This window comes from Pogona vitticeps, chromosome 2 (genome assembly GCF_051106095.1).
Source record: "Pogona vitticeps strain Pit_001003342236 chromosome 2, PviZW2.1, whole genome shotgun sequence".
In the NCBI taxonomy this organism is placed as follows: Eukaryota; Metazoa; Chordata; class Lepidosauria; order Squamata; family Agamidae; genus Pogona; species Pogona vitticeps.
This window is the reverse complement of record NC_135784.1, coordinates 101,752,946-101,815,009: the sequence shown is the minus strand read 5'-3', so window position 1 is coordinate 101,815,009 and position 62,064 is coordinate 101,752,946. Positions and strand designations below refer to the sequence as shown.

General features: G+C 38.7%; 2 protein-coding genes and 1 long non-coding RNA gene across 13 annotated transcripts; 1 reads left to right on the top strand and 2 right to left on the bottom strand.

Moving 5' to 3' along the window:
• Window positions 1-1,730: 1,730 nt before the first annotated feature.
• CDKL3 (cyclin dependent kinase like 3) lies at window positions 1,731-35,925 on the bottom strand. Of its 11 annotated transcripts, none has more exons than XR_012083697.2 (14): window positions 35,841-35,925; window positions 30,071-30,252; window positions 28,151-28,345; window positions 25,497-25,675; window positions 23,637-23,749; window positions 22,156-22,295; window positions 17,016-17,104; window positions 14,089-14,242; window positions 10,983-11,308; window positions 10,620-10,713; window positions 7,963-8,125; window positions 6,740-6,837; window positions 5,825-5,921; window positions 1,731-1,875 (listed from the first exon to the last, which is right to left on the bottom strand). XR_012083697.2 is itself a non-coding variant. In XM_020794429.3 (13 exons), exons 1-13 carry the CDS (start codon window positions 31,619-31,621, stop codon window positions 1,855-1,857), a joined length of 1,821 nt encoding a protein of 606 aa, XP_020650088.2. In that variant the 5' UTR covers window positions 31,622-31,850; the 3' UTR covers window positions 1,731-1,854. The 11 variants fall into 11 exon arrangements, 5 of the variants coding, with proteins under 5 accessions (XP_020650088.2, XP_078241851.1, XP_020650089.3 ...); XR_012083696.2 differs by lacking the exon at window positions 35,841-35,925 and adding an exon at window positions 34,488-34,580; XR_002300603.3 differs by lacking the exon at window positions 35,841-35,925 and adding an exon at window positions 31,555-31,850.
• UBE2B (ubiquitin conjugating enzyme E2 B) lies at window positions 34,639-54,332 on the top strand. Its single transcript, XM_020794434.3, has 6 exons — window positions 34,639-34,817; window positions 39,062-39,142; window positions 39,632-39,657; window positions 43,352-43,441; window positions 49,059-49,147; window positions 53,769-54,332. The coding sequence occupies exons 1-6, from the start codon at window positions 34,774-34,776 to the stop codon at window positions 53,895-53,897; spliced, it is 459 nt and encodes a 152-aa protein (XP_020650093.1). The 5' UTR covers window positions 34,639-34,773; the 3' UTR covers window positions 53,898-54,332.
• On the bottom strand, window positions 46,566-49,064 carry LOC144586825 (uncharacterized). Its single transcript, XR_013541878.1, has 2 exons — window positions 48,571-49,064; window positions 46,566-48,426 (listed from the first exon to the last, which is right to left on the bottom strand). It is a non-coding gene; the product is annotated as an uncharacterized LOC144586825 (long non-coding RNA).
• Window positions 54,333-62,064: the final 7,732 nt, after the last annotated feature.

Sequence of the window (62,064 nt, the reverse complement as noted above, 5' to 3'; positions counted from 1 at the left end):
ATTCTGCATTTAGAAGCGCAGTTCTGGCCAAGAAACTTGTGCTGCTTTTGACTTAATATTTGTCCTCTCCTCACCTCCACATTCTGGAGGCTGGTTTCTTTTGTTTTCTGATTGGTCATCAGAAGCTAAACCTGGGCTTCATGTGTATGTTTGACTGCAACCTCCATGTCATGTGTGTGAAGAAATTCCCAGGGTGGGATGAGACTGAAGTTTTCAGAGGGAAAAATATATTTATCAGTTTAAATAAATTTCCTTGATATTGTTAACAAAAATTAACTTTTCCAAGTGCCCATTTTTATTTAAAATTCATTATATAAATTTTATATTTTTGTAACTGCTTAATTTTCAAATTTTTTGTTCTGTTTTTGGTTTAAAGGGAGCTGGATGATGGTAAAGCAGAGATGAGGGAAGTATGATGTTTCTCAAAATTCAGAAAAGGAGATGCCAAAAAAAAAAAAAAAAAAGCTCAGGAACCATTGCTCTATATAAGTCTTCTCAAATTGGCTTCTATTGACTCTACACCTATAGCTTCATCTAAAATTATCCCCTAGATTTGCTAATACAGTACAGTGGGGTCTCGACTTACAAACGGCTCGACTTATGAACGTTTCTACTTACGAACCGCTCTCATAGGAATATATGGACTCGACTTACGAACTTAGATTCGAGTTACGAACTCTTTTTTTCCCTTTTTTAAAAAGCTAAGTCATCTTAGGTTAAAAGGAAAAAAGAAAAAATATCCCCCTCTAGTGGTAGAAGGCGGAATAGCAGCTTCCCATTAGTTTCTATGGACGAAAAGAGCAGATACGGATTAAATGGTTTTCAATGCATTCCTATGGGAAATGCAGATTCGACTTAAGAACTTTTCGACCTGAGAACTGCCTTCCAATATGGATTAAGTTCGTAAGTCGAGACCCCACTGTATAAGGACTTGCAGGTCTTAGAAGTGTCTATATTGAGTAGCAGAAGCTCTCCAACATTTCAGATGTGTTTACCAGTCCTACATAGAGATACCAGGGATCAAAATAAAGACCTTCCAGGTATAAAGTAGGGCTGGGATGAGGATCAAGGATTGCCTGATCTTTGAATACTCAGAAGTAAAGGGGGGAAGCAAAGCTCAGCTCCTAAACTGAAGAGAAAATGCTAGGTATAGGTATGTACTTGTGTGTTCAACCTCAGCGCTGGAGTAAGGTTACTTTTACCCGTTAAGGTATTAGTTCTTGTTTCTAACTCCAAAAACATATACTTTGAAAGAGCCATCCCTCAAGGAGTTAAGAGGGACGGCTTGTAGACGAAGGGCCTTTTTGGCAGCTGCCCCCAGACTATGGAATGCCCTCCCAACTGAGATTCGTCTGGCGCCGACGCTGATGACATTTCAGCACCAGGTCAAAACCTTCTTGTTCCAGAAGGCTTTTAATTGAAATAACATCAACTGTGGGTCCTGATGGCAATTTTTAGAGTATCTATTTTAATTGCATTTTAATCATTTTATCTTTTATTGTCTTTTAATTGTCTTTTAATTGTTGTAAGCTGCCCAGAGACCTTTGGGTAGAGTGGGCCGCATAGAAGTTAAATAAATAAATAAATAAATAAATAAATAAATAAATAAATAAATAAATAAATAAATAAATAAATAAATAAATAAATAAATAAATACTTCGGTTAGATAAGTTAAAAAATCACTTGTATCTTCAGGCTTTATAGAGATGACAAAATACATACTGACCATATCAGGAAACACCACCTCCTGTTTATTATTTATTGTCTTCTATGAAGGATTTAGAAGGAAGAGGAAATGCAATAGAAAATCAAAAGGGGGGGGACTGCCTTCACTTTGTGTTGGATTAACAAATATCAGTGAGCTTCTTTGAATTCCTGAAAAATAAAACAAAAACAGTTTAGCACAGTATGTCACATCTGTATCAACTTATATGGAGAAAATAAACAACTTGGGCAGTTTTCTGCTTCATAATTCTAATATGTCAGCTGGCCTTTAATAACCATGCTATTCAAAGCAATTATTTCAGCTCATGCTGTTCCTCCTAGTTGCTTTGTTAGAATGGCTTCCAGACATCTTATAGTAATTCAGAAATGTTCTTTCCAAATAACAAGGTACCATATTTTTTTAAAAAATGGAAATCCCCCAATACACTGCACTGACTGAAGTTCTAAAGTCCTGATGATATAATATTGACAAAGGTGAAAAGTATCACAGGCATTGAATAAAGAGCGTGGAGTGGGAATGGCAGAGTTCCCCAGCTTTTTGCAAGTCACATCTCCTTTTCCAGTTTACATACACAATATACAAATTATATGCTTTCTACAATGTTACCTGTAGAACTGGCTCCAATTATATTATCTTGGCAAAATCCTAATATGACAGGGCACTGCACCATTTCAGAATATTAGCAGAAGACTCCGTTTCTGAATACACCACCAACTCTGTGTCTTAGTGGTAGAGAAGCTAATCCAGGGAGTTAGCTCTGATACATTTATCATTGAAAATGAATCTGAACCCATGCTTGCAATCTGAAGTATTTCTGTCACCTCAGAATTATCCTTTGTCATGCAAGTTTAAACTGGACTTTCATGAATAGTAGTGAGTCACTATCAAAGTTAACACTCCCCTATTTGGTTGTTGTGGGTTTTCCGGGCGGTTTCGCCATGTTCTTAAGGTTTTTCTCCCTAACATTTCGCCAGCCTCTGTGGCCAGCATCTTCAGAGGACAGGAGTCAGAACTCTTGTCTGTGCTCTGGTGCAATTTGTTGGATAATTGAGTATTTATAGCTGTGGGATAAGCTTTTGTCCTTTTCAGGACATTTGGTAATTATGGTGATCAGCGTGTTTTTTGTTGTGGGTGTATTGTTGTGATAAGGGGAGAGATTATCTGTCACTGTGATTGATGGGTCTCATTAGCTGGTCTTTTGTGTGCAATGATCACCGGTCCTTGTGGCTGGGTAGAGTTTGTTGACCTTTTCCAGGATGTATTTTCCAGTGCTGGGAGCCAGGCTTCGTTGAGTTTTAGACTTTCTTCTTTTTTGTTGAAGCTCTGCTGATGTTTGTGGATTTCAATGGCTTCCCTATGTAATCTAATATAATGATTGCTGGTGTTGTCCAGTACTTCAGTATTCTGAAATAGAATTTCATGTCCAGCATGTTCAGCTACTGCTGATTTTTCCGGTGGTTTTAGCCTACAGTGTCTCTCATGTTCTTTGATTCTGGTGTGGATGCTATGTTTTGTGGTTCCAGTATATAGCTGGCCACAACTGCAAGGTATCTGGTATACTCCTGCAGTGGTGAGGGAGTCCCTTCAAATGTTCAAATGTTGCTGACTGTAACATTTGTTGTATTTTTTTGGTGGGCCTGAATACTGTTTGTGGCTTGTTGTTTTTCAAAAGTTTCCTCATGCAGTTCGTGACCACGATGGGCACGGGTTGAACAGAGTGGTGGTAGAACGGAGAGATCCAAGCACCCTGTCCACATCCTCAGGTCTCAACAACTGAAACTCATCCATTAATACTTGACCTAAGCACGGCACACTGGACACATCCTCTGATTCTACAGTAACGGTGGAGTCCAACCCACTGCGAATCTGAGTGATTTCCCCCTCAAAATGAATTGCAAACTCATCACAGCGAGGTAATGAGCAGTCCGGGACCTTCACTGGATTTCCTGGTTGAAGAAAATCCCAGACCACCTGAAACAGCTCTGCTGGATGACATTCTGAAGAAGCAATACAGCTGGAGAAATATTGCCATTTCGCCAGCTGTATTGCCACGAAACAGGCCCGATAATGGGCTCTAAGTTGTTTTAGATCCGACTCCCAGCGGGATTTCCTCACCTGCGCTCCAGCCATCTCCCCTCTCGCTTCATTGCCCACAGTTCAGAAGTATACCAAGGAGCTGTCTGGGCTCTGCGCACACAGAGAGGGCGCCTAGGCGTAATCATGTCAACTGCCCAGGTCATCTATTTTATTTATTTATTTATTTATTTATTTATTTATTTATTTATTTATTTATTTATTTATTTATTTATTTATTTATTTATTTATTTATATATATCCCACCTATCTGGTCAATTATCTCCCTATTCCATAGGGTGATCTGAACTTCAACAGGAGCGCTGACCATATCAGATGGATAATCCTCCAGAGCAGTGGTTCTTAACCTTTGTTACTCGGATGCTTTTGAACTGCAACTCCCAGAAACCCCAGTCAGGACAGCTGGTGGTGAAGGCTTCTGGGAGTTGCAGTCCAAAACTCCTGAGTAACCCAAGGTTAAGAACCAGTGCTCCAGAGCATTCAGGAAACCATCCAGATCCATTAGTCTCCGAGGGCGGATTATCTTAATAGATCCCCCACCCTTGCAGAGAGGAGAAGAAGCTAATAGAGTAAACTTGACCAGGAAGTGGTCTGACCATGACAAAGGGGTCACAACCAGCCCCTCCACATCCAAACCACCATCTTCCAGTCCCATTGAGAAAACCAGATCCAAGGTATGGCCCTTTTCATGTGTCGGGCCAATGATGAAACACTGAGATAGCCCCATGGTTGTCATGGCGGCCATGTAGTCCTGAGCTGCCCCATTCAAATCAGCCTGGGCATGGATTTTGAGGTCCCCCAGCACCAACAGCCTGGGAGTCCTCAACACCAGTTCCGAGACTATCTCTGTCAGCTCAGGCAGGGAGACCATTGGTATGCAGCAGGGTGGGTGGTACACCAACAGAATCCCCAATCTGTCTCATAAGCCCAATACAGGCCCTCAAGACCTCCTCTCAAAAGGACAGGAAGCCTGGTCAAGGAGATAGAACCCCTATAGACTATAGCAACTCCCCCTCCACGACCCTCTGAGCGATATTGGTGCTGGACCGAGTACCCAGGCGGATGCAGCTGGGAGAGGGGAACACCACCCTCCTCTCCCACCCAGGTCTCAGTAATGCATGCCAGGTCAGCACCCTCATCCAGAATTACATCATGAATGAGGGCAGTCTTATTTTGTACTGACTTGGCATTCATCAACAGCACCGTGTGGCTCGAGGGTTTGCTGATATGGTCGCCTGATACCATCTGGTTGGGGTTAGGACTAGAAGAGGGGATAGACGTAAGATAGCTAACCTCTCTTCTCCTACGTGGGCATGTTCTACCCCCACCACCATTCCTTCCCCTACCCAGCACCACCTCAATGGCTGTGGGTCTCTACGTCTCTCTCTTGATAACCACAATAAACACCTCTTATAAAGCCCCTTCTTCCCCCCCCCGAGCCAGGTGGCCGACGCTGAGGAGGGGGTGGGGCAGCCAGAGGCAATGAAGGCCCAGTCCTGCAAGGCCGAGGGAGTCCAAGCCAAACTCCCCCAGGAAGCGTGGCAACCGGCAGCAGCACAGCCACACTGTCTGTCACTCAGTGCCTGAGGGACGGCAGATGATGAAGAATCCCCCGAAGGCAGAAATGCTGGCCCGTAATATTTAGTTACTGCATAGTTAATATAACAGTCCCTGATTGGTGGACATTACTGGTGTTGCCAGATAGATACTGGAGCATGTCTGCTATTTTTGTATTTCTTCGACAGTTGCTTTTCTCTGTTCTCCCAGACTAACCATTAGAATTACGATTGCCATTCTCCCAGTGTGGCAGCCCCACTCCCTCTGTAATTACAGTACATGACTGCTCTGCCCTTGCCTTGAATTTACTTTAAATTCAATGTAAAATTATCAGTTTGGTGATCATCGCATTTCAAAATAATTTATTTCAGGATCTACTCATAGTATGCAGAGTTTTCTATGATACTTTTGAAATGAAAAGTTATTGAAAAAAATCAAAGGTCTTACTCCAGGCATTCTAACATCTTCCCAAGAGGCATGCTGTTATACAGGCAAACTTGGCTTGTTTTCATTCATTCTGTAAATTTCCTGTATTCTCTGTGTTCTAAATATTAGATTTTTTAAAAAGGTTAGTTGACATAAATGTATTACTGGAAGCTCACCTCTTAATTAAAACTATCTTTCTCCTCTAATTTGATAAAAAAAATTAACATACAAACAACATTTTAATAAGCTTTTAACAAAAAGCTTTAAAAAAGAGCCTGCTTGTTGAATGTAAACATCTGTAATATGTACTTGTAAGGAACTGTCCAAGGATGACAAATCGTATATTAATCTAATTTTCTACAACTAGACAGAGCAATCCTAAGTGGGATCTTGGGACATATAGAGAAGTGGCATTGTTTTGTTAAATCTCTCCTCCCCCTGATATAACTGGGGTGGACGAAACTGGCTATGCCACTTTCAGGCTGCCTTAGGCGAGAGGCTTGATCCAGGACCTTCATAGCAAATTAGAAGAATTTTGGATCCATGATTTCAAGATGGCTCTCACCAACTCATGCCATGACAGTCTGGAGACACACAGACAGTGGGAACATGGTGAGAGCTTTTAAGGCCACAATATATTTTTACTGGTGTAAACAGGGCCTTTGGGGTTGCCCTTCCATGGAGCTCCTATCTACCTGTAACAGAGGAACCCTCACCCCATCATAACCCCACCTGGAAAGCTATCCATGGGTTTTGGGCCGTTCTGTAATTTATTTTTTAAAGTATGCTCAAAAAAATTTGCTGTTATCCTTTGCACAGACAATATCGGTTGCCAAAATGTAACAAACAGGTTTGTTTAACTACATTAACTTCTGCAAACTTAAGCTTATAGCTCAGCAGCCACATGTTCATTACAAGCAAATCTATCTACTTTACCTCTTGTTTATCACGATTCTGATCCACATTCAGTAAAGATGGTATTTTAGACACTTCACATTTTTTTGACTCCCTCTTCAGCACTCTCACCTGTTTAACTTCACCAAACGAACAAACAAACCCTAATTTATTTCTAGATTTAAATATTTTTTGTACTCTAAATTGAATTGTCAAAAATGCACAGTTCAATAGCTAAGGGAGCAAAGAAGACCTGATTTAATTGAACAGTTTGTAGAATAGAAGATAATGTTATTTTTGCATGAAAAGTTCACTCTACCGCAAAAGATTTCACATTTTAATTTGATGTCTTGTAAACAGAAGATTGTGGCTCTATTTGCAGAAACACAGAAGGGAACAGCAGAATAATGACTGGCAGAAAAAGATTTGAACACCACCACTCTGTCATTGCTCCTTCACTCAAAACTACAGCCTTCTCAAGCTAGGGTGTTTTGTTTTTGTTTTGATTTTGTTTTGTACAAGACCAATGATAATTAGTGCTTTGTTACACATTGTTGCATATGATGTAAGGTCCTCCTAATGACAGAATCCATTCAAGGCGACAGATGGACTTAGTGAAAGTACAATGAAATTAATTCTCTGGGAGAATTGGGTCTCTGGGAGATTTAGACATTTTTCTGAGATTGTAGTAATTCTCTTCCCCAGCACCTCCTGTTGCATGGTAATCTATCTTTGAATTTGAGAACTATTCAAAACCAGTTTCTAATACACTGTAGGGGTTTTGCTATTCAAAAAGAAATACTAATAACTTTTTCTGGATAGTTTCAGGTTCTTTGAAGGAGTTAGGTTTAGGGCCACAGTATCCACTATATAGGATGCCCATCACTGTATCTTCCAACCATTTTAATTTTTACTTTAAAAATAACTGAGGAGATATGTATCATTTTTTTGGATCAACAATACTGGGATGTCCTTTGTATGTTTAAAAATTAATTTAAAAATAACCAAAGCAACATCAAAATAATATTTAAAATAAAGTTTGTCTGAAGGAAAACTAAAGACAAAAAAGGAACAAAATGAGTGGCATATATGCTTGTTTTGCAAAAGAAGGATGCTGTTCAACTGATTAACCAAAAGGATTTTTTTATGTTGAACAGATTATTTTGGAACCCTTTCCAGAAATTCTACACACTGATAAATTTAAATATATTTTAATTTTACTTAATTTTTATGGAAAAAAATCCAAAGAAAGGTAGCAAACTTACTTTCCATTCCTTTCAGTTCTTTCTGTTGCCCTGTTGTTGCTAACTCTGGGAAATGAATGTCTCTCTTCTCACATCTTGAAATATTCCGTTTTTTCCTGTTTATGTTGACCATTTGATCAATCTGAGCAGCTCTTTCATATAGGGAGACTTTCTCTATTTGGTTCTAAAAATTGAATCAACATGTATCCAAGATAACATCTGGGGTATGTTTATCACACTAACTATTCCTTTATATTTTTGTTTCTGCTCTTGACATTATCTGCTATGAATTTTTAATGACACTGTTCAGAGGAAACTTGCACCACCATCCACCACCAGGACAAATAATTATTATGATGTGGAAGAACTATTAGAATATTTCTCTTAGACACTAAACAAAAACATCCAGCAACAAAAGCATTGTTTATTCATCTGAAAAGTTCAACTACCTGTTTGATTTACAGCATGCATTAGGAGAGGAACTGCCAACTTCATCATCTGCTGGAGGACTTCTTTTTACAATCTAGCAGAATTCAATCCTGATTTAATTCTGTTTTCTGTTTTAGCTACAAACCAAGTCAGCTTGTGAACACTGAGATTCACTACATCCCAGTAACAGAATGTTGGTATCAGGAACCCCTGATGCTCATGGGATAAAGAGTATAGTCTCAAATAATCAAATACTGTATAGTTAATATTTTAAAAGAACTAATTCCTCCAGGTAGAAATTATCTAAATGGAATACCTGAATAAAAAGTGTGCAGATATTTCCACAGTAAATACAGTATAAGTAAAATTGAACTATTGACTCCATTCACAACTATATATGGGCTTTTATTTGGGTTTGTTTCCACTGCATCTGATGGTACAAGGTCTTATTATTTCTGATTTACACAACAAATTAAAAGAAAACAAAAGGCATCAGCATTGTCAATGTTTGCTGCTTGGTTAAAGAGAATTAGAACAAGTATGGAGGGTTTGGAAAACTGCCCTAAAACTGCCCTAAAAGTATAGTACTTTTAAACTTGTGGTGTGAAAATATTGTTTACTGCAAGAATACTGTTGGCAAGCAAGGTCACTGAGATCATAACAATTCTTTGGCAATCACCTGATTCATTTTGCTATTCAAGGTATACACAAGAAAATAGGAAACACCAATATCTGATAGGTAAATGGAGCAAATACAGGCAAAAAAATGCCTCTGGGCAGGTGTGTGATGTATGTTGTTTATTTCTCTGCTTGTTGGCTGTCATGGATGCTGGGAAGTGGGGAAAGTAAACAATTACCGCTAATAAGTGGGGGGAATCTGCTGCTTTATAGCAGAATAGTTTAACAAAACCTAGAATATAAGTGAACCATTGTTTGTCATGCTTTAATCAGCAATGAAGAATTATAAATATATAGCTCTGCAGGAGAATGTAGAGTACTCCCATGCTGGAGAATATGGAGATTCCCTGCTCCCAATTTCAACCAAATAAGGACACATCCTGGGGTGGGAGGGAACTGTTATTATGTAGAAATAAAGGTGAACAAGTGCCTAGTTTAAATTTGTTAACATAAATTGCAAGGCTATAGTCCAGTCATGCTGACTGGTGAAATTTTTGACTGACTGGTGAGCCATTCTAAAAATTTTCAAGCCATGTGTATGTTCCTATATTTTTAAAATAGGACTATAGCATGATTTAAGTGTGTGCTTACAGCGTAAATTAAATGTTTAGACAAGACAAGACAAAACAAAACAAAACAAGAAAAGATTTATGTTCTTAGTTTCTGGACTTAAAAGTTATTTCTGAGCCAGACTGACTCAGAAAAATAATGTAAACCTTGCCTTTTGCATGTTAACTCCCATAGAAAGGGAAAATAAATTGCACACTGAAAAACAGAAGGTCTGCTTATGTAAACAAACTAGATAAGAAAATTCTGGGAAAGAAAAGTCAGCTATGAACTTGCCACTGAAAAGATAGATGATTCCTGTCCTGATGACATGGAAGGAACTGATTAACACACACACACACCCCGTTGAATCTTAAGTCTTCTCTCTATCAGAGTCTCCACTCAGTTAATGGGTTAACATTTTTGAATGCAAAAATGCAAGTCTTTACTGCACAGTGGGGAATCAGGCATACTCTTTCAATCCTGTTTCATCCACAGTCAAGTGGGAAAATAGAGTGTTATACAGTATATAGGAGGTAAAGAGGACAATGCAAACATTTCTGTTAGAATATCCTGTACGTACAATAAATATTTAAAGGAGCAACAAAGAAAGTACTTATACCTAAGATACCCAGATGAATTTTGAAATGCTTGTCAGTGATTGATTTCATTTTGGAATTAACCCTTTACTGTGATAACGTCAGCTATGATGAACCTAGAATACTTTTGTCAGCTATAAACAAATCTAGATTTGCCTTGTAAGTCAGCTTTTAAGTTGGCATGTAAGGGAAACATACAGAGTGCTTCCAAGCAAGATCTAAGAAGTATGGTCTTGCCATATTTGAAACACTTCTTTATTCATAGTTTGACAGGTTCTAATTGAAACAAAGGGCATCATGTATAATGAGGTTTGTCTCTTGGACATGTCTCTCTTCCTCCGTAACCATGGGTTTGAAGAAATTTTATAATGGCATAGGAACCTGTCAGAAATGCATTTTGAAATAAGGTTAAACTTCTACACTTACTTGAGTTATAGTTCCTTCTTCTTGATGGTTATTTGGACCCACATGTCCCACTGCTGGCCAAGGACTTCGCCTTTTCTTTCCTTTTTCAGGTAGTCTAATAATGATAAATGATGTAACAGATTAATACCTATATAATAACAAAACAATTTATTTTTAGTGTTAATGTTTAATAGAAAATAAAAACTGCATTATATTTCATAATATTGGCCATACTTTGGAGATTTGTTTTTCAGTAAGAAATGAAAAATAGCTTATGAAAATCTAGCAGTCAGAATGTTATTTCAAGACGAATAAATTTTTCAAAACTTTCCAACTCCTCACTTTTCACACACTTCCTTTAGAATTCAGTGTTGAAGTACGTACCTTGAATTAGGACACAGGAAGTGTGGACTGAAATTTACTGTAATATTTCCACAGTTTGGGTGGATGCGTGGCATTGTCATAGAAGGTGTTTGCGGAGAATCTTCCTTTATCCCACCAGCATCAGAGCCAGCTACTGCCAGGGTAGTGCCATCACTGCCTGTGGATTTGTTCTCATGAGGAAGGTTTAGAGAGTTCTGAGACAGAGCAGCCCACTGTGAAACTACATCTTCTTCATTTCTTTTAACCTCTGAGATTTCAGATTTCCCCACTTTCATTTTAATGCCTTTTACCTTTATCTCCTTTGTCTTTTTCTCTTTGTCTGTTTCCTGGAACAGAGAATACATATATTGTAAACATTGATCAATACTTTGCCCACAATTTACTCTCCGATTCTAGAAGTGGAAAATTCCCAGCTTGCATGGGGGGGGGGGGTTCAGTGATAAATGATGCACATTTAATGCCTTTTAAAATTTGAATTCTCCAATTAAATAGTTAAGAGTTCTGATCCTTCTTTATTAGATTCAGAATGAAATGGACTCTAGCCTTTAAAAGATTACACAATAAACTTCTTATATTTAAGATGCTAATATTTCTTGTTGTTATATGTGGTAAAAAAAAACCTAGTGTTGCTTTCACTCCAATAGATCAACATGACTGTTACAGTCCAGAAATGTTATTGAATTTGCTGGTCATTTGTATTAAAATTTATATTGCTACCACAACAGTTTTTTTCCAAAAAAGCTTTTTGCCATGCACAATATTCTCAGACTAAAAAAAACTAAAATGAAATTTTACTTCCCAGAACTCAAGATGAAGACACAGCAGTTCTAGGCAAAAAAAAAAAAAGTTATAATATGGCTTGAGCAATTTGCCTGAAGTATGGAAGCAGAGAGTGTTTTGTGTCACATGCATACCCTGGCAATGCCTGTTATTAAAACAAAACAATACACTACCTAGTCTTTCCCCATTTCCAACAACTTATCTATTAGATTTCCAAGTACCCTTTTTTCCAACTGCAGTTTGTGTCAAAGTGTAAATTAGACAAAAATGCTGCCCCTAGGCTTTTTAATATAGAAGACAGCACTTCAGTTCTGTGATCTGTTTCAAAGCCAATTAAAGTATTTGTAAATGACCTGTTTTTAATTTTCCTCATTGCTTACACATCTCAAATATTATAAGAAAGAAAGAAAGAAAGAAAGAAAGAAAGAAAGAAAGAAAGAAAGAAAGAAAGAAAGAAAGAAAGAAAGAAAAACTTCACAAGTATTTCCTCTTATGACACCATCCGTATTTTGCTTTTTCTCCTGGCACAGTCTCTTAATTCTAAACATCTGATCAGAAGCAGTCACATGACCAACTGTAACAAATGTGCAAAAAGCCAGGTCTGCCTGGCAACAATGCAGCTGGCATAAGCTAAAACAGTTGTGATTTCCGTATCTCATAAAACTTCATCTAAGAATATTCCCAAATGAGGAACATTTATAATAGAATGAAACTATTTAGTGTAAAAATTAGTCAAATGTGTTATTTCCACTAGTCAACAAAGAACTACAGTGGGGTCTTGACTTAAGAACGGCTTGAGTTAAGAACATTTTGACTTAAGAACCACTCTCATAGGAAAATAGTGACTTGACTTACATACTTAGATTTGAGTTAAGAACTGAAAAAAACCACGTGGGAGGCAGGGAAAGTGCAAAATTTGAACTTTCAGTTAACTGTTGGCCAGTGAAAAGGGTGTCTGCTTGCTCACTCCTCTCAGCGTTTAGAGAGTGGATTTGGAGACAGTCTTCAGACTGCCTGGTACTGCCTGGACTGTATTTTCCCTGCCTTCCCTGAACCATTCTTGACCTAAGGAAAAAAAAAAACAAAATATCCCCCTCCAGTGGTCGAAGACGGAATAGCAGCTTCCCATTAGTTCCTATGGACGGAAAAGAGCAGATACGGATCAAATGGTTTTCAATGCATTGCTATGGGAAATGCAGATTTGACCTGAGAACTTTTTGACTTGAGAACCGCCTTCCAATACGGATTAAGTTCTCAAGTCAAGACCCCACTGTAAAGGTTTCCCTTAGATTCTTCAGAAATCAGCTCCTCCTTTTTTGAAGCTTCAGTGAATATACCATGCATTACTAACAATATTTTAAAGCTAGGAATTATGTGCATCTATTATCAACATATACTGTATGTACATCATGCATTTCTTGGGATGCTGAATTCAGTATCTTATCCTGAAGTCCATATTATTATGGAGAGGTATGAATTCTCAGAATACAAGGATGTTGAAACACTATCCTGGTCCATGACAGAAATCAAGGTTTTTGCCTTTACAAAGATCTTCTTCTAACAGATTAAGCAACTAAAACTCAAAGAGGAAGCCTTGCATATATCAAAGCATATATGCCAGGTGCTTATCTAAGTTTCTCTTGAATGCTTCCAGTGTTGTAGCACTCACCAACTTCCGAGTAACTGGTTCCACTGCCATACTGCTCTAACGGTTAGGAAGTTTTTCCTGATATTCAGCCAAAATGTGCCTTCCTTTAACTTGATCCCACTGTAGAGTGTCCTGTCCTCCTGATCCTGTCCCTCCTCTGTATGACAGCCTTTCAAGTATTTGAAAAGTGCTATCATATCAACCCTCATCTTCTTTTCTCAAGGCTAAATATGCCCAATTCTTTCAGCCTTTCCTCATAAGGCTTCGTTTGCAATAAGTATGGTTTGGGGCAGATTAATTCACTCCAGCAAAGGCATCATCTGATCACCAGTTTTAGGAATAAACCAACCTATACGTGCAGCAGACCAAACAGCAAGCTAAATGCCTGTGTAGTTACATACTTTTTGTAAACATCCATAGGATTATACACATAACCTAAATAAACGTTTATATTGTTCACTATTGAAAGTCAAAAATTTAACATATGTGGAAATAAAGGACTAAATACAAGTACAAAAAGATGAGTAAAAAGTAATTACAAATAGTAACTACATGCCTCTATATGCCTATGACAACTCTGCTGATTTTATCCAATTAAGGTGCAATTCCTAAGCTATAGCCTTTATCTTTAGTCTGTGTAAAGTAATATTAAACATTTAAAATAATAATAATTCATACCTTCACCACTATTGGGCCATTTTGAGGTACATTAGTATTAATTGTTCTTTTTTCATCCTTGATTTGCTCAGTGTCTTTATTATTGTCTCTGAATTTTGAAAGAAAACTCAGCTTTGTTTCTTGTAGTAATTTGCTTTTTAGTTCTGGTAAGAACCTGACAATGAGAAGCGCATTCAAAACCACAGATGTAACCAATCGTTATTGAGTCCCAGCTGCTTTTTAATCTGTACACAGTCTCATCCTTCCCAATAAAACTGTACTGCTTGAAAAGAAGAACATATGCCACAAAAATAGTGTACATCATGGAAAAACACTTATACAGCAAACTTTTATGATTAGTGTTTGATACAACCCTTTATTCAGCTTTGATTCATGGTTCCTGCCATATCTCACATAAGCAAACTTCAGTTAGCATATCTGGAAGTTGAGTCATGGCTACTGGACTTCTTTCTTATTAGGTTGAAATGTTTTGCTACTTATCCAAGTAGCTTCTTCAGTCTGAGGAGAGTTGGTAGGAGATCCCTCATATATCCTCCACATCGGTTTCACTTTCCCCTGGTCTGAATAGACTTGTTAGAAGGACAAAGGACTGGTGGTGAGGGATAATCCCATTTCTGTAGTCCTTCTCCATCCACTGTCATGGGTTATTAACAGTGGTCTTTCTGGTTTGTGTGGTCCCAATCGTTCTGGGGACTGATGAAAGAGAAGTGTGATAAATAGGAGACAGACTATATTTAAGGTCTCCACCCCTGCTGAGTGAGGGATTTTCTATATGCACATGTATGGCCTCCCTGACCCCTCTCAAACCACCTGTCTTCTTGGTCCAAAATGAGTACATCTTGGTCATCAAATGAGTGTCCTTTGTCCTTCAAATTAAGGAATACGGCTGATTGTAGTCCTGAGCCATTGCTCCTCCTGTTCTGGACCATTCTCCTGTTTAGTGGCTGTTTGGTTTCTCCAATGTGGAACTCCAAACATTCCTATTTGCATTGGGCCACTTATATTATATTGCTCTTGTTGTGTTTTGTTGCCCAGTCTTTTGGGTGGACAAGACAGAGAACAAATATCTAGCCTTATTTGCAATTAGCATCCCTAATATTAATTATGTGTGTACATCTTTCTGTTTAAGAAGATGAAGTCATCAAAAATATCATACCCACCTGAAATATAGTTCATTTATCTGAAAAACAGAATATAGCCTGGACTGAAAAACATTTAGTTAAAACTACTAGCTTCAATTGAATGGATTTCCAAATATATGCCTTTGGAATGTCAGCTTTAAGCTATAGTCCACAGAAGTCACAGGTAAGACTCACAAGAATAATCTTTCAAGTTTTCTGTCTAGCCACCCCACTTCTACCCACCCACCCCAAAATAGAAAAAAACTTGCTATCCAGAGCCAAAGGACTATAGCAACCACTCAGGATGTTGTGTGTGTCTGCATAATGTCTACACAGGGAGAACAGAACACTCTACACTTTCAGAACTGAAACTGAATTTATGAAATACAGCTTTGTTTACTTTGGTGACACTACATAAACCATGTGCCATAGTGGTATATCTTATGTTTGCTGTCTAGAAAATAGTAAGGACTTAGAAACAAAACCTAAACTTCTGTTTTAAGAAACAAAGGAATAAAAAAGTTCAGTGAACAGGTGGGGGGGAAAACAGCTGGAATCAGAAATTATGCCACATAAAACTGATGACATCTTCAGCCATGATTATTTTTCAGAAATAAAATAATTCTAATCCCACCCAAAGGACCAGAGGCTCCCCTGGCATCCCTATTGTTGTCGGGAAGCTGCTGGAGGCTATGGGATGGGGTAGGAGTACCTTTATGTTCTGAAAATCACTGCTGTTGAGAAAATAATCATCTTAATAAAAGGTGATGGAACACCACATGATTCAACTCCTGGCCTTGTAGATGTTGAAGAGAGAATGAAAGGCATGTTTCATAGCCTTTGGCAGCAATGAGGAGCATTCAGATGATTCTATACACAAAAACACTCATGTACACATGCACATGAAACAACTGATTTAGCTTCTCAAAGGCAATAGGAAAGTAAAGTAATTTTCAAATGGCAACTGGCAATTTTTGGGGTTTTGGAACTAAATCTGCAACTAATTACTTTTAAAAGTAGTTTAAAAGTCTCTGTTGGCTTTGTTCACAACTGACTTTCATATGTGTTCACGTAAGAAAAGGCTCCCAACAGAGGCTATGATTTTCAGACGGGTTTGAAATCTTGATCCCCCTGAATTGAGCACAGCCTGGGGAATTTATTGGATAGGCCAATAGAACTGAATTTTTTTCTCTCTTCACTGGTGTATGCATACATCTATGTCTTCCTCTTTCAAGTAAATACAGTACTTAGAAAATCCAATTAGCTTCTAAGTTTTCAAAGAAGGAAGGAAGGAAGATTGCACTTCTATATTTTGCCACAATGTTGTGGAAACCATTCCCTTCTGTCTGCTAAACTGGGCTGGCTGCATGGAGAGTTCCGGTACTCATCATCAGTATCAAGACAGGCTCTGAGTAAATGTTTTATATGTTCGGACAGGTATAATCACATGGTACCTACATTTGAAATGGCAGCATTTTTTAATGTGAAAAAGGGCAGCCAAAAAGGTTTCCCAGAAATTATATGCTGTGATTTAGTGCAAGGAAAATATGTCATCCCAGAAATTTCAGATGAATAGGTTTTGATTTTCCCATCAGCAAATTAATAAAACTGCACATTTGTTGTGCAAATAATAAGTTTTAAAAAGTAACAGTCATCTTGAAAGATTCCAGAAATAAATTCTGAAATCTTCTTAAGTAAATTCTTGAGTTCTATTTTAGGAAAACAGTATGATATAAATTAACTGATAGAATGAATGCATGAATGTATGAATGAGTGAACAAATACATTTGAGTCCAAACTGCTTACTTTTCAACAAAGCCATCTCTGGTGAAATATTCATGCTGTAGTAAATCAGCAGATGATATCCTATCTGCAGGATCCATTTGTAAACAAGCCTAGAAAATAATGAAATCATTATTTTAGAAAGCAGTGTTGCAGAAAAGATATATAATGTTCTATAGGGCAGTATTTTTTCCCGGGCCTTCATATCTCCAGGAAAAATAAGCATAGCATTTGTTCTGTATATTATTTTTCTGTTGCAACATGCTGTCAAGTTGCTTCTGAGTTACAACAACCCTAATAGGTGTGTGAGACTTTGAAATAATTGTTTACCATTGCCACCCAGGCAGTTTCCACAGCTGAGCTAAGATCTGAATCCAAGTTTCCCAAGTCTCTATCTACTACACCAAACTGTCTATTATTTTTCTACTGTTTAGCAAATGCTTATTCATGCAATCCTTTTTGCCAGCTTGTTCTAATCTCTCTTCGCTGCCAGAAAACTCTAGCTCACATTTTTGCTTTGTGAAGATCCTCACAGCTAAGGAAAGGGCTCGGATTAGTGTTACAAAGAATTTTATTTAAAGCTGTTCAAAACAGAAGATAACTATTCTTTATCTAGTCTTTGAAATGATAGCTAATTATGCCATTGTAACCAAGGCCATTTTAGAAGAAGAAATGCAAAGGTGCTTCTGATTGTTTATTGCATGGGATCAGGCCATCTTACCTGAGCCATGCTACATAAATTCTAGGAAAATGCAATTGTTGTCATCACTAGAGAGGATTTGCCATCTGAGATTTCTTTATGAATGCTATTGGTCAGCACTTATTTGATAGTGCTTGTGATATCACCAAGGATAGCCTAGTTCAGTCTTCCTCAGTCTGGAATCCTCCACATGTGATAAGCTACAACTGCTTGTTGCTACAACATCCCAACTACCATGGTACCATGGGGGTGAACTTGTCAGTAGGAGTATATTCAGGGCTGCTAGAAGCATTGGAAAATTTTGTTAGAAAGGTCATATGCTCTGGTCCCAATGAAAATAATGTACAATCAATACAATCCATGCAAACACATACAGTGGTGCCTCGCTTAACGAGTGCTCTGTTTAGCGACGAAACCGCATAGCGATGAAGATTTTGCGATCGCAAAAGCAATTGCATTGTGATGTTTTAAATGGGTTTTTTTTCCTTTGCAATGATTGGTTCCCTGTTTCGCTTACTGATCATCGCAAAGCGATGATTTTTTAACAGCTGATTGGCGGTTCCAAAATGGTCGCCGGGTAAAAAAAATGGCCGCCCGCTGTGTTTAGGGATGGATTCCTCGCTTAAGAAGCAGTGAAAATGGCCGCCGTATGGAGGATCTTCGCTTTAAGGTCAGTTTTTTGCCCATAGGAACGCATTAAACAGGTTTCTATGGGCTTTTTTAAATCGCATAGCGACGATATCGCTTAGCAGCGATTTTTGCTGCACGGATTAATGTCGCTATGCGAGGCACCACTGTACATACACAGGCTGAAATTCAGTATCAAGTCACAATGAGATACAGTACATTGAATCAGAGGGGACTTGGTGAGTTAGCTTCTCAATAGGTTCCATTGATTCAATGGGCTTACTCTAGCTGTGACTTGCTAATGGATTTTATTTTATTATTGATTGATTTAAAATATATGTATGCCACCTTCCTCCCAAAGGATCCAAGGTAACTTACAGTGCTAAAAGAAAGAAAGTTAAAAGCCAGATAATAAATTATTACAATAACCACACACTCATAAGTTAAAAAAAACTAGCATGCTTTCCAGTGATTCAGTAAGTCTCACATCCAGTTTGGCTTTATGGGACAAACTACACAAGACACTCCGCTCATGATTACAAACTGAGAAAACTCGATCTTCAGTATTTGTTCAGAGCAATATGCCTAGGCAATCAGACTTCCAAATGAAGGCTATGTTTACCTCCCAATGACCAATCACCAAACAAGTGGAAGCATTCTAATTCCATTATGTTCAGCTTGCATATTGTAAATAATAATAATACAGACAATCCAGCTCTCCAGTGAACTCCTATCGAAAGGAAACTGCAACACCACCCTTGGAACTACTTCCTTTTTAGATAAGTGGCATCCATGTAAAAATATTTTTCTGAAGGGGCGCAAGTTATAAAAAACCTTCTCAATACAGTGGTGCCTGTATTGCTTTTGCTTCTACTTGCGACCAGAGCTTCAACTTATGAACAGAAAAAGGCAGGGGGAAAAGGCGGGAAATTCAAATTTCTAACTGTAGGTGGCGACGAGGCTGCTTCTTTGTAGCTCTTTCACCCCAGTAGTTAGAGAGTGTGTGTCGGAGGAGGAGGCTTGGGACTGCCTCCTTCTGCTTCTGAGTGTGTGTGTCTGTGTTTGCAGGGAGGCTTCGGGCTGCCTTGTAAGGTAAGGTGCTGTTTTCTGCTTTTTAAAAAAACTGTACTGGGTGTTTTTGCACCGTGGTTTTGAGCTGGGGGGTTATGGTTTTGTGCTGTGATGGGTCTTGGGGTTTTTTGTTTGTTTGTTTTTTTGGTCCCCCCTATTTCTGATGGGTCTTGGGGGGGTTGGTTGCTTTTTGGATTTTTCCCGTTTCTGATGGGTCTTGGGGGGGTTGGTTGCTTTTTGGATTTCCCCCCCATTTCCGATGGGTCTTGGGGAGTTTATTTGCTTTTTAGTTCTTTTCTCCACCATTTCCGATCTTGCACCATCTGCTTGATTGGTTTTTGCTTTGTCTTGTTTGCATTTGCAATGGGTCTTGCGTGGTTGGTTGGTTTTTGGTTTGTTTTCTTTGCATTAGGTCTTGCACACTTGATTGCTTTTTGCTTTGTCTTATTTGCATTTGCAATGGGTCTTGCATGGTTGATTGCTTTTCTTCCCCCCCCCTCCGTCGGTTGGAAGGGATTAATCACGTTTCCAACCAGTACTGCAGTGATTTTTTTTTTTTTGGTGATCAGATTAATTGCATTTCAATGCATTCCAATGGGTGAGGGTGCTTCGACTTACGACTATTTCGAGTTACGACCATATTCCTGAAACAATTAAGTTCGTAAGTCAAGGCACCACTATATTAATCAAGGCACAAGCATTTTCTGACATGAATAAATTATCCAAACCTCTCTATTTGGTCAGAAGATCATTGTCAGGATGACACTATAGCATACTTTGAGTAGTTTTTACTTAATCTACTCTGTTTTTGAGAAGAAATATCGCTTCTGAAAGTCTAAGACAAAAGTACAGTACACTGTAATCAACATTACTATCACTTTCTTAGCACAAAAGGCTTTCTGTTTGTATTGTCTGTTTGTATTCCTATGAAAGGAAACGAAGTTACCATAACATTTCCATTTATAGCTAGGGTAATTATTGGTTTGTGAACACTATCATTCTGACACTTTTAGAATCCTTAGCTTTATAGTCCTTTCACTGACAGAAAAAGAGCTTCCATTCATTTGAAACTAGGCCTATCAGTGCCGCAGGAATTATGGACAGTAAGGGCACTTTATTACTGCAAGCCTCATTGCCTCTTGCTTCTTGTTGAATCAAGTACTTTAAGATTTTTGTTCAAGTATGAATGGTAACAGTGCAATATATATAATTGAAGGGTGCCTGGCATTGCAATTGCCATTAACAATTTGCTACATCTGTCACAGAACTTCCTTCAACATGTACATAATTTGCCATTCAAATTTCAAGCTAATATCTGATAAATGAACACTCTGCCTAGAAACATATTTACTGTATCATATTTATAGCAGCAGAGCACAGAAAGTGAATAAGAAAACAATAAACCTTGGTTATGACTAAAATATCACAAGGAAACATAAGACATCACAGATGTTGCCTTTATTACACTGTTTTCGTTTTGACTAAACTGGGCGTGACTAATTGGGCTTCATAATGATAACTGGACCTTCCAATGAAAGTTCAAGCAGCTGAGCCAAAGCACTGCTCAGCCCTCACTTGGAGTCTGGATATTATCCAGCTCAGTGGTTGGCTATGCAGCAAACCCAGTGCTCCATCAATGAGAGCAATGCCTCTCATGAGAAAAGAGCAGGCATTGTCAGAAAAGAATAAAGCAATTGCAACATCTCAGATCAGCCACCGCTACCTTATTAATGTTGCACAGGCCTACCACATAGCCGTGGGATTTGGCAGAGCTCAACTACCTGCATTTGCATTGGTGGAGAACCATACCAGTACAGTACCCAATGACTGAAATCCTCTTGGGGTAAATTTATGCTGCACTAGCTGGATGATGTCATCACCTGGTGATTGGCATTTTAAATTTAAATTTAATTTAATTGTAAACACTTCCTAGCCCCCCCCCCCTTCAGTTTCGGAGCCCTACAGGGAAAGGCTTTGGAAGTCTCAGGATTAGGAAAACCTCTCTTACAGGGAAATAGCTGCTGGATGACCTGGGGTGATCATGGCAGAGCTGCACCACATCATATCCAACCTGGCCCAGAAAGAAGAGGATAATTGGCAATTTCTGATGATTTAGGTGTCATTTTAGCCCGATCTTGGTTGGTCATATCCCTAATCCCTGAAAAAAACAGAGTCTCCAAAACAGCAAATTGCACCCTCAAAAGCCAATTCTTCCTTTTATAACACATATTTTCTTGCTCACTGAATCTTCGGGCCTGCTGGGGTAACCAGAAGTCCTTGGGTCTCTAAATCTTTATAATCAAAACAGCGATCAATGTAATGGAGGTCTGCTATTGGCTTAAAAGGACATATTTTTAATGATGTAGAAAAAAATATGGCTTTCTTTCACACAATCAAATTTAAAATAGAATGAGGCTTCTGAAATTCATCTTTTTAAATACCGTGCAGGACACAAATTAGAAACTGAACATCAGGTTAGAAAACCAGAATTTTCAAGGTTGTATCAAGAATGTCCCACTGATATGTGCAAAAGAAATCTCATGGGACGTAGAAACTGGTTTCACTTTATCTCTTTTCCCTGGAGGTAAAAAAAAGAGTGAGATAACAAGTAAGAGAAGAAGTATACTAAGGTACAGATCTGTGTGTGAGTTCTAAATACACAGGATAATAAAAACACAGATTTTCACACACACACACACAGAGACTATGAGAGGCTATAAATAATAATTATCAGTAAGTGTGATACTCAGACCTCTTCTGACATACATGAACCATATCTGCAAGTAGTGCACTGAGCTTGGGATACTTTTTCCTTGCACTTTTAGGGTGCTGAACTTCAGGAAGGACCATTCCTGAAAAAAACGGGCTTCTGATAAAAATGCTCTGAAGGTGAGGCGTCAAATTGCCTGAAAGGAAAAAAAAACCACATAGCTCAAACATATCTGAATGCTGATCAAATGTAGTTTATACTAAAACACACTACTCAAGGTACTGTTTCTGTAAGTTAATTTTGCTGCTAAATTAACATAGATCTAAGCATCCACACTTTAGGATCCATGATATTTTAATCACAGAATCATAGTTACAAGGGTGTCAATACAGAATCAGTTACAACACTGGCACTTCAGGAAGCTCCATGATTATTCTGAAAATGAGTACAGTGCTTCTATGCATTTAACCATTCCTGCACTGAACTGTAGGAGATGCTCCCTTGAAACTGGGCTGGTGAACTCATTTTTGTTACTCACAAAACTGTACATGTGCAAGTAATATAGACATCTGTTAATCAAATGTAATATAATTGTAAATAAACTTATATAACTGATTATGCCTATACATTGGAAGAATAATACTATGCATATTTAACAATTTGTAAATAAATGCCTTTCTTCTCAGGTGTAGAATAACAGCTTAGAATTCATTTTACTAATAACAACATTACTAAAGGCTCAGTTTATCATGAATGGTTATCTGAAAACAAAAGTACCATAATCCATTTTTGTCTGTACAGAATTGACACTAATAACATACAATTGATGTATGGCCACTGTGCTTTATAAAATACATGTGGACATGTCTCTGCCCCAGGAAGCTAAACATCTAAAATCTGACAATGAGTAAACAATATAGAAATAAGAGGAAAATGGAAAACAGCAGATTGATATGCTCCTTTTGTAGCTGCACAGATTATTTGGTTTAGCTACTACAGAGAAAGCATTCCTATCTGATGAAAAAAAGGATTCAAAGGCATAGAAGTAAACGTTTTGCTGAAATCAGCAGTCTGAATCAATGTTTCTAGAAATGTGGTCTGAGTGGACCAACCTAATTTTCAAGAGACATATGATAAAAAAAAATCATCTGTGCTCAGATGCCTACTGCCAAAGTGGACAAGACAGAATGAGCTGTACAATTTGATTTCCTGCTTTCCTTTTTTCTGACTATAAAAGTAGCTGTGTGTGAATCAGGGCTGTAACACTTGGAGGAAGGAGAGTAAAACCTTCCTTCCATCAGTTTTGCTTCATAAAGTTGGAGCAAAAAAAATTTTTTTTTAAGAATTTGAGTGTATATTCCCTTTATTTCTCTCAATTACAATGAAATTAATTACAATGGACAATTTCTCTGAGCTTCAAATCTTCATAATCCAACAAAGTAGAAATTTACACCGGTTTAAATTTGTATTAAGAGTAGTAACTGATGAACATTTTACTACAATAATGTCTGCAAACATCACCCATAGAGATACCTACCTACTTTGGTCACAATTTTATGAAGTAAGTCAAGATCAGAACTGCTGGGTAGGTAGGGGCTGCCAGTGGCCATCTCAATGATCATACAACCTAAAGCCCAGATGTCGACAGGTCTAAAATTAGGAAATGAACAAAGTGCTCAACAATATAAAGACTGAAACTACAGCAAAGGACTACATATACGCAGTCAAATCCTTTTTTAAAGAAAGAAAAGTCATGTTTAAAATGGCAACATTTATAAAATTACAAGAATTTAAACATGTGGATGCAAGATCAGTTAGCCAAGGCCAAGAGCACAAAAAAGTTACGGTAGATATCATAATTTGGAGAAATACACTGAGTTTAAGCAGTGGCATCAAAGTAAACAATGTGTGAACTGCAGCTTGATATCATTGTCATCCTAAACATCCTAAACTCGGACTAGATAGGTGGGGTATAAATCAAATCAAATCAAATCAATCAATCAATCAATCAATCAATCAATCAATCAATCAATCAATCAATCAATCAATCAATATTGTGCTGATACATGCCATACTGATTTCAGTAGGATTTGTACATAAATTGTAGGCTGGAATCCTATTGGTGTGCCTGTAAAATCTGTGCAACTTGCTGCAGCTAATTGCTGCAGCTAATTGCGACTAAGGAATGAAGTACTGTGGTGCCATCTCAGTTCTGCATTCAGTCACATAACCACACACATGACTGTGTCATGGTCAAAGGACCTATCAACTAGTCACAATTATCTACAGTAAGTTATGCAGATCTTATGTGAAGACCAACAGGATTTTAGCCAATATATAACTTTTATCCTCAAAACATCCAGGTAACATCAGTATTACAATTTCTTTTAGATGTTTCCCAATTTACTTATCCACCAAAATTAATCCACCTATTGCCTATCCAACTTACCATTCTGAATGATTGGACAGGACAGCTGTCTGGGCCTGGCACTGCAGAGCACCAGACCTCTGACCTTGTTCCTCCTCCTTCTTTTTCTATTGCCGTGCGCTCACTGCTTATCAGCATTGAAAAAGAAGAAACAATGGTCTCAACCTGCCTTGCTCTTCTCTTAGACAGCAATGTACACTTAATACAGGGGAAGAAGTTAAGCGGTGCAGACTAGATTTGGAGCAGGAAGACAACTTTGACGTCTAGATGTTTCTGGCTGACAACTGCACCAATCCCTAGCTTCCATAGTCAATGGCAAGGGGCAACGTTGCAGTTAAACAACTCCTAAAGGGCCATAGCTGCTCCCGTCTAGTGTAGAGGGAGAAGCCAAGCCAAGCATCAGTGGTGATGGTGCCAAAGAGGTGAGGTCATGTCAGGCATCTTGTCCAAATATCCTACAAAAATTTGGAATTGAAACTTCAATCAGAAATCCCCTCTTTTGTCCATTGTGTTTGATCCACTGAAAACAGTGAGACCTGTATATTAGTTTAATTTAAGGGCTGTAATTCTGATGTAGTATAATTTAACAATTCCAATTTCAAATGCGTCAAATAGCAGGAACCACTTACACAGTTGGTCAATTTTATTTAAGGATAAACTGCATACCTGGTACTACTATATTCAATGAAGCATTTGCAACTGTCTTCCAAAATAGTAGGATTATGTACAATTTTCTGCAAATTATTTGGACTGGATAGTTTGTTAATCTCCCTCTATCAAAACAACAACTCCAGTTGAAATATGGGTCAGAGCGCCACCTAATGTTCTTCTGTTATTCCCAATACATTTCAGTTTATCTGCATTTTTGTTAAAGGATGCTTTTATTCATATATCCTCACACTAAAAGCTGAGTATACAGTATATTGCCATCCAGCACAAGCTTGTAACAGGATTTTGAAAAATACATACTTCCCATATGTAGTGTCTTTTAATACCAGCTCTGGAGCACGGTACCACCTTGTGGCCACATAATCAGTATAAATGTCACCAGGGGCTGCTAAGGTCCGTGCAAATCCAAAATCACAAAGTTTAGTAATTCCATTCTGAGAAACTAAAATATTCTCAGGTTTGATGTCTCGGTGAATAACCTGGTGAAACAAAAACAAAAATCTGGTTGAAGAAAATTTTTAAGACAGGTTTTCTCCTTTTAATCAGATGTGGACCACTTTTAAGAACAGAGCTAAATGAATATGAGAAAAACCATCTTCCTCGAGGTAGAAGTATTAATGAATGAATGGAGCTATCAAGGGCATCTGGCACACAATCAAAGACAAAAGGACACAGGAAGCGTTTCTCTACAGTAACAAAGCACTGGTGCATCTACCTCAGTACCTCAGTCTCTACGATTTTAGGAAGATATTTTCTAGCACCATTCTCTCATCAAATATCAGTTCTATACCAGTTTAACCAGGTGCAGATTTCAGATAGCCCAACAAACCCTATTTAAAACAGTAAGCCATGCCAAGCCACTTGGGGTTTCAAATGCTTGTGCATGAGGAAGGAAGGAGACATGAAACAGTTACTTTCTGAACAGTTTTAATTACAAAAGTACTTCCCAGAGATTAGGAGAATAACTTCTGGCATTCTTCCCTCTGAGCAGAATGACTGGAGAAATAAATGAAGGTCTGAGGACACAGTCAGAATAAGGTTTTGGGTCAGGGAGGCCTACTGTTCTTTTGAACTCTCTAGCTTTAAAAGCCTCAGTCTAAAAAAGTTAGAGATCTTGATCTTAAGAAGGCTTGCTTGGTTTTTTTTCAGTCAACAAATTAAAGACATAAGTCAGTACCAACTGAGCTTCTGGTGAGTATGAAGTCCCACCAGCACAGTAACACAAGACTCTGCCACTTGTGTTATTTGTTGCCATTGTACAAGTGGCACAGTTATGTATTACTACTTTGCCAGGATATTCTGCTCAGCAGAGACTCAGTAGGATACTGGTTCCAGTCTTGATCAGGAAGAGAAAGAAAGTCTGTCACTATAATAAACTGACGGTACTAGAGCCAGTTAACGATCCCATTAGAAAAATTATGAAACAGGAACTTTTACTTCTCTAGTTTGCATAGATCTTCCTCATTATCACCCTAAGTTACTTTTTAAAATTCATATTCATTACTAGCTCCATCAGTATTATGTGAACATTCCAGTTGAACACTATGTTGAGCCCCCTTATTGGGAAAAATGCAACCTATAAATAAGGCAAACAGGGGAAATAAAAATGTTTCTGCAAGGGCAAGCAGAATTCATTGGTACAGCCCATTGTTTACTCAGACAAGTGCAATATTTGGTATACTCAATAAGCCTTAAAAACTGTCTCTTTATATGTGTTTAATTCATTTACTGAATGTATGGGATCTGGGACACTTACCAACGTTTATGGGTTTTTATTTTACATTTCCTTAGTCACAGAATCACAGAATGTTTGAGCTGTAAAGCAATCTATTCATGAGATACCCTTGCAAAAGCTTTCCTGAAATCAAGGTACACTAAATCTGCCCAATCTAGGAAGCATTGTCCTGACCTACCAAGCCTGAAACTCTATCAAATAAAGAGCTGGTATTAATTTGGCATGACTTATTTTTCAGAAATTCATGCTGGCTCTTAGTAATCATAGTATTCTTTTCTAAGTGCTCACAAATCAACAGTTTAGTGATCTCTGCTGGAGCCTTTCTTGGCATAAATTGAATCAAATTCATCTAAAGTAGCTGAGGTCTCCATACCACCTCTTCATCTATCTTGATCTGTATCCTTCTTACACCATGATTTAAACTATTTTCTCTAGGTGGAGTACTGATTTCCTTTTTGGAGGAAAAGTAGGTATTGAACAGTTCCATGTTCTCTCTTGTCAGCCATTAGCATTTCCTCATATTTTCCATATAGCAAACCTAATGCTTTCTTATTCTATCTTTTACTTTAAACACAGCTTTCTGACTGAATCAATCCAATTAAAAACAGCTCTTCAGGCAGGCCTTTCCTCCTGTCAATACTTGACTTTATTCTGATTATAATTTTCTGTTTTCCCATCTTGAGCATTACTAACATTTTTTTAATTTATAATGTTTAATGGAACCTGCCCTGAGTAGACTTTGTCTAGGGGGGCGGGATAGAAATCTAATAAATTAATAAATAAGTTTTTACCCACTCTGTCAATGATTCACTTGCTTTAATTGTAAGAAAATTAAAATAAAGCTATAGTTGCTTTTTCTTAACTGTAGTTTCTAGTGTACTGTATTTTATCTACAAAATGAGTTAATACTTCTAACATGCCTTTGCTAATATGCTGTAATATATACATATGTTAAGTGACTTGATATGTAATGCCTGCATGAGAACATGCACTTGTGTTACTGGTTCAGTACATACTTGTAATTTTGGTTTTGTGCAACCTCTTCTAAAATAGGATAGAATAAGTTAAAGCAAGGAAACTTTCTGCTTTCAAATACTGTAACGCTCTTTTATATAGGAAATCTAATTCTCCAGCATAAGTTCATGCAATCATTATTATATAAAGTGTTCAGATATAAATAATAGTGGTTGATTTTTCTCCACAACTATTAGGTACTTACATTGTTTCTATGGAGATAGTCAACTGCTCTAAGAATCTGATACAAGTACCGCTTAAGTCTTCTGTTATCCAGTCCATGAGAGAAATGCTGTAGCTCATCTAAAATTGTATGGTCAATAAATTCAAACACCAAGTGAATTTTCTTTTTCTGTCTGAAGACTTCAATCAGATTTACCAAGTTCTCATGACGAAATTGCTGTTAACAAAAGAGAAAATGAAATATACTTCTCTTTTTTCAACAGTGTCCATTTGAACATAGCTCTTTTCAGAGAAGCAGTCATATTAGTCTAATTCAGCATGCATAATGTATTTATTTATTTTAGATCCCGCCTATCTGGTCGGTTAAGACCACTCTAGGCGGCTAACAGCATAAAATAGTATAAAAATTTTTAAATAGAAGAAACCTTAGGAAAGGGAGGAAACAATAGGAGAGGGAGAGGAGAAGGCATCAGGAATTGTCTGGAGGGAAGGCCTGCCGAAACATCCATGTTTTCAGTTGATTTTTAAAGATATCCAGCGAGGGTGCCACGTGAATCTCAGGAGGTAGGTTGTTCCAAAGGCGAGGAGCCACCGCCGAGAAGGCCCGATTTCTTCTCTTTACCTTCCGGGCCTCCCTCGGCGTTAGGCTCCTCAGCCTCACCTCCTGGCTCGCACGAGTGACACGGGAAGGTCTTGGTGGGAGTAGGCGTTCCGCCAAGTATCGAGACCCTAAACCGTTTAGGGCTTTGTACGTAAGCATCAGCACATAACAAAATAAATGTACTGGAGAAGAGTTTGTGGATACCCCAGACTGCCAGAAAGACAAACAAGTGTGTCCTAGATCCAATCAAGCTTGTACTACTGTATTTTTGGAGGCAAAAATGTTGAAACTGCGGCTGTCCTACTTTGCACACATCATGAAAAGGCAGGGTACTTTGGAAATGGCAGATTAGGCATCCTTCAGTCTCGAGAGACCATGGTAACGTGCTCTGAATAGAGGACTTGGAACAGTGTCTAGTGTGGCTGAAAATAAGCCCTAGTAGGATTTTTCAGGATGCTCGTAATATAAGCCCTACTCTAAAAATAATGCCTCCACCATTGTGCAGCACTATACAGCAACCAGAAGAAGATGACAAGATTGTATTTGAATAAATGTAGATTGTTGTACATGAAAATAAAATAAAACATTCCCTGAAAATAATCCCCAATGCATTTTTGGAGGAAAAATTAATATAAGACCCTGTCTTATTTTGGGGGAAAAACGGTATGTCAGTGTGAGGTTTCATGAATCACAACAGTTTTTCTTATTTGGAAATAATTTAGCAGAACATATCTTTTACTACTATGTATACTATGAAAAGATAGCAATTAAAATTCTTTTGCTATAGGTTATACTGCGTAAGGTGGATAAGGTCAGCAGCTATGGTGATTTTTTTGAAATCAAACATTTCCAATTGTTTCTCCAAAAGTCCCAATGCCCCCATGTAATGATTTTCATCATTGGGAAGCCACTGGGGGCCTTGGGACAGGAGGGAGGAGTCTTTAATTTTAGAAATCACTGCCAGGTTTTCAGCCAGTATTTATGTACTACAAAGGATAGATTTAAAAAATATTATAGTAGAAAAATACACATGTCTTCTAGTATGATAATTATATGTTACAATGCTCCACTCAACTGAATGCAACTTTTGGTTATGTTTTCTGAGTCCTGTTGGGTGAGATTCTAAGAACACTTGTCAGAATAATATTTCCAGTGAAAACAATAACACCTACATTCATTTTATTTTAAAAAAATCAAGTCATGACCAAACAACATGCATTTTCTTATAGCTATAGGAATTCAGAAGCCTGTAACGGTGAACCATATGTAATGAGGATGCACATCTTATGTCTATGGAATATGAATGCATTAATTTTCAAAATGGCAATAAAGGAAGCAAACCTTTAGGAATTTTATCTCTCTCATTGCGATTTTGTTGACAGATTTTTCTGGCTTCTCATAAAATATCTTAATGGCAACTATATGTCCTGTTTCCTTGTGTTTACATTTCATTACGGTTCCATAACTTCCCTCTCCCACTTTTCTGAGGATCTCATACATCTCCATACTCAAGTCTGAAATCTCTTCGAAGAAAAAGAAAAATGTTACTTTAAACTGCACACATTTTGTTCTCTTTCACTTCAACAAGTATGTCTAAGCAAATGAGCTATTCCTATGAGGAGGAAAGATTTATTCAACCCTGTTATATAGCACAAACAAGCAGTGTAGTTGTTCAAGAATATAGGATTAAGGCTACTTTCATGCAAGAAACTGAAAGTAGAAACTGTACAGCTAACTGTTCTGAGATTTGTTATGCAACCTTGCACTCTAGGTTGAGACCTATAAAGCATATATTTCCATGGGTCTTGCACAGGACTTTTAACTAGGAAGAATTAGAAATACAGTAGACTGCACCATAGTCCTGCCTATGCTTCTGCCACCACTGATGTGCATATTCCACATCCTTTTCTATTGTTAATAATGACTCTGAAACAGCACAGTTGTTCCCTTCAACATTGTGAAAAAATGTATCCCTCTTCTTTTACTGTTTACAATTCTCTAGAAAGACTTCGTTATACAGTAACAGCAAAGTCTTGTGATATAGGTAAACAGGTATGTAGGATAAAAACAGTAGATGTTGAGAAACCGGAGCATCCTCACAGACTAGGGTGATGAAGGAGCTGGAAACTAAGTTGAATAGTTGTGTGAGGAGGTCCCTGAATGGTCCTAGGGAAGAGGAACCTGGGTGGATGGCTGCACTAGAGTGTCCCAAATGGAGCCACCCAGGAAAGTGCTGCACGTGTCAAATTTCAGTTGGCCAAGAGATGGTACTGTGTGAAGAAGATTCCAACAGCCACTGTGGAATGAACACCAATAATGTCCACTCCTACTCAGTTGCAACACTGGAGGAGGCTAAGACAATTTCATTGATGCCAGCAATAAGCCAGTGTATGACCACCTTTTCCCATGAGACAGTGACAATACCGAGTCATTAAAGACATGCATAGGGGAAGGATGAAAGAACTGTATTATACTTGCCTGTGGAGTCACTGACAGCGTGCATAAATAAATATTTTTTCCAATATTTTAATGCTATTGTATTGTGTGTTTATCTGAGTTTTGGGCGCGCGGAGAGATCCCCTGCCGCGGGCACCCGCCTTTATTCCGTGCGTTGCCCTTCAAGCACACTCTCGCCACCTCACACGGCTGTTGTGCCTGCTCCGCCTTCCTGCGGGCTCATCCCCACACCTCCGCTTGCTACCCTTCTTCTCCTTCCGCCCCAAAGAGCCCTCCCTCGGACACCCCCTTCCCCAACCCCCGGCGATAGACCGCCCACGCAGCTGCCCCGCCCGCTGGAGCAACCTGCTATCCGCGAAGCCTCTGACCTGCTCCCGAGAGTCCCCCATGTTGACTCTTCCCAGGCCCAGCCAAACAAACCTGCCCTGTTCCCATAGCAACCGCCGGTTATATCAACAGCCGGACTGCTTACGTAAGGGGGCGGTGCTTCTTTGAGTTCAACCGCGTTCGAGCAATTCCGGGCTCGGAAGAGAAGGCGGATGGGAGCTTGAGGGTGGGTGACGTCACATGTACAGTGGAGGAGGGAGGAAAAGAGCCGCCTTTACCTGACGTCACTTTTCAAAATTATTTCACCACTATTCCTGGCATTGAAGCATGCCAAAAAAAAAAAGGCCGAGTCCTTTCCTTAATGTTCTCCTATTGTAAAATTTATTAGGCAGCAAGTCTAGTTCATCTAATAAAAGTTCAGGCAGGATCAAAGCAGGCCCTCCTTATGAGTCAACAGATATAAATTGTGCATGTTAGTTTCTAGGTGACCATTAAGCACAGATAATAGTGTTCAAATCTACACAAGTTTTAAAGGTGCTGCATTCTTGCGCAATGAATCATAGCCTGCTATTTGTGGGAAAACTTATTCAGGACACTATAAAAGCAAAATAATAGACTTTTTCATTCACAATTCCTGCACTGCTGGTTTAGCATTAAAGTGGTTTCATAACTGCTAGTGTGGAAGGATAAATATTTCAAATTTCTATTCCTCAATTAAAGTCCAAGTAGGATTCTGCAATTACTAATTTCTACAAAGAAAATGTAATTTTCAAATACACCTGAAAGCTTTACATAACATCTTATTCATGTGATATTGGATGATATGGTGGTTTATTATGGGTTGATACATTATTTTTCTCTAGGGCAATTTGTTATTCATATTTCCAATGCAAGGCCGTGGATCAATCTGAATCCTTTTAGGGGCACAGTGGTCTATCTCAAAAATGGTTTCTCACGTGTCATGGAAATAAAGCAAATTTGCACAGTTAAAACTAGTATGTTAGTTGTACCTGTTCCTGGAGAGGCAAGATCTGGCCACAGTGACACATGCCTTAGTTACAACCCAGTTGGATTACTATAACATGCTCTACATGGGGCTGCCTTTGGAAAGTGTTTAGAAACTTAATTTGACTACATTGTATTGGAACTGCTGGTTAACTGGGGCTGGTTATAGGGATCATATAATCCCCGTTACAGCAGCTACATTGCCTGCCAGTCCAGTTCTAGGCACAATTCAAAGTGCTGGTTTTAACATATAAAGCCCTAAATGGCTTGGGTCCAAGCTAACTTAAGGATTGAATCTCCCTTTATGAGCCTATCCTGGTGTTAAGATCATTAGAGGAGGCCTTTCTCACAGCCCCATCACCATCACAGGTGTGTTTGGTGGGGACACAGGAGAGGGCCTTCTCCCTCACTGCACCCAGACTCTGGAACTCCCTCCCACTGGAGGTCAGGCTGGCCCCATCTTTGCCATCTTTCCACAAGCAGAAAAAGACCTTTTTCTCCAGACAGGCTCATCCTTAGTGATTGGCTGTCTGAGAGCGGTTGTAAATAGAGTCTTGTGCCTTGTTGCTTTGAATCTAGTTTTGGTGTTGATTTTGTTTACCATTTTTAGTGTGGTATTTATTTAATTCTTTTAAAACATTTCTATACTTGCTATTTTTAGCTTTTAAAATGGATTTTTAATTATGTTAAACTGCCTTGGATCCTTTTAAGGAGAAAGGTGGGATTAAAATATTTTAAATAAATACAGTACATAAATAAATTTAGTCATTGCTGTGTCAGATCACGAAATTAGAAACATCTTGCGGTCACCGAAAGATTTGCCTTCTGCTCACTTCATAATAATAATAATAATAATAATAATAATAATTTATTGTCATTGTAAGTATATACACATACAACGAAATTCACAGACACCCAGAGACCAGACACATGCACACACATAAAATTCCCAAACACCCACTAAAAGTTCCCCACTAAAAATACAAACATCTACACCGCAGGCCAAGTTACACAGTCCAACTAATTATTCACTACTGGTGGTCTTTAAGCTCATTATTAATTGCAATTATAGCTCTGGGATAAAAACTATTGAGAAAACGTGTGGTCCGAGTCTTAATTGTTCTATATCTTCTGCCAGATGGTAACAGTTCAAAAAAGTTATAAGCAGGATGGGAAGAGTCTCTCAGGATGCTATGTGATTTCCTTAGACAGCGGGATGTGAAGATGTCATCCAGGGTTGGTAGCTGGAGCCCGATGATATTCTGGGCAATTTTAATGGTTCTCTGTAGAGCTTTTTTGTCCGCTACAGAGCTACTCCCAAACCATGCCAGAATGCCATAGGTTAGGACACTCTCAATGGTGCTACGATAGTATGACAGAAGCAAATGCTGAGATAAATTTAACTTGCCGAGCATTCTCAGGAAATACAGCCTCTTCTGTGCCTTCTTCATTAGCATGTTGGCATTTATAGTCCATGAGAGGTCCTCTGAGATGTAAGTACCCAGAAATTTAAAACTACCAACTCTCTCCACTTCCTCACCATTTATGTACAGTGGTAAATGTACATATCTTTTCCTCCTAAAATCAATTATGAGTTCTTTAGTTTTTTTGATGTTAAGTGTGAGATGATTTTCTTTACACCAAAGTATCAACCTTTGTACTTCCTTTCATCCTGTGAAACTGGCATTTTTTCTCCTTTAGTGAAAAGAATGAGGCTGGGACCCTCTAAAATAATTATTTAAAAAAAACGGGAAAGGCCTGTGGCATCTTAAAGACCAAGTTGTCTCTGGCATTTTAAGAATAGAGCAAAACCTACAGATCCTCTTCCATCACATTAGAGCACAGGGTTGCGTGCCGCAATTGTTTTTCTCTCCCTCCCGACAAGAGTCTTTGACTCTGCAAAGCATTTCCTGAAAAGGGACACAACTGCCCCCCCCCCCACTTGCGCTCATAAAAGACTCCCCTTTACATTGTCTTAATGGTGCGCTCCTAAGGCTTTCTCGCTCCCCTACCAAGTAGGCGCAATGGTACGGTCGCGAAGGGTGGCTGCTTCCCTCCTCCCACCGGCGGAGGGAGACGCCATTGCGGAGTTGTTTGTGAAGCAGCCGCCGGGGAAGGGCAGGTGGAGGCGGCGGAGGCGGCGGAGGCGGCAGGGGCAGCTGCCGGCAAAGGAGACGTCCGCGCTGCCAGCGGTACCGAGGCTTTTAGGTGGGCACAGGGGGGGCTGCGTTTGACGTCAGGGGAACGGGAGGATCATGTCCACTCCAGCCAGGCGGAGGTTAATGAGGGATTTCAAGAGGTAAGTGGCTCCCTGCCTTCGTTTCCCCAAAAGTAGCTGCCTGCCTGCCCGCCCGCTCGCAGGACTAGCACGCACCCCCCCCTTACCCCCAGCTTTAGAGTCCAAGGTGGGATCGATCCTCCTTTCCTTGGAGGGGGACTCTTTCTTTCCTTTCTACTTGGCAGAAAGAGGGGGGAAGGCTTTCTTCTGGTGTGAAGGAAAAGAAAAGAGGCCATCTGGATTTCCTCTCTCCCCTCTCTTCACCCCCAAAATTGGTAGGACAAAGAGTGCAAGGGATTCTCCCCCCCCCCCGCATTTCCCCCCTCCCACCGTTTCCCAATGGTCTTCTGTTTTTCCATCCTTGGAGTTCGGCTTTCTACTTTCTTTCCCAAACCCCACACTCCCCGTTAGGGAGGAAGAAATCAAGGTGCCTCTGGAAGGAGGAGGATTAGGCTAGAAACAAAAGACTTCCAAGAGTTTGTGTCCACCCACCCACCCACGGGTTTCTTTCCTCCTCCACCCCCCCCCACCGCCCCACCCGAGAAATGATCACGGTCCACTTTTTGGACACAGGTTCCTGAAGGCTCACCTGTCTATCAGGTTTGACCACCATCACCCCCGCCCCTTGGGTATTTCCTATCTTGCTAAGATAATGTGAGTTGAATCAAAATGGACCGGGTTGGCCAGTCAGAGGTGTAGATGACTGAACGCCTCTGGCTGTACAGAATGATCAGGGGTGCCAGTTTTATAACCTATTAGATGAACATTGTTTGAAAAGAAAGGTCAGATACCTGGTTTAATAAACTGATCTCTCCTCCCCCCCCCCTTCCTGGCATAGGTGACCTTTGCTGTCTTAGAAGATTAAATGCACATTTCCTTCCTTATAGGAGCCTAGGGTAGAGAACTGAAGGTGTTACATAAAAGACACAGTCAACTTTATAGAAGTTGCTGCTAATGTTTTTGTCTGCTTATTTAAACAACAGGAAACAGTGGGTCACAGCTTTGTGTAAAGTTCAAACTTTAGTTGAGTGGAGTTTTACTTACAGTAGCCTCCATCCGCTGATCTCAAAGCATCTTGCCAGTGGGTGTTCAAAGAAGTCATTGTCAGGTTGCCCATGCAACTGGAAACAAAACTCCTTCCAATCTGGTGTGTGTCCTCCTCTTCCCTTAACTGTGCTGAATCTTTTAATCTCTCATGTAGCTGCTCCGGAGTAGAATTTCAGGGTATTTGGAATTCAGTTTACTCTGTCTTCTGCACATGTAAAGCAAATTGGTGTAACTAATTTGGTTTTGAGAATGAAAGCTTTGAGAAGTGGATTGGAGGGTGTGAAAGTCAGTGGGAAGTTGAGAAAATAGTGGAGAAAATAAAACAATGCTTTATGCTTCTGTGGGTAGCTACTTTTTCAGCAGTTGTGGAAAATCTGTCAGAAATATTACGTCAGGCATGGTAGTGTATATAGAAAAGGTTAATACTAACAAGGAAGCTGTTTTGATGTGTCTCCTGTTCAAGATATTTGCAGTGTTTCCTTGTTTGTTTAGAGCCTCCCTCCTCTCATCATTCTTGGCTTCTTCGCTTTTACTGACATCTGGAGGCATCTGTGGAGGTTCTGCTGAAGCTGGCAAAATAAAAAACATTGTCTTGCCTCAGGCAGGCTGCCAAGAAAGATATTCCATCCAAAATATATTTTGTGGTAAATGGATTCCACAGCAAAACCTGTACAGCTTCTACAAAATTACAGTTTATCATCTAAACACTTTGAAAGATCTAGGTTGCCACTTTAATACAGTAAAAGTTCCATGGAGTGCTAATTGAGTACAGTAGTCAGGAGGTTCTGCTGTAGGATTCTAAACTTTGCTTTAGCCTGAAATTGACAGGACCAGCTGAATGAATTGGCAAATACTATAGAATGGAATGCCAGGATTGCTGACTTAGCACATGATTTCAAGTAGTTGTGTTATCCCAGTATGGCCAATGTGGTTATGTCAACACAACAGAATGGGTTGGTACTGTTATGATTTTCAGTAGCACAGTGCCTATATGCAAAAGAGCAGCATTTGTCAAAAGCTGTCATCCCAAACAGTTTTTTGTTATTGTTGGAACACAAACCACTGAGACTTATTCTGACATCTATGTATGGAAATTAATTTCAACATTAGATATCCTTACATATCTATCATTCAAGGTGAATTTACTCTTGGCATCTAGGTCTGAATACTGCCCACTTGCTTTTAATAAATGTTTTGATCCAGCTACAACTTTTAGATTTTCTATTTTGGCTTTATATTTTAACATTTTCCCTAAGACACTTTGCAGTGAGTATGGGAACACTGAAAAGGTAAAAACATTAAAAATCGTATTCTTCTCCCAAGTGCCAAATGACTATGGGTGGTGTTTATGATGTTTTGAAAACTGAGAAAAAAGAACTTGTACAGTTTTTAGCTAGGATGTCCACTGCATAATTTTCTAGATTTCATTTGCAAAGACGGTTCCTCCGAGGAATGGAATGAAACATCCTTTCTCTATAAAGCAAGGATGGAGAGCTGTGGCCCTTATATCAGCCCCACCATTGTGGGATTATAGGGAGTGTATTCTGAAGGACTCACTAGGCATTCCCCACCCCTCCTATAAACTGAGAGACAGTCCTTGAATAATAGTACTGTACTTGTAAAACTGAGAGACTGTAAAAACTTCATGGGAAGATACTTAGTAACATCAATCTCAAAATGGAATGCTTTAGAATAGATCAGAGATTTCTACACTTGGTGCCATAGATGTTCTGGGATTATAATACCATGAAGTCATGACTATCGGTACCATACCTAGGGCTTTTGGGAGCTGTTGTTCAAGAACATGAGGAGTTCTGAATTTGGAAATTGCTGTTCCAGATAGATTAATTGAGCAAAGAATTTAGTTTGTGTGAGGCATTTTTAATATTTCAAACATAACATATTGTTTTCTCAAAACATCTCACATTGTTGGAAGAAGTCACCTTTTGGTTACAGCGATTATAAGAGCATCCAATTGTCCTCTGATCTTTGATTAACTCTGCATGCCACTTTGGGCTGGAAAATATTGACGGCTAAAGGCTTTTACAGCATGATATTCCTAAAACTTTAAGATTAAATGCTATCTTTGAATTACACATGGGCTTAATGCTTAGGCCAGGTTGCTGGCATGCAAGCTAGCTATCATGTCACGTTGTTTGGCTCTCCAGCCAAGGTTTGGGTAGCCTGTGCTGTTGACATTAAATTGCTTGAACTGAGCATGCTTCTAGAGAGTTGTGTTACAAAGCTGTGTAAACAAAGGCCAAAATATAAGAGCTAGGAACTTCAGGCTGACAGCACAGGGTAGTTCTTTGGCTGTTATACCTCCTCCTACACTGTTCTACATGGTTTCTATCAAAAAAAAAACACCTCAACAAAACAAAGCTATCTACAGTATAACTATTTAATGTTATCAGCTACTGAGGAGTAACTACTTATTCAGTCTTAAACAAACCTCCCATTTTCCTTCACAAACTGCTACAAACTCTTCAGTTTAACAGACATGATAATGAACGTCACCCGTGGTACAGTGAGAATACTGGTGCATAATTGTGACAAAACTGTCTCACAAGAATCGGAAGGGAGACTCGCGTGCTCCCTGAAGTAAGGTTACAGAGGTCGGATTTGCCACGAGGGAAGACTTCACGCTGTCTAGTCAGCTTTTCTGTAAGAGATATCCTGGGAATAATCCAGTTTGAGGGATTGAATGACGTAGAAAAGTAAGATGCCTCCTGCCCATGTGAAGGCAAAAATAAACGAGAGGCTTTTGGAGCAGGGTAACATATGGGAGTGGGTTGAAATGGGATGGCACAGCACACACTGAAGTCAGACTGTTCCACCAACCAAAATAGAACAGTGCAGTCTCACCGTATTGCAGCACAAGTAGCATTACAGTACAAGTGTTAAAATCTCTCCTTCTATCTGTACCTCTTTTAATAATTTATGTGCATGTTTCAAACAGATGGGCCTTCCAGGTGATAGCTTTATAGATTCTGTATAATTCTCACTGGTCTGAATCCTCACTAACATCTTTCTAAATCAAACAGAATCCTTATGCAGTCTACATTTTCAGTGGTAGCAATCTCTATCCTTGAAAAGTGAGTTGGTATAGTACTGGTTTACTGACAGGATTCTGATCATTGTCACACAGAACAGTTAATGTATGGCATATTGTGGATTTTTATGTCTATGTTTTTGTTTTGTTGTGTTCTTTTTTTAAGATTACAAGAAGACCCACCTGTGGGGGTCAGTGGCGCACCATCAGAGAATAATATAATGCAATGGAATGCTGTTATTTTTGGGTAAGTGTAAAAGTTTTCTTTTATAAAGATTTGTATATTCTAGGTAACTTAATCTTTGTAAGATGTCAACAAATCCTAAATATGAAGAGTGAAACAACTGAATACAGATCAGGAAGTGCATGAGAGCCCAGAGTCATTCATATGACAATACAATGTGGGGTGTCATGGCTTCTTTTCTCTTTTAAAAGCATTGTTAACTACATGTGGAATTTTTATTGAGATCACAAGTCTGCCATCTAAGTATGTCCATAATTCTCGGCATTTTGTCTGAAAATGCAGTGACCATAAGAGTGTCAGACTCTGGGAGCAAATCTCCCTGGAAGCAGATGCACTGAAATCTTTAGATTCCAAATCAGATCAGTTTTTAGTAATATTTGCCATCATTTTATGGAAATCTGAATTGTACCAAATCAGCTGTAAGGATGAGTCACATTTTGTTCACTACATTAAAGAATGTTTTATTCTATAATTTTGTTTGTTTGTTTGCAGGCCAGAAGGTACTCCATTTGAAGATGGTGAGTTCTTTAACTTTCACCTTTTTGCTGTTTGCTGGTTTTCTGAACACAGAAACAGAGTGTTGTATTAGCCTGCATTAGCTGCAGTTGTTATGATTGTTGTTTTTTAAATAACATTCCAACTACTGTAACTATGCATAAAAGACAGGAAATGGCAGCCCAAGAGCTATCTATAATATATTATGTTTTTGCATTGTGTGTATAAACAGCCCTGCTTCGCTGCAGTATAGATGAGGCATGGGGAAAGTTGTCCTCAGAATGTCTCAGAAAGCAACTCCTATCATCCTATACCATTGGCTATTCTGGCTGGGATAGAGGGGACTGCAGTCTGGCAGCATCTAGCAAGCCTCATGTCCCTCCCACCCCCCATTCCAGCAATAAACATTTGAAGAGCCACTCTTCTAACATCTACAGGAAAGTAGATTCAAATGTTGGTATAAATACAGTGGTGCCTCGCTTAGCGAGGTTAATCCGTTCCGGATTAACCGTCGCTCAGCGAATCCATCGTTAAGTGAAACAAAAAAGTCCATAGGAACGTATTAAAACTGATTTAATACGTTCCTATGGACTTAAAACTCACCGTTCTGTGAGTTTTCTCCATTGTGGCGGCCATTTGGATGCCTTGTTAGCGAGGCAAAACAGCAGTCGCCATTTTGTTTTAGCGGCAGCCATTTTGGAACCGCCGATCAGCTGTTCGCTATGCTTTGATCGCGTCCGCGCGATCATCGCATAGCGAAAAAAGCCCATAGGGGCCATCGCTGAGCGAACGCTCCAGCGATGGCCCAGGACCCATCGTTGTGCGGATTCATCGCATAGCGAAGCGTTCGCTATGCGAGGCACCACTGTACTTTAGAAAACGATAGTAAAACATAAATTAAATCATGAATCAGTACTTCTGCACTGATTTAGATGGGGCTGTGTATGGCTAATTGCAGGCCAAGGATTCTTGATGTGGTTCAAGAAGATCCTTCTGTTCTTCCCAGGGCTTCCCTTCTCCAGTAATAATGACATCTTGGCCAACACTGAGACTGTAAAAAGCAACACAACCAGCAGTTTATGTCCAAAGAAGCTTTTGGCTTGCATATCTTAAATAGAACTATTTTGTCAGTGGCATCCTGGCACATTAGTTTAGGAAATATGAGGAGCTGTGCCTTCCTCCACTCAAAATTCCTAGTGTTCATGCCAGTCTTGGGTACCGCCTGAAGTACCTCCTTGGATCTCAACTACAATCCTCATCAGGGCACTCAGACAGGGAACATAACTCGATGGCCAGCTTGGATGTCTTCCAGATCTGTGGTAACTGAGATATATATATATATATAAGCAGAGAGGAGAAAGGAGACAATAACATTTATGCTGAAGAATTAGACATAGAACAAGACCTGCAGTCTCAAAATTTGTTGTATTCAGTAGAATCACCTCAACAGAGGAGTGTTTTAAGCAGGTTTTTTTTTTTTTTTTTTTTTTTTTTTTTTTTTTTTTTTGCGTCTCATACATCATGACAACATACTTGTGTTTTCTTGGCTGTGTCTGGTTTAATCTTTAGGACATGAGCACAATTAATCTTTTGATACAGTACTTGGAAATTAAAAACCAGAAATTTTTATAATGTTTTATTTTTCTTTGTAAGCCGCCCTGAGTAGACTCTGTCTAGAGGGGTGGGGTATGTATGTATGTATGTATGTATGTATGTATAAATAAATAAATAAATAAATAAATAAATAAATAAATAAATAAATAAATAAATAATAGAAATTCCCTTGAACTTGCCTTTATGTAATTGTCTTAGTGAAGATAACCACTGGAAACTGCAAGAATATTAACAGCAGTCACTTAAACAAATGTGTTTCTCACATTGCTGTGTCTTGTAGAATGGCTTTTTAAAAAAATAGTAAATGTATTTCATTACCAGCTGAAAACTTTTGCGACACTTATGTGTGTTTTAAAGATTTGTACACATAGTACACTGGAATGGATCTTATTTAAGACAAAAATATAATTGTTTTCAGCAAACTCAGTCATTAATGCCTTCATACATTAGTAACAATCTGGGTTCACACCCAAAATGCTTTGTGAATGACCTGAGACTTGCAATCTTTTTGTTTGTTTGTTTACTTATTAATCACTTTACTTTCTATCCTGCCCCATTAGCGCTGAAGCACAATTCTGGGCAGCTTACAAACAGCTAAGAACCAGTGTGAACATACAAACAGCAATAAATTAAACCACAAATAACAAATAGAATAAACTAAATGGCACTAAAGCAAATTTCCCAATCATAGCAGCACATTCAGCCAGGGTCAGTCTTGTGTACTCTTGTCAGTTGTGACTGAAAAGTGATGGCGGTGATGTTTAAGGCTGCTTTGCAAGAGAATTGCAAGACAATGAATTCTAAAGTCTTCCTCACCAAGAACAAAAACATTTTTAGCTTGTCTTGTGAAAAGAAGGCCCAATTGTTTGGAAAAAGAATCTCAAGAAAGATTTTGTCAAGGGGGAAAAATCTATTTCTGTGTATGGTTTTAAGGAAGAGCTTTATTAAAACCTGGGGTTTGGTATATTGTTCTGACCAGTCTCTTTCTTCCTTTCTGTTACAAATTGACCTCCTTCTATTAGAAAACAAAAAATTCTGGTATTCTCTTTTCTCATAGAGAAGGGCGACATATGTATTTCACATTACAACCCCTTTTGGGGGTGGTTTCTTTGCCTACCCACAGGAGAGGGAGTCTGTTAGCCCCCCCATCTGCCTATAAGCAGGGTTCTATGTCTTGTAGAGTAGTGGTCCCCAATCTTGGGCCTCCAGATGTTCTTGGCCTTAAACTCCCAGAAATCCTGGCCAGCAGAGGTGGTAGTGAAGACTCTCCTCTTCAGAAAAGCCCCTTCCACTTGGAGAGCATGGTGGAAATGCAAGAAAAGTGGGGCAGGTACTAAGCTCTTCCCTGGTTGCATTCAAATGGAATAGCCGCAAAGGGTTGTAACATGAACTGCATTTATAGATTCATTTGTCTAGGCAAGAGGAAGGGGGGAAACTTTTGCATTATCTCAAGCACAGATGTCAAAAATACTTTGAGTGCAAGAAGTGCATAATATATAAAGAAGCAGTTAAGGAACAGTTTGTCACAGCTGACTGAAAGTGCAGTAATTCATCAATCGTACATTGCCCTGCTAAAAGGATTAACCAGAAAGTTGTTATGTACTCTACTTAATTGTGTTGTTGGGGGGTTTTTTGGTCACACAAATGTTCTCAGTCTGTGCAAACTCCACAGGAGTACATGTGATTAAGTGGCCTATTTCCTGGGCCTTTGAGAGCCACAATACTGTAGGTTCTATTCTGTGTTCTCTTGAGTGGTCTGCTGCGAGACTAACAGGCTGCTGATGCAATTATCTATTCATAGTTGTGTACACCAATTTTTTATTAACAGTTGAAATAAAAATAAGTACTCAGTCTAGCATTATTTTTAGAGTACCAAACTGGGATGAACATCATAACATCTTCTTGGGGGGGGGGGGAGTTATTATTTTGCTGCTTTTTTCAATGTTTAAAATGCATTTATAATATCTCCCTAAACTGCCTTAAAATTGAAGTAAGATACAAATGTATTAAAGAAAGAAACTTGCCTGTTTGGATTGTCAGCAATCATTGCATCAATATGATTTACCTTTTTTCTGTCCCCTCCCTCCTGCTTTCTTTGTGCAGGTACCTTTAAGCTAGTAATAGAATTTTCTGAAGAGTATCCAAATAAACCTCCCACTGTTAGGTTTTTATCAAAAATGTTTCATCCCAATGGTAAGTGTTCATAGTGGTATAGATATAAAAACTTTGCATAAAGTGATATGTCACATCCATATTTCCTAAAGATAATCTTCAAGGGAGATAACTATCTGTAAGAAGGTTTGTCTCTTCCATCAGGCGGCCCCTCCATTTCGGCGGGAAATATTAAAGGCTGAGTCTTTATAACTTTAACAGTAGAGACTTTAATTTCTCCAACTCCTCCCAGCACATCCTTGAACGATTCAAACGGTTTCAAACTGGGCAACAAGCCCGAATCAACATTGTTTAAACTGTGGTTAAAGTCCCAGGGTGTCAACGGCGCTGGACCCCATGAAGCCCCTTGGGCTCCTGACGAGGGGGTGGGAGGCTCCTGATCGCACAGATTGTCCCACAACATCGGTGTCTAATCCACCCCCTCTCGTCAGGACCCTCATCAAACGGCTCAGTCTTCCACTCACGCTCTCTTCGCAATTCCTCCTCTCTCGATGCCACGATCACGTTCCACTCTTTCACGGCGACATACGGAGAAGTCCCTTTAACTGCAGGAGGATCGGGCAAAAGGCCGCCCACTTTCAAGTTTGGGAAATCTCTAAGAAGCCCTTGGGTGCGGACCCTTTCAAAAGCCCTTCGTCTTTCCTCCCGCTTCTTTCTCTCGTACGCCTCTACCACCGAACTGAACCACACCACCCCCTCCTTATCCTTATACTCCTCCTCAACTATCACCCTCGACTCCTCCCACTCCCCTTCAGCTAAGCATACCTCTACCTTCCCCTCCCCCTCTTCCGCTGTCCTCTCCTTTCCCTTTTCTTCTCCACTTTCACTGCTACGTGGTTGATCCTTTTCTCCGTCATTGCTTTCCACTTTCCTTTCTGCGGACGGCACACTTCTATCCTCTACACCTTCACACTATCCTGAAAGACTTACAAGCCTGGGGGGGAAAGAATCACCAAAAAACTTTATATGGATGTGTTTGTTTGTTTACAAGCCTGCAAAAAACCTTCATGTTTGTTTATTTGTGTTTATTTATTTTTTCTGCCCTTCCTCAAAAAGTCCCTAGGGCACCTAATACCTTGGATAAAGATACAGGGGTTAGTACATGGGAGGGTGAATCCACTGGCACAATAGCTTCTAACAATATTCACAATATAAAAAAATAGAATTAAAAACGTAAGTTAAACATTAAAAAACAATTGAACTATACGCTAATTAAAATATGATTAAATAATTAAAAGTGAGTAAATGTTCAAAAACATCTTAACTTTTAAAAGGCTATGTTGAACTAGTGTTCAGAGACTAGTTTGAGGTTGGATCTCAGCCAGCATAAGACATACATGTTTAAAATTATGTTTCTAAGATAATAGCTGAAATCCTGTTGCTTTCTGTATAGTAAGCACTAGGTAGTAAGTCTTAACTAGAGCAGGCCAATTTGAATCCATAGAACTCACAGAGGAGTAGACTTGCCAAATCCAAACTGATTCTGTGGGTCCACTCTCGTGCAACATAAGCTAAGGAACAAGATTTCAGCCAATGGTTCTAATCAAAATCATATGGTTCAGAACATCAAAACTTCATGTCAAAAATGCAATTGCCAATATAGAAAGAAATTAATGTTATGGTTATAAATAGCCAACTGTTTTTTGTTCTGTGTTGTTAAATTGCTTCAGGCTTAGGGGGGCTTATATGAATGAGTGACCTCCAAAAGCTCCTGTAATTAATAGCCCTACTCAGGCCTTGCAAAGTTAAGGCCATAACTTCCATTATTGAGTCACTGTATTTCATGTTTGGTCTTCTTCTTTTCCTACTACCTTCAACTTTTCCCAACGTTATTGTCTTTTCCAGTGAGTCTTGTCTTCTCATGATGTGCCCAGAATATGATAACATCAGTTTTGCTTTTAAAGGCAGTTCAGGATTGATTTGAACCAGCTCTCACTTATTTGTCTCTCTGCTGATCCAGGGTATTTGCAAAGCTCCTCTCCAATAACACATTTTGAAAGAATCAATTTTTTTGTCAGCTTTTTTCACTACCTAGCTTTAGAATCAATACATAGTTATTGGGAATACCATACTATAGATGATCTTGGCCTTGATCTCTACAACATGCAATTATACTTGAGGATCTTTTCTAAATCCTTCATAGCCTCACTTCCAAATCTCAGCCTTCTCCTGATTACATGGTTGCATAGTTCATTTGGATTAATGACTGAACCAAGGTGTTGAAAATAAGCTATTTTGATTTCTTCTTCTGAACCTTAAGAGTTTTGTAATTCCTCTGTAGTCATGATTTTTGTCTTCATAATGGTCAACTGCACTCCTACATTATCTTCATCAGTAGTTGTTTCAAGTGATTGCTGCTTTATGCTAGAAATATGGTATCATCTGCATGTTAATTTTTCTTCCAGCATTTTCAGTCCTCCATCTGAATCTATTCTAGCCATAATATGTATTCTGCATGCAGACTGACGGATGGTAAAATAAAACCCACCCTTGTCTGACAGCCTTGCATAAGGAAAAGTACTCAGTTTCTCTGTATTCTGTTTTAACTGTAGATTCTTGACCAGAATATAGGTTACACACCCAGACAATTAAATGTTAGAGCACTTTTTAAAAAAAAAAAAAAAGAAAAACCCTTGGATTTCATGATCCACCTAGTAAAAAACTTTGCTACAATCTATAAAGCACAGAGTGATTTTCTTCTGAAATTCTTTGATATTTTCCAATAGCCAGCGTACGTCTTCAATACAATGTATGCTGCCTCTCCTTCTTCTAAATCCAGCTTGAACATCTGCTGTTTCTTGCCCCATAAAGGGCAAAAGTCCTGTTGCAAAATCTTGAGCATAGGAAATTAATGCTTTGGTCATACAGTTACTGAAGTCTTAAGTTTCTTCTTTCTTGTGAACTGGAATCTATATTGAATGTTTCTAGTTTGTGGGCTCTTAGTTTGTTTTTCATAGTTGTAGGCATATTCTTATTAAGATTTTATAATCTTCTCAAACTGCAAGTTTTTCCTTGCATATATATTGTTTCCATCTTGGTTCCCTGTTGCTCTTTAGCATTACTAATCTAGGTTTAGATTTCTTTTTGATTTCTTGGATTTAATGGAAAGAGATATCTTGTTATGCTGCTATGTTGTTCTCTTCTATTTCTTTGTAATGATTATTGCTAGTTCTTATCCCAACTTATCCCCTACACTTAGGATTCTAATCCTCTTCTCTCACCTTTTACTTTTGTTTCTCCTCTGTCATTAACCACTTGAAGAATTGCATCCGATATCCATGTCTTCTTTTTGCAGTCTTTTTGCATTCTTTCTTGGTATCTATTATTGCAGGTCCATAGATCTTTGGTTTGCAATCAACTGAATTCAGTAACACAACTCTTAAGTTCACTAGAAATGTTATTTAAATTATATTTTAGCATTATGGTACTTTTAATATTGCTCTTCAGCTTTACTTTTAACTTTCAGTATTAGCAATTAATGATGTATATCATAGTCTGCTCCTGGTCTTGTTCTGGCTGACCATCTTCTCAACTACTCTGAATACGTAATCTATTTGATTTCTCTATTGACTATCTGGTGATATCCACTCATCTTTTCACTTGCCATGAGCATGTACTTAAAATTAAAAGATTTTTGGCTTCACCAAATTCTATGAGTTGTTCTCCTTTTTCATTTCCGACCCTTACACAATTCTCTAACAATGTTTGCTTCTCCTTTATTTCCTATTTTTGCATGCTACTTACCTTGGGTTATCAGCACACCTTGTTTTGAAGTGTGATCAGTTTCCTTCTATACATTTGCATGATCGTTTTCAATTTCTTCATCAATATCTGTAGTAACAGCATAGTGTTGAATGATGGTTATATTGATGAGTCCTCCAAAAAGTTTGACATTCTGTCAGAATTTTAATTATAATCCCTAACTGCATGTGCTACATCTCCCCTCACTTTCTTCTGAATTTATCATTTCCAGAATAAAACATGTTGTAATTGTTGGATTAAAAGAGTCCTTTTCCACTCTACATTGGTTCATTCACACCAAGTATTGTTTTATTTAAACTATTTCTTGCTTTATAGTTTTAAGTTACCTTGATTGATATTTTTTTAACCTTCATTTTTTCAACTATGTGCGTTGTGCAAGATTGGAAGCTCCTCTGGGCACATCAGCAACTAGATAGTCTTTCAGTTTTAATCCCAAGTTGCTTCATTAGCAACATTGCTCTTTATGACTTGTCATTTGTCCTCGCTGAATCATGCCTTCTGACTTAGGAGTCTCGTCTTCAGCACTACTTCCTGTTTTTTTCTGAATTGTCTCCTCATGGGGTTTTCAAGGTATAAAATATTCCAAAATGGTTTACCAACGCCTCTCTCTGTGCACAAGAGTTAGCTTGAGGGTCACTGTTGTTGTCCATGAAAGATTCTCTAGCAGTGTCACCTTGTGCTTCTGCCCAATTGCTGCCCTTTTGGAGCATCTCTGCCCCTATCACCAATGAATCTGTCAATTCTGCTGATATGACTGTTAATCCCAATCAGGATGGATGCACCTTGGTCTGGTGTCTCAGTTCTGACCATTCCACCATCGGTAACCCTGCTAGGAGTATAGTCTCTTCACACAGTCTCGAGTCTTGACAACATTTCTCTTGGCTCACACACTCAAGTTTCCCTCACCATGTTAAGATATGCATCCAAAGGGTGTGTTTGTTCTGGAGATCAATAAAGAGCTTTCTGATTTCTAAAAATTGTTTTAGATGGCTTTTCAGAGAGCACAGAAAGAATAAGGGACAGGAAATATCCATTGCCCACGTGGCCTTTTTGCTATATCACTGTAATTCTCTAAAACCCACTGGTGCTCTTTTAGCTGCTAGAGCTGTAATTGTGTGGGTGTACATTTTCTCTTTATTGCAGATTTTCTTTCTTTCATTGTATTAATCACTGGAAAAGATAATAATGCTGGAAAAGATGGAAGGCAGTAGGAGAAGAAGAAGACAAAATATGAGATGGACTGACTCCCTAAAGCAATGGTCCCCAACCTTGGGCCTCCAGATGTTCTTGGACTTCAACTCCCAGAAATCCTGGCCAGCAGAGGTGGTGGTGAAGGCTCCTGGGAGTTGTAGTCTAAGAACATCTGGAGGCCCAAGGTTGAGGACCACTGCCCTAAAGGAAACACAGGCTTGCGTTTGCAGGAACTGAGCAGGGCAGAATTGTATAGTGCACCCATAATTACTTAGAAATCATTCCTGCTGAGTTCTTCCTTTGCAGAGATCACTGATCTACACTATTAAATATGGTTATTTATATTATATTAAATACATAAATAATATAAATAGGGTTATTTATATTATATTAAAAACATGGCTATACATCCAGGCCCTCTAGCTAATACCTGATTTTTCTGTTTGCTCTTCTTTTATTTATTTTCTACTCTATCCTTGTACTGTGTGTGTTATAGTATGATTTATGTAATTTTTGCTTTATTTTATTGTTTACCCTATACTGGAAGCCGCCTAGAGTGGTCTATTAGGCCAGATAGGCGGGGTATAAATTAATTAAATAAATAAAATAAATTATTTGGGAGAATGTACCTTTGACTCAGCATATAATGACAGTGGTTTAATTCTAATATTTCCTTTTATTTTAGTATATGCAGATGGTAGCATATGTTTAGATATCCTTCAGAATCGCTGGAGTCCAACATATGATGTTTCATCTATTTTAACCTCAATTCAGGTAACTTGAGTAAAAAAAAAAATTCAGAGGTGGTGGAAAATCTCTTGACCAATCTTCAGCAGCGTACTGTATTATGTTGAACTATAGTTTGAATTAGAGATATGCAGGTTGATGTCTTCTGGCTACAATACACAGTATTCCCTAGACAGCTTGGGGAAATTCTAGGAGTTGGGCTACAAAAACACCATGCGTGGACAATTAGTCTGCATGATTACTAGTAATTGTGAAGAATGGCTGGCTCTCCAGATGTTGTTGGACTACAAGTTCTTCAATCCTACTTAGCATAGCCAGTGGTGAAGGATGATGAGAGTTGTAGTCCAACATCAGCTGGGAGCCTCAGAGTGGCCATCCCTGCTATATAATATACAGTAGGAGTAATTTTTGTCAGAAATGATTGATTTAGAGCTTTATAGATACAACTTTATTGTTTTGACCCCTTTGGTCATCCAACATCCACAGATTTAAAACAGGTATAAATATAAAAATATATACTTGATTGGAGCCAACTGAACATCCACAGAACTAGCAAGTTTAAGAAATACAGATACAAATACATACTTTCTACAAAGTGCAGAATTAAAAACATAATACAAGAGGATTAAAATGTACACATACCGTATTTCAGTTCTAAAAACCAAGTCGTTTCAGGTGGGTCCTCAGATGGGGTATGAGGTTTTCCCACAGCATAAAAAAATGATTATATCCGCTAACCGTTAAAACCACAAACATATTTTTATTTTTTATTTTTATATCCCGCCTATCTGGTCGGTTAAGACCACTCTAGGCGGCTTACAGCATAAAAATACACAACAACAACAACAACAATAATAATAATAATAATTTATTGTCATTGTAAGTATATACACATACAACGAAATTCACAGACACCCAGAGACCAGACACATGCACACACATAAAATTCCCAAACACTCCCCACCCACTGAAAGTCCCCCACTAAAAATACAAACATCTACACCGCAGGCCAAGTAACACAGTCCAACTAATTATTCACTACTGGTGGTCTTTAAGCTCATTATTAATTGCAATTATAGCTCTGGGATAAAAACTATTGAAAAAACGTGTGGTCCGAGTCTTAATTGTTCTATATCTTCTGCCAGATGGTAACAGTTCAAAAAAGTTATAAGCAGGATGGGAAGAGTCTCTCAGAATGCTATGTGATTTCCTTAGACAGCGGGATGTGAAGATGTCATCCAGGGTTGGTAGCTGGAGCCCGATGATATTCTGGGCAATTTTAATGGTTCTCTGTAGAGCTTTTTTGTCCGCTACAGAGCTACTCCCAAACCATGCCAGAATGCCATAGGTTAGGACACTCTCAGTGGTGCTACGATAGTAGGACAGAAGTAAATGCTGAGATAAATTTAACTTGCCGAGCATTCTCAGGAAATACAGCCTCTTCTGTGCCTTCTTCATTAGCATGTTGGCATTTATAGTCCATGAGAGGTCCTCTGAGATGTAAGTACCCAGAAATTTAAAACTACCAACTCTCTCCACTTCCTCACCGTTTATGTACAGTGGTAAATGTACATTTCTCTTCCTCCTAAAATCAATTATGAGTTCTTTAGTTTTTTTGATGTTAAGTGTGAGATTATTATCTTTACACCAAAGTATCAACCTTTCTACTTCCTTTCTATAAGCAGACTCATTGTTCTTATTTATGAGCCCCACCACTGTCGTATCATCCGCGAATTTAATAATTGCATTGGTGTTATACAGTGGGGTGCAATCATGTGTGTACAGGGAATAGAGGAAGGGACTTAGCACACAGCCCTGGGGAGCTCCTGTACTTAGTACCAGGGTAGAAGAATGGTGAGATCCCATCCTTACTGACTGTGGCCTATCTGTCAGAAAATCCTTTATCCACATGCAGATCTCCTGAGGTAATCCCAGGTTGATCATTTTAAAAAACAACCTATTTGGTAGAATGGTATTAAAAGCAGAGCTATAATCCACAAACAACAGCCTTGCATAAGTTCCCTGATGTTCTAAGTGGCTCAATACAGTATGGAGTACAATGGACACAGCATCATCAGTAGATCTATTTTTCCTGTATGCAAATTGCCATGGGTCCAAAGAAGGTGGAAGACTAGCCTTAATGTAATCCAGCACCAATCTCTCAAAACATTTCATAACAACAGATGTTAAAGCTACTGGTCTATAATCATTGAGAGATACCACAGCTGACTGCTTGGGGACTGGCACTATAATAGATGTCTTCAGGCAAGTGGGAACTGAACACTGCAACAAGGATAGATTGAAGTATATATATATAACAGTTTTTACATGATAGAACATATTTCAACAAGATGGGGGCAAACAATGGGGGGAGGAGAAAAAGGGGACATCAGGAATTGACTGTATACATATACATTAAAATGCACAACAAAATGACATAACAGTGGTAAGATTGTACATCTGATAACCATATAGACTCTAATCAGCTCCATATTCTATACCATATCTCCAGTACTTCCTATTCTATCATTATCATTCATCCAGCTATCCCTTAATTTTATCGCTAGCCGTCCAAACTTGGCCACTCTATTTGTTACCTCCTTATTCCTGTCTTCCTAAAGCTTCTGAAGGAGTTTCTTTCTATCTCTGCCATCCAAAGAAGGCATACAAGGTTTTATGAGCCATTTCCGTATCTGCTCATAAATTTTACACTCTAGGATAACATGACTCAGTGTTTCTATAGTCCCCTCACCACATACACATAACCGACTCTCGTAGGGGGTATTATCGTACCTTCCCAGCAACACCGCAGATGGCAACAAGTCCATGCGTAATAAGATGAAAGCCCTTCTATTATCAGGATACTCTAAATCATTTAAGTACGGCATAGGTAGCAGTCTATTCAGGGAGTTTATTTTAATAAATCCTTTGACCTTGTTTATATCATGTTGTCTTTCTATATCTAGGATCTTTTGCTTAATCAAATTTTTTGCTTGGATCATATTCAGACAGTAGACATTGTTGTGAAAATCCATAATACTCCAGCTTACGTTTCAGCATTTTCCGCCATGTTGGGACAAAGCAATCTTGTAATGTCAAATGTACTAGCCCTGAGGTATTATGATTCAATTTTAGCCAATATGTTACAGCAGCTATCCATAGCCTGGCCTCAACAGTTACTAGCCCAGCTTCCAACCTTATGGCTGAGTTTGATGCACATGTAGGAAGCTGTAATGTAGCTCTTAGAAATTTTGATTGTTGTCTTTCCAAAACAGTCAAGTTAGCTGGTATATTAAATGGAGCTCCATAGGTCATCTGTGTTAATGATTTCATCTTATAAAATCGAATAGCAGCTGTGATATTTCTTCCCCCCACCCCACCCCGGTCAAGTCATCTCCAACTCTTCGTAGCACGATTGATGTAGAGCCTTGGAAGTTATTTGAAGTAATTGTTATATGCCACCAAGTAAGGACCAACTTACAGTGACCCTAATAGAATTTTCAAGGTAGATGGGATACTGAAAGAATGGCTTTACCAATGTCAGCCCCCAGTGAGTTTTCATGGCTGACTGGGTATTTGAAGCCACATCTCATGAGTCTTTGTCCATCACTCTATCTGCTACATCACAATCGGTATCCTAAAAGTAATTTTATTACAATTATTGATTTATTTCTTGGATTTCTATTCCACCCATCTAGACCAAAGGTCTACTCTGGGCAGTTTACAAATTTATAAACAGTAAAACCAATAAACATATATTATAGATCCAAGGCGACGAAAGTATAAGATATTAATTACCATATTTTTCCGTGTATACAACCCCCCAATGTATAAGACGACCCCCAATTTTGACCCTTGCCGGAGGCGGAGGAACAGTCAATGGACAGCTACGAGGGGTGACCCGGCGTGGCTGCTCCTCCGCCTCCTGCTGCCGCTGCCCACTTGCCTCCTCCAGCACAAGTGCCAGGGCTCACCTCCAGCTCATGTCGCCACCTTGTCCCTTGCCCAAAGGGAGCCCGCAAGTGGCGCTGGTGGAGGCGATTTGGAGGCGGTGGTAGCAGTCAATGGGCAGCCGCGAGAGGTGCCCAAGCACAGCTGCTCCATCGCCTCCGCTTCCTTCCATGTCTAAAACAACCCTCAATTTTTCCTCTAATCTGGTTTTAGAGAAAAGTGTCATTTTATACATGGAAAAATATGGTATAATTCCAAGCCCTGCCAAATTGTTAGTTGGTATTATGTTTACCATTAAAAAGCAATGCTTTACTTTACAGTATCAGCATAAGCATGAACAGCATAAGAAACTGTGTAATGTTCACTCCTACTCAGAGGAATGTTTTTTAGTGAGTTACTCCGTTACTATAAAAATTGTGTCACAATGCTAAAGGAAAGGTTATGATTCTTGTGAAGTTAAAGTAATAATGTAACTTAAAACTTTGTTTTAAAAAGGAAGAAGTTATAGTTATACTGTGTTAATGTGTAACTATCTCCAAGTTCTGGACTAATGCAACACTGTATGCAGCATTTATAAGATCAGGGCTCAAATCTAACGACCTTTAGTTAAGTGAGAACGATTTCATTTTGTTGATGAGTTAGTGAATGTTGCTCTATCTTTATTCTTTTGTTTGTTTGTTTCCTCCTCCCCTTTTAGTCACTGCTTGACGAACCTAATCCAAATAGTCCTGCCAACAGTCAGGCTGCACAGCTTTATCAGGAAAACAAACGTGAATATGAAAAAAGAGTTTCAGCTATAGTTGAACAGAGCTGGAATGATTCATAAGAAATTACTACTTCACTAACCGACATCATCATAATCATCATGTACAATTTAACTTGCGATAGGAAATGCTACCAGAACTTCTCAAGTGCCACATTTGACTTCCATACAAATGTATTTGCAAAAATAAGCCCTTCAGGTTCAAAACTCTAAAAGCTTGTGTACCTTGATTAATGTACTTTTTATTGCATGTTATGACCTAAGTTATTGCTACATAAATTTGTAATATATCCTGTTTGTATTTTTTTCAAAGTGTATAATGTTGGTGTGAAGTTTTCATGACAGAATATACATATTTTGTAAATCTGTACTTTTTCAAAATATTGAATGCCTTATTTTTGAATTCTTTAGATTTTTAACATGAACAAAAATCACTTAACAGAGTTTTATATATAAAATATTTCATGTAAAGCTGAAATACATAACCTCAGTGCAAGACATTTTTGTCACGTTCAGTTTTCTTTCCATAGGATCAAAGAGCTCTTGCTTGCAGACACAAAAATACATCTCCAGGTAGTAAGATCCTCTTGTATGCATGCACAACCAAATTTTTGCCTAAATGAGAGCATTTTTATTTCTTGTCCAGGAATAATCTTAAAAGTTCTTAATGCATTTGTGTGACATATACGTACATGCCACTCCATTGTTTACATATATTTTAATGTTGGATGTTCAATTTTTTTACACCTTCTCTGGTGACTTTGGAATGGTAAGTGCCTTCTTTCCACCAGTCCTATGAAGTAGTATAAGGTAAGAAATAGCCCTCCTAAGTCCTTCTCTGAGCCACAACTTGAAATTAAGTTCCCCAGATGTTAACTTATTATTCACTGTATTAGGTTTGCCAAAGCTTACAGCAAATCCAGTGAACAAGGTATAAAGGGTGGACTACAGGCCACTTTGCCAAATACTTGGCCTTTACATCCACTTTGTGGATGCATACTGTAATGGATGAAAGAAGAAAGTTCAAAAGCAAGACTGCAGTCGAACATTAAGGTTTTTTTTTAGAAGTCATGACTACAGAAGTATTACACAACTTTAATGTTGACAATGAAGAAATTGAAATGGTTAGGTATTTTGTATAACTTTATTCATTCATTAATCCATACAGAGACTATTACTACCAAATGAAGAAACTGGAAGAAGACTTAAGTCTTCAAAGGGCAGCAATGAAGAAATTAGAAAAGATTATCATGGGCATGTTACTAGAGATCAAGTCCATCCAGACTATTCTATTTCTGATTACCATTCACAGTTGTGAAAAGTAGACAGCAATGAAAACTGGCAGGAAAAAATCGATTAATTTGAAATATGGTACTTGTGGACTGCCAGCAAGAGGATCATAGATTAAATCAAGCCTGAATTTTCTCTGGAAGCAAAAATAATGAAACTGAAGCTGTTATACTTTGGGCATATCATGAAAAAGCAAGACTTGCTAGAAAATACAATAATGCCAGGAAAAATTAAATTCAGCAAGAAAAAAGGAAAACAAAATATGAAATGGATTATTTATAAAAGAACCACAGACTTGAGTTTACAAGAACTGAGAAAGGCTGTTAAGACATTTTGGATGTCACTCCATCATAGGGCTGGCTTTAGTTGAAGGGACTTGACAGTATGTAACAAAAGCTTCAACCTCAACATATGGGTGTTTTTGCTCACACGAGAGGAAGAGTGCAAATGCAATAATTTCTTTTTAACAGTAAGATCTGGCAACTGGGAGACAAAAGTTGCATAAAGTTAAAATTTGGAGCAAGTCTTAATACTTTTGAGTATAAAGGAAAATAATATATTTTTGTGACTCCCTCTTTTAACCAAAGATTTAAAAAACTGATTTGCCATCAGATTAAAAATAAATACAAGCACTTAATGAAATTATTTTAAATTAAAATTTCTTAGCAAGTCTTGATCACAGAAACGTGTTTAAGCAGATAAAAGCACCTTCTTTTATGAAAATCTCATAGTCTTCCTACTCCTGGAACCTCTCCCTCTCCCTCTCCCTCTCCCTCTCCCTCTCCCTCTCCCTCTCCCTCTCCCTCTCCCTCTCTCTCTCTCTCTCTCTCTCTCTCTCTCTCTCTCTCTCTCTCTCTCTCTCTCTCTCTCTCTCTCTCTCACACACACACACACACACACACACACACACACACACACACACACACACACACACACACACACACACACACACACACACACACACACACACACACACACACACACACACACACACACACACACACACACACACGGGGTGGAAGAGGGCAAAAAGCTACGACCTGTAGAGGGAGCACAAAAAAGTGAAAAATAGCAAAGCAAAAGAATCTCAAAAAGTGGGGGTGGGGTGCAAGAGGTTTTGATGCCCCGATTGTGTGATCCACCCAATCAAAACCCGTGTAGCAATCATCCTTCACACACTCAATCCAATACTGTAGTAATATTTCAGTAAAGTTTTAAGAAACTACAGTAATAGAGGGAGGGAAAGGACTGTTCCAGAATACAAAAAAATCTCTCAGCAAGAACACAAGTCTTTCACTTTGCCTTACAGCTCCACAAAATGGCTGGCAAGGTGACTACAATATACACTGCAGAGTGATCTTGTACTGCCGCTGTGGTTGGAGTGTTCAGGGATGTGTATTCCGCATTCACTTGCCTTTTGTTTTGGCAGTGCCGATACTGGTTTGCCCTGTTCTTAATTTCAAAAAATACATATTTTTAATCCTACAAATGCTGGGTGGAATAAGAAGGATCTGTTTTGTTCCTCCATCTCAGGGGTATGATTTGGACCTCTTCTTTTTGGTCCTTGGTATATTTCTCCAAAAAAGGTGCATGTTTTCTTTGGCTCATATCCATAATAAAAGTTCAAGGACTCCTTCACATAATTTTTCCCTGTTGCTGAGTATGCTAAGATCAAGTTTAAATTTTTTTTAAAAAGGAATACTTTCCCTGAAACTCATTCACTAATCCAAATCCATCAATGAAAATACATTATTTCATTGAACACTACTGTGGGGGACCAGCAAACAGAGAAGGGTTGGGTGTTCTTTGAAGTTTGACATTCTCCTTCCATACACAAGATTTTACTGTGTACCTCTTTCTACAAAGTTAGTAAATTTAACTGTATTAGAACAACATTAAAACAAGTACTTCTTTCACACTCTGATGTGAAAAAAAAGGTTTATGAAAGACAAGTGTACAAAATGCATTAAAATCAGATAGTAGAACATGTTGATTTACCTTTGCATGTATAGTGCACCTTACTTGTACTCTTCTGCACTGGGAAAAAAATCACAATGCTTAACCAAAGTGAAAGGTATAAAAAGTTGCTTTTGTGCTAGACCTTTGCAACTATTAGCACAAGCAGTTTACAGAGTATCACTGATAGCTCTGTGTATGTGATCTTTGTTATGATGAGGTCATATTGCATCTTTATAAATAGTGCACAAGTTCTGATATCAGAATACATGTTACTATAACAACCTTGTTAAGAGGCATTTGAGGTCATTTAAGGTCTACTTTTGTTAAATGAATGAATAAGAGTTACTGAATATGCTCTCTGAGTGAATTGCAGGGATAATAATTGTGGAAAAAAGAGATGCAGGCTGTCAAGAGTTAGTATTATTTCCATATAAAGCTTTAAAAAGGAGATGTGACTGTTATAAAAGCAGTCACTCATACAGAATATTAAGAGATGGTTTAATACTGTTTCCCAATAGATGTTAAAGACTGAATTCAGATAGTGAAAGTTTACAACCCATAGGAGGAGATGTTTCTTCAAAATTAATCTGTGGAATATAGATATTAGATACCAATTTAATTTGCAAAAGTTGCTTTCTGTTGTTGGGAAGTGAATACAGTATAGTAAAATGTGAGAGATTTTTTTTTAAAGAGTATGTAACTAACTGCACCTATTCACCATTTATCCACAACACAAGATTACCTCTAAAAAAACTGTCGGCAGAGGTTAAAGGGCAGGCAGCTGGACAAGTTTAAATGGCACTGAATAAGAACTGTAGCTGGGATTGTTGAGGGTTAGGGAAGAATGACAAAGCCCTCCAGAACTTTCCAGGAGCTGGAGAGCAGAATAGACTATTTCCTCTGTCAACCATGGCCCAAGCCTATTACTAATCAGAGAGTCTCTGCCACAGTAGCCCAAATTGAGCTAGGCTGAACAAAAATTGAGCTGATAAAAGACTGCTTTCTCTGTTCTTTTAGAACATGGCAGAGTGTGCTTTCCATGCTTGACAACTCTCTGCGAGGAGAGTGTGCTACAGGTAGCAGCAATGGAGAGCAGTTGCAAAGGTCAAAACATCAGTAACAATAGTTTCATCTCTACAATACAGGTTACACGTCAGGAAAGGCAAGTGCCGAGGCACACCCATTTCTTTCGTAACAACCCCATAGCTTCCAATGATCCGCACGGACTGATCTTTGGAAATTCTTTGATGTGTTCTGGCAGCCAGTCTATATTCATGATTTGCTCTCGTGCCTCTTCCTTTTTGGAATTCAGTTTGAACATTAGGCATTTCTCCATAGGAGGCCTTTGTTCCAACACCCTGAGCATCATTTTGCTTGAACAGGAAATTAGAGCAAAGGTCCTATAGTTACTGTACTCTTTGGCATCTCCTTTCTTGGAGACTGGAATGTATGCTGAACATTTCCAGTATGTGAGCCATTGTTGTATTTTTCGTATTTGTTGGCATATTTTCGTTAGGATTTTGACAGATTCTGTCTCTGTGGCTTGAAATAGTTTATTGGTATTCCATCTACTCTTGGTGATTTATTCCTTTCTAGCACTTTCAGACCAGCTTTCACTTAGTATGTGTGTGTGTAGTATCACTTCACTTTCTAGAATTCCTCAATCTTCATTGGAGGATTCCTCTTCAAAGGAACCTGTCATCCTTTTTTGCCTTCTGTATAGGTCTTCAATACTCTGTTTCTACTTTCTATTTTATCCTGGCAAGATACTACATCCTGCTGTTGCTCTTTCAACATTCCTAATCTTGGTTTAATTTCCCATTTGATTTCTTGGATCCTACAGAAGAGATCCTGGGATATATCCCCTTTTTTTCTTTCTTTACACTGATCACGATAACAGTGCTCTGTCTCTTCATGACAGTTGCTGAAAAGTTGCATTTAAGTTTCTGACCCTCCTTCTGTCCCCTTTCCACTTTTGATCTTCTCCTGTCTTCAGCACTTTCATATGTTCCTTCCACTATCCATCTAGGATTATCTCTTCTTTTTGTACAAGCATTGTATTTTCATATTCTTCCTTAAGAATATTCTGGTTTCAATCCACAGTTCTTCTGGTTCATAGTCAATTAAGTTTAGTAATGCAAATCTCTTCTTTATATGGATTTTAAATTAATCAGAAATATTATTTCTCTTATATTTAGATGGTATGAATTTTTTTTGTTCTATTTCATTTTTATTCTAATTTTTGATCTGAACAATTCATGACCATTACCACATTTATTTATTATATACCACATTCTGCTCCTGGCCTGGTTTTGGCAAAAGAATACAGCTTCTCCTTCACCTATTTGCAGTTACATAGTCTATTTGATTTTCTATATTGGCCATCTGGGGATTTCCATGTGTGCTGTTATCTTGTTCAAACATTCACAGCATATTTACAACAGATCATTGGCCTCCCAGAATTCTATGAATTCTTCTCCTGTTTTGTTTCTGACTGCCAAGACAAATTCTCCAACATTTGGTTCTGCTTTGTTTCCTACTTTTGTGTCCCAGCCATCTACGGTTATCAGTACAGTGATTTCTGTTTTGGTTTGTTATTCCTTCTGGATGCTTCCATAAAAGCTTTTGATTTCTTCTTCTTGAGAATCTATAGATCATACTATTGAATGATGTTGCTAAAATTTCCAGTAAGTTTTATATTATCTGGTTAGACTTTACATTATAGCCTCCAAGTTCCAGTACTACACCTTGCCTCAGTATTAGAGTCATTCTGAATTTGTGATTTCCAGAGTAGTTGGAAATTACAAACTAATTGTCCAAATGAAAAGATCTCATTTCTGTCCACTTTAGTTTGCTTGCTTCAAGTACTGCAAAGTTTAAATGTTCAATTTCCTTTATGGTGAAGTGCAGTTGTTTTTATTTTTTTTCTCCATACGTATTTAAGACCCTCTACTTTTTTGTTGTTATTTGCGAGGATATGGCTATAATCTAAATCTTCTTTCACACAGCATACGGTAGACAAACTATGCCAGCCCATGATGTTTTATTTACCAGCCATGTTTTCACTTCAGTATTTCTCAAAGCAGCTCAGAATACTGTACGTTGTTACTCCTTGCCTGTTTTTTCTTTACCACATCCCTAGGAGAGACAAATTAGATTCAGACACAGTGATCAGCCCAGGATAATCCAGGAATCACCATAAAGTGGGGATTCAAACCCAGGTCTGACCACTCTTACATCTGGCAGCTACGGCTACTGACCAAGGCAAAAGTGACTTCAGTGACACAGACTCTTAGTCTGAGTAGCATCTATCCTGCTTCTCCGAAAATAAACCTAAACTGAAAATAAGCCCTAGTATGATTTTTAAGGATGCTTGTAACATAAGCCCCACCCCAAAAATAAGCCCCAATTAAGTGAAACCCCACCCTCCACCATTGTGCAGCAACCAGAAGATGATGACATGACTGTATTTGAATAAATGTAGGTTGTTGTACATGGAAAAAGAAACATCCTCTGAAAATAAGCCCTAATGCATTTTGGAGCAAAAATTAAATTAATATAATTAAATATATTGTCTAATTTTCAGGGAAACACGGTAATACATTTTTAAAAAAGTCTTAAACAGCTGGAGTCTTCAAGAACATACATCTCATGGCTGCTTACTAACAGCGCAAATCTCAACACATAACATGCCCAGAGTAGTGCTGTGACACTAATAGGAGCAGGATAGAAACTGAATCAATCAATCAATGAATAAATACATGTCTATTCAGAAGTAACCCCAGTGAATTCAGTGCAGTTTACCCAATGTAACCATGTGTGCTCCCTTGAAATCCTCAGAGGCCATTTCGGGTCAGTTTAAGGACTACATAAGGAGAAGAGTGGAAGGAAAACACAATTTTAAAAACCACCAACTATTTATGCACATGGATGGGTGCAATCTTGCATTTGTTTTTTAGTCATTAAGTTGTGTCCGACTCTTTGTGACCCCATGGACCAGAGCACATCAGGCCCTCCTGTTTTCCACTGCCTCCCGGAGCTTGGTCAAATTCATGATGGTAGCTTCAATGACACTGTTCAACCATCTCGTCCTCTGTCGTCCCCTTCTCCTCTTGACCTCACACTTTTCAAACATCAGGGGCTTTTCCAGGGAGTCTTCTCTTCTCATGAGATGGAGCTTCAGGATCTGTATTTCCAGGGAGCACTCAGGGTTTATTTCCTTCAAAATGGATAGGTTTGTTTTCTTTGCAGTCCAGGGGACTCTCAAGAGTCTCCTCCAGCACCAGAATTCAAAAGCATCAATTATTTGGCGGTCAGCCTTCTTTATAGTCTAGCTCTCAGTTCCATACATTGCTACTGGAAGAAACCATAGTTTTGAATATATGGACCTTTTTCGGCAAGGTGAGGTCTCTACTTTTTAAGATGCTGTCTAGGTTTGTCATCCCAAGAAGCAGGTGTCTTTTAATTTTGTGGCTGCTGTCACCATCTGCACTAATCATGGAGCCCAAGAAAGTAAAAGCTGTCACTGCCTCCATATCTTCCCCTTCTATTTCCCAGGAGGTGATGGGACCAGTAGCCATGATCTTAGTTTTTTTTATGTTGAGCTTCAGACCATTTTTGGCACTCTCCTCTTTCACCCTCATTAAGAGGTTCTTTAAGTCCTCACTTTCTGCCATCAGAGTTGCATCATTTCTGAGGTTGTTGATACAGTGGTGCCCCACATAGAGACAATAATCCGTTCCGAAAAAATCGTCGCTATACGGATTCGTCGCTATGCAGGGCAAAAAAAACCCATGCATTCCTATGGGGAAAAAACTCACCTTTAAGCGAAAATCCTCCATCCGGCCGCCATTTTCAGTGCCTCTCAAGCGAGACAACACAGCGGGCAGCCATTTTGGAACTGCCGATTAGCTGTTCGGCGCTCTCTCTCTCTCTCCACCCCTTGCAGGTCCAGCCTGGGCAGGGAGACTGAGGCCAGGGT

Excerpts from the sequence above, each read along its gene's own strand:
- CDKL3 (XM_020794429.3), bottom strand. The coding sequence starts at position 31,621 with ATGGGAACAGGGCAGGTTTGTTTGGCTGGGCCTGGGAAGAGTCAACAT. Across the intron at positions 25,676-28,150 it reads ACTATCTCCATAGAAACAAT|GTTATTCACCGAGACATCAA; the intron begins GTAAGTACCTAA and ends TTGTTTCACCAG. Across the intron at positions 22,296-23,636 it reads TAAAATTGTGACCAAAGTAG|GCAATTTGACGCCTCACCTT; the intron begins GTAGGTATCTCT and ends TTTTCCTTTCAG.
- UBE2B (XM_020794434.3), top strand. The coding sequence starts at position 34,774 with ATGTCCACTCCAGCCAGGCGGAGGTTAATGAGGGATTTCAAGAG. Across the intron at positions 39,143-39,631 it reads TGGAATGCTGTTATTTTTGG|GCCAGAAGGTACTCCATTTG; the intron begins GTAAGTGTAAAA and ends GTTTGTTTGCAG. Across the intron at positions 43,442-49,058 it reads AAAAATGTTTCATCCCAATG|TATATGCAGATGGTAGCATA; the intron begins GTAAGTGTTCAT and ends CTTTTATTTTAG.